This window comes from Papaver somniferum, chromosome 1 (assembly GCF_003573695.1).
Source record: "Papaver somniferum cultivar HN1 chromosome 1, ASM357369v1, whole genome shotgun sequence".
NCBI lineage: Eukaryota > Viridiplantae > Streptophyta > Magnoliopsida > Ranunculales > Papaveraceae > Papaver > Papaver somniferum.
The window spans coordinates 187859664-187931752 of NC_039358.1; the positions used below are offsets into that span (position 1 = coordinate 187859664).

The window sequence follows — 72089 nt, forward strand, 5'->3', positions numbered from 1 at the left end:
CAACTTTTGGTCACATTCAAGAAAGAATCACTCATCTTTAAGAAGATCTGGCACAACTTCAAGCTACAGATTTTTAGGGCAGTAACACTGAAGAAGTCAAGAAACTTGAGATTGAAATTGATAGTCTCAATGAGATGCAAGCAAGTTCAAATATGCAAAAATCCACAGACCATTTTTATAATGATATGGACAAGAACTCCAAATATTTTCATATAAGAATGAACCAAAGAAGATCTAGAAACAGAATTGATTCTTTACATGCTTCTTATGGAACTTGGTGTCAAGATAGAAACTCTATGGAAGTTGTTTTGTTCACACACTTCAAGAAAATTAGCTCTACTTCCCATCCAGCTGATCCATTCAATTTTCTCCAGCGTATACCATCCTGTATTAATGAGTAAGATAATGAGGCCTTATAAAGATTCCAGATGATATTGAAATTTATGAAGCTACAACCTTGGACAAGTCCAGGACCTGATGGATTCCCACCAGGATTTTATCAAACTCAATGGCAGATAGTGAGTAAAGATGTTTGCAAAATGGTTAAGGATTTTTTTATCTCAGGTTATATGCTCAAGAAGACCAATAATACTAAGATTTCACTCATTCCTAAAGTCAGTGGAGCTCATAAACCAGAAGACTTCAGGCCTATAGCTCTTTGTAACACTATCTACAAGTTAATCTCCAAAATAATTGCTCTTAGACTCAAGAAACACATGGTTGATATCATATCTCCAATGCAGTCTGCATATGTTCCTGGCAGACTTATTTCAGAGAATATTTGTCTTGTTCAAGAACTTGTGAAAGCCATGAAAAATAAAGGAGGTAGAACTGTACATTTAGCTCTCAAAATGGACATGTCTAAGGTTTTTGACAGGCTAGAGTGAGTCTTTCTTATTGAGGTTCTAAAACAGTTTGGTTTATGTGAAAAATTGTGCCATCTCATACAACAATGCATTGGTACAACATCTATTGAGATTATGATTAATGGTTCACCATCTTCTTCCTTCAAGCCAACAAGAGGCATTAGACAAGGAGATCTACTTTCACCTTATTTATTTATCATTCCTATGGAAGCCTTTTCAAGACAATTGTACCATCTTGAAAACACCAAACAACTTACAGGTATGAAAGTCTCAAGATCTGCTCCCAAAATAAATAATTTATTGTTTGATGATGATTGCCTACTGTTTTGTAAGGCTAATCTTTCTCAAGCTAACAAGTTACTACAAGTTATTGAGGACTTCAGTGTTTGCTCTGGTCAGCTAATTAATTTTCACAAATCAGCTGTTTACTTCAGCAAGAGCACAAGTCCTTCAAGTGGTTAAATTATCAGTGGCATTCTTCAAGTCAGGCAGTTAAGTATTACAGATGAAAAGTACTTGGGTCACGTTTCTTCATTGGCAGAAACAAGAAGATCCCATTTTCTAATCTCATAGAAAAAATGGACACAAGACTCTCAAGATGGATTTCTATAAATATCTCTGAAGCTGGTAGATCTGTCATGGTTAGGAATGTTACAAATGCACTTTCAGTACACCATGTGATAAGTTTTAAGCTGCCAGATTCCACTATAAACGGTCTAAACTCTTCACAACAGAAATTTTGGAGAAAGAAGAAGACTAATAAAGGAAAGCCTGCAATTTCCTGGAAACATGTTAGTAAACCCAAAGAAGAAGGTGGTCTGGGATTCAGAGACCTTAAACTCTTCAATAGGGCCCTTCTTGCAAAATCTGCTTGGAGATTATGCACTGATACCACTTATGTTTGTGCATTATATCTTAAATCCAAATATTTTCCAGATGGAAAGGTGTTTGCTATAAAAGATAATCCAAACTCAACTTGGTCTTGGAGAAGTATGAGCTCAGAACTACAATTTATCAAGAAATATAGATACTGGAGCATAGGAGATGGCCACAAAATTCAAATATGGAGTTACAGATGGATTCCAGATTTGTCAGTACCACCTTCACCTAAATCAGGTTCCACTGATTATCAAAATTATACTTATGTTCATCAACTCTTCTCAGATTCAGGAGGATGGAATTATGATCTTATCTACTCTCTTTTTGAATCCCCAGTAGCAAGGCTTATTCTCAATATTTCTATTCATCCACAACATGAAGACAGGTTGGTTTGGACCCTTGAAAGAAATGGTTTGTTTTCTGTGAAATCTGCGTATAGAAAGATGTTTGAAGAGCAAAATATTTGTCAATCTGTCAGTCACAGAATGCAAGGAATCTATAAAAAATTGTGGAAACTTCCTTTGCTGCCAAGAATTGCTCAATTTGTCTGGAAGTGTATTAAAGATATTCTTCAAACTAGAGACAAGCTGGTTTATGTTATTCAGAATGGAACTATAGCTGTCCACTAAGTGCTCAAACAATAGAGACATCTTCTCATAGTATTCTGCACTGCAATACTTCTAGAGCAGTCTGGTTTGTTGTTCTTGGAATTCATATCCAGCCAGATGTAAATATTGTTGAATGGTTATGAAGTTGGTTTGATAAGCTGACAACTCATCAGGTTCCACAAGATGTAATCTGCAAGATAGCAATAGTTGCCTGGTGCATTTGGACAACTAGATGCGACACTATTTTCAAGGGTTGGAAGGTTGCAGTTGATGCAATTATTCATAGATGTAAGTTAGAGATTGAACTTCATCAGAAAGCACCTCCTAGTTTGATCCCTCAAGTCATAAAACAGTGTAGGACTAACCTGCATTGGTCTCCTCCAACTGTAGATACATATAAAATTAATGTTGATGGTTCTTTTCATTATAATCTAAAAACTGGAGGCATTGGTCTTATAGTTCGTGATTTTGCAGGTACTCACAGGGGGTCCAAATGCATCTACCTAAAAGCAGCTTTGAGTCCAGAGCAAGTGGAATGCAAAGGTCTATTGGAATCAATGAAATGGGCGAAAGAAATGAATATGGAGAAAGTAGACTTTGAACTGGATTCGCAACTAGTTGCAGATGCAGTGAACAAGGAAAGACTCAATATAGACTGGAGAATTCGAAACATGCTTTTGGACATTAAAATTATTATAGTTTTGTGCCTAAGGAAAAAATAAAGTAGCAGATATATTGGCAAAGCTAGATAGAGTTTCTTCCCTTAGCAGTGTTTGGTTATTATCCATTCCTAAACCGATTCTATGTCAAGTTGAGGAAGATGTTAAATTTGTAAACACCGAAAACTAATCAATACATTTGTTGCTTCAAAAAAAACAAAAAAAAAATGGGTGGACCCTTGCATCATGCAAGCTAAGACCACAATTCCCAACTCAACTTCACCAGTTAGTTGCTTTAAGCAATGGTCTTGCCCATCTCAAGGGGCAATATGTAGAATTGAAAGCAAGAACTATAACCTAACAAACATCCTAAGAACTTTTATGAAGCAATTGTCTCTGTCCTCCTGAGATAACTTTTTGTTTTAAAGGGAAAAAACCATAATACTTGAAAAAGCCTTAAACTAAAATTTCAGTTTTGCAATTTCAATTGCTTGTACGCAATGACTATACCAATAAATAGTATGGTACAGCAATTTTGTAGAGAATTTATTTCTAAGACAAGTCAATAGGACGATTCTTTTTTTCTTATATATATAAGGTTCATTGGAAAATTCAAGACATATTCAAACCAAGAAATCATAAGATAGCTATAAGAAACTTATCGGAGGACATATTAGATAATTTGTACGCTATAATCACAATGGAGAACGGGAAGAAGAGGTTGGCTGTGTTGGTCGGATGCAACTATCCGAACACGAGAAATGAGTTGCACGGTTGCATAAATGATGTATTAAGCATGAAAGACGTACTTGTGAATAAACTTGGTTTCGAACGAAGTAACATTGAGCTCCTAACTGACCCCCCTGGGTCTTCCATCATGCCTACAGGAATGAACATAAAAGCAATGCTCAATCAAATGGTTGATCGCGCTGAGCCAGGAGATGTATTATTCTTTCATTACAGTGGACATGGAACGAGAATTCCTTCATATCATGGTTTTAAACAGGATGAAGCCATTGTTCCCTGTGATTTCAACCTTATCACAGGTAATTCAGTAATGTTTGTCAGTTTACAAATGACAATGATGAACTAATGTTTGTAATTAGTATAATACTAACTAAGATATAACCTGAACATGTTTATTCAGATGTGGATTTTCGACAACTTGTCAACCGTTTACCAGTAGGATCAAGCTTCACCATCCTATCCGACTCATGCCACAGCGGTGGACTGATTGACAAGGAAAAAGAGCAAATTGGTCCTAATGAAGATAATCCCAAATCACTTCCTACTAGTCCTACTCCTAAGATCATCCCTTTTGACGCCATCTTACATCACTTATCATCAATTTCCGGTGTTCAATCATCAGACATTGGTCTTCATATGATGGAGGTGTTCGGCAAGGAAGCGAGCATCAAATTTCAACTACCTGAGGCAGAAATTGACCATAGGTCTGATTCCGGGATCCTACTAAGCGGGTGTCAAGCAAATGAGACATCGGCTGATATCAACCCAATGGTCAGTGGCGGAAAGGCCTATGGAGCATTCAGTAATGCTCTTCAAACGGTTTTAAAGGAGTCTGGAACCAGTATCAGCAATAGAGAATTGATCATTCGTACCAGGGAGATTTTACGAGCTAAAGGATTCCACCAACACCCTTGCTTATATAGTAGTGATGAAAATGCCAATGCTCCATTCTTGCGAGAAACATCATGAAAACAGCTAGCCCATACACATCAATCATGATATTGATTTTCAATTTGTTATGAAAATCTAACTTCACGATGTATGATTTTCATGTTTCTGTTCTTGCTTATCCCCATAGATTGCTACCTCTGCAATCTTCTTGAATAAAACTTTCTAAAATTCAATAAATAAATAAATAAAAGTAAATACATATTGTGTTTCTCATGGAAGAAATTAACCAATAAAAGCAATAAGGTAAGACACAGGAATACTATGTCAGTTGCCTCACTAGTATGTTTTTTCAGGATGAAGTCGAGAGCAAAAAGATTTAATGCACTCAATGGGTTACTCACCAATAAATAGATTGATTTATTTATAAAAAAAATTCTGGACAGGGTATAATTAGAACAAATTAGCATCTCTAATTGCAACTTAAAATGCAGACCCCTGATTCTGTGATTTTCCAGACAACATGTCCTTGGCCTCATTAATCTTCGTAGCAAGATATGCGCTACCACCATGATCAGGGTGGTTGGCCACCATCACTCTCCTGTGAGCTTCCCTTATCTTCTCCACGGCATCCCGCTCTCTACAACCAACAGATAGACATACCAAGTGTCAAAACCTAGAGAAATGTCCATGTCTTACTGTAACAGTTGCAATCTTGTAAAACCCAGTAGTAAACTAAACGCCTATTAATTTATTTGTATGCATCAAAATAGAAGTACTCCTACACAGTCTTTGCGCGGACGGATCACAAAATCAACTGCTAACTCTCCAGGATTACAAGATTCGTTTTGACAAAAGATTGACACTTTAAAATCCTATATAATTTGGCTATAGTTAATTGAACTACTCCAGCTCAGCTGTAGATTAGGTGTAAAAGCAGAAGTGTTTGTTCTTGGAAATTGCAAGGTCAATGGTGCAAGAAGTATTAAGCCACTCAACCACAATCAATCTAAGCCATCGCGTGCTGCGAAAAATTCCCTTTTGTGGCAGCTGCGAAGAGGGAAAATGCCGTTCTAGATAGTAATTAGAGAAAAATTGCCCTTTGTTTGGCTCCAAGGATAAGCAATTGACCAAATTAGTAATTAGGACATATCACTTGACAGTAACGTACCTGATGCCCAGAATTAATGCTGCTTCCCGTCTTGTCATGGTGGGCTGAAATCCACCCTCATAAAACCGGCGTAACCGCGGTACAACAGGCCGAGCTTTGTAAGCCTGCCAGCTTCGTATCAAGTATCTGCTTCCCAAGGCAGCAGCTGCCACGGAGGCACCTGCTACTATAGCAAGAACCTGAAGCAAAGAAGAGGAAACAGTAATTAGAAAATAATTCTTAAAATACATGTTATGGTTATCGTCCTAAAAGAATTAGCCTGCCCAAACACTATTTAACTCAAGTATGGATTTGACTCTACTAGCATTAGCAAAAAGCAGTTCTGAGACATCCATCAGTTTAGAAAACAATCTTTACCAATTGCTCTTTCGGCATTTTAGTCCTGGAACAATGGACTGCTAAAATGGCTGAATGCCAACCAGTGAGCCTGTTACGAAATATGAGGATAGCAGCATATATCTTTACAGAATTAAAAATAAGTCGGACAAGTCTTTTCAACGACTAAAGACAAATAGTTGCAAACTACAACACTGGCTCAGCTTATTAAAGTGTTACAATGGCATTCTGATTTCGAAGCCTTGTAGAAGATACACAGTATCACAACTTTAAATGAGAATAACTGGATATATCAAGAGGGAAGGACATTTGTTAATGTGGTTGTCTAGTTTAAGATTTTGAAGAAGCCATTTTGGATTATACAGAATTACAAGATGTCCGGTTTTAATCTGCACCACTGATCGTCCAAAAGTAAGGAGGAAAAAACCTAAACTGGAACATAAACATAGCCCTATGTACTTTGACTAAGTTAATTCATCCAGAATTACATATCCACAACCAAAAAGGTGTTTCAACCATACGTCAGTTCAATGTGCAAATCTCCAGTCGAATTGCAACATAAATTTAGCAAAGAGTTAGACTATGCTTAAATATACTTCATATCAACTAAATCCTGCGATGTTTTAATGATTTGAAAATTTGTACATCAAAATAGTTTGTGGTAATATGGAGACCAGCACATCAACTTAGCTTTCTAAACTGAAGAACTAACAGCATTGTAACAGCAACAACAACAAAAAAAAGAGACAAAAATGATCTTACCATAGCACAAATTCCTGGACTTGCTCAATTAGACCAACAAAAAGCACAACGACTGCACATGAAATTAAACAAAAATTAGGCTTACAAAAACTGGAAAAAAAATGAAAAACAAGAATAGAAAAAAACAGAACCCCAGTTTTAAGCTGAAAAACAATTGGGTAATGAGAAAGAAAAGAACCCCTATTTTTCAAAATAAATACCTCGGAACAAAAAACAAAATGAACAAATTTGTAAATCTTAACTGAGAAAAATACCACCTTTTTCCGTTCACTGGATTGGATTTTCGGAAAGATTTGATCTTTCGGATACAGTATCACTATTACTTCTTCTAGAAAATCAAGGTTTTGATTTCAAACGTTTGCAACAAGAAAAACTAAAATAATTTTGAGTCTTCTCTAATCTCCAATTTGTAGTGTAACTTTCTTTACAGTCGTACGTGGGTCGGGTTTACGGTCGGGCGATATGTTGTTGGACACATTTTAAAAAAAAGCCCATGCCTGAAATTACAATTAGTACACCAAGGGCTAACTATACTGTACGACTCTGCTGTAAGCAAAAACCCTAGAGTGAAAAACCTCCCATTTCAAGTGTACTAGGGTTAGCTAATGTGAATCTCCTCTCTTCTCCGTACAGATCTAACAAAAATGGGACTCATATCATCATCTGCAGCGAAAAAACTTTCATGGAGAACTAATATTACCCCTCCCACACACATTTTTAGGGTTTCTAATCCCTGTGCTCTCAAATCCCTACTTGGTTTCTTCTCAATTGCAGAAACTCCAACCTCTGAAACCCTTTCGTCTTCTGTACAAGATAAAGAAAATGCAGTCTCGGAAGGAAATGAAAATGATGATCAAGTCACCGTCAATAGAATCCCAAGAGGTAAGAGACAAAACCAAGAAAAATTAGAAATTATTATTTCTAGAATGATGGCGAATCGAGCTTGGACAACTAGGTTACAAAACTCAATCAGAACATTAGTTCCTGAATTTGATCATACTCTTGTTGATAATGTTTTGAATAGCGCACGCAACTCTGAACATGCTTTACAATTCTTTAGATGGGTTGAGAAGACTGGGTATAGACATGATCGATCAAGTACTTTGAAGATTATTGAGAGATTAGGTGGTGATTTGAAAAATAATCATGCCCGGTGTATTCTTTTAGATATGCCTAAAAAGGGTGTTCAATGGGATGAAGATTTCTTTATTGAGTTGATTTATAGTTATGGTAAATCTGGAATCGTTCAAGAGTCTGTCAACATGTTCCAGAAGATGAAAGAATTAGGAGTCGAGAGGAGTATCAAAACTTATGATGCTTTATTTCAAGTTATTTTGCGCAAAGGAAGGGAAGCTATGGCCAGGCGTTTTTTTAATGCAATGCTGCAAGATGGTGTAATGCCGACATGCCGTACCTATAATATCATGATTGGTGGTTTTTTCCTGTCAGAGAAGGTCAAAACAGCAGAGCGATTTTTCAAAGAAATGCAGGAAAGAGAGATTAGTCCGAATGATGTTACTTATAATACTATGATTAATGGGTATTGCAGGGTTAAACAGATGGAAGAGGCTGAGAAATTTTTTGTGGAAATGAAAGAGAAAAAATTCGTCCCTGATGTGATTAGTTACACAACAATGATCAAAGGGTACGTTTCTACTGGTCGAGTAGATGACGGGTTGAGGCTGTTTGAAGAGATGGCTTCTGCTGGGATCACACCAACCGATATCACATACTCAACTCTTCTTCCAGGGCTTTGTGAGGCAGATAAAATGCCAGAAGCGCACAAGCTTTTGAAGGACATGGTGGCGAAACACATTGCTCCTAGGGACAACTCAATCTTTTTGAGATTAATATCATGCCAATGCAAATTGGGAAATATGGATTCTGCTACAGATGTTCTTGAAGGAATGAATCAATTGAACATTCCTACTGAGGCAGCTCATTATGGTGTTTTGATTGAGAATTTTTGCAAGGCCGGGTTACATGATAAAGCCATAAAGTTGGTTGACAAAGTTATTGAGAACGAGATCCTCTTGAACCCAAGAAGCACCACAGAAATGGAATCTAGCGCTTATAACCCAATGATTGAGTATCTTTGCAACCATGGGCAAACAGGGAAAGCAGAAACATTTTTTCGACAGTTGCTGAAAAAGGGTATTAAGGATCCTGTTGCATTCAACAACTTGCTGCGTGGACATTCAAAGGAAGGGTCACCCGAACCAGCACTTGAAATTCTCCAGATTATGGGTAGACGCGGTGTACCTTCAGATGCCGATGCTTATAGGGCTCTCGTTGAGAGTTTCTTGAAAAAAGGAGAGCCAGCTGATGCCAAGACTGCTTTGGATGGTATGATAGAAAGTGGGCATACCCCAGGACCGGAGCTGTTTAGGTATGTCATGGAGAGTTTGTTTAATGATGAACGAGTGCAAACAGCAAGCAGGGTAATGAAGGGTATGATTGAAAAGGGAGTGAAGGAGAACATGGATTTGGTCCCTAAGATCTTGGAGGCACTTTTCATGAGGGGTCATGTTGAGGAAGCCATTGGGCGAGTTAAATTATTGTTGGATCATGATTGTATTCCTGATTTTGATAGTCTTTTGAATGCTCTTTGTGAAAAGCAGAAAACAATTGCTGCCCAAAAGTTGTTGGAATTTGGGATGGAGAGGGATGATTGTACCATTAGTTTTTCAAGTTATGATAAGGTATTGGATGCTCTTCTTGCAGAAGGAAAGACCTTAAATGCCTACGCGGTATTGTGTAAGATATCAGAGAAGGGCGGTCTCACAGATAAGAGTGAGGATCTGATTAGGAGCCTAAATGCAGAAGGGAACACCAAGCAAGCAGACATTCTCTCTAGAATGATGAAGGAAGGAGATAATGCATTTATTTCTAGCAAGAAAGGAAAGAAAAAAGTTGCAGTGAACTTCTGATTTTTTCTCTTGGAGGAGCAAATTGGCGATTGCCATTCACTCTCTTATCAGATTAATTATGGGAGGTTGCTTTCTTGAGCCGAATAACTTGTGCTGAGTTTCTGATTATTCAGTAATTTCTTTCAATGTTTTTTGATACTTTTCGTTTATTTAAGCCGAGGCTAGTAGGCTGAAACTTTAAGGTCGATTTTTAGTTATATCTTTTTGGTACTTTTTCTGCTGCATCTTTGTTGTTTCTTTATCTCAAGGTGAATAATCATCGGAAACTGGGTTAAGTAAGCGTCATCACCAGCGAATGCGTCTTGAGCCCCATTTAGACTGCTAGTGCCGTCTAGCAAGAGTAATAGTGATTCTCAGCCATCCTTAGAACTGTACTGCAGTTGCTTTTAATTCAGATTTGGAAAATTGTAGTTGCTTCTTACAGTTGATATACAATGCGTAATAGAACAGTTCTATCCTCATTCTTTTTTTAATACATTAATTTAATTCTTAAATACTCATGTTCAGCCTTTTTATCGCAGAGAAGTTTTATATGAATATCATTCAAATAGTAGTATTTTGTATCTCTTCTTTCTTTTATATCTTACAACCATATATTCTGCAAATCTCGTAGCACAGATATAATGTGTTAATGGAACAGGGAGATGACGTATAAGCAGAAGTGAACTTTCTTTCATTCGTAGTCTTTCTCAACCTGGCAGTCCTGGAATCTCAGGAAGTCTCATCGATTCAAAGGCAAGTTTTTTTTCTCAGTTCTTAAAGCCTATTCTTGTTTCTCAAAATTCATTTTGCATGAATTCATAATTTTTATATACCCAATTATGAATCTGTTACAGTTGATTGGTAGTTTCTGAGTTTGAATGATATCTGATAAAATGACACCTTAAAAAACTCGTATAAAATTTTATTCCTTACAATCAAATCTTTATACAATATCCTCTGCATTTTAATAGTCATACTCCTTTAGTTTGGCTTGTACCATATATCAATCAAAGGTGAAAGGTGTGAATTTTTATAGTCCTCTAAAATACAACCTTCTCTGATGAAAGCTTCACATATACTTGGGCATAGGCAATTAGGCACAACCCCGGGCCTCAGCGACAAAGCTCAAGGCACTATCTAATGCCTCTGTGCACCAACTAGGTAACTACTTAACTGCCTTCTTCTCTGATACACAGACCCAACCCTTTGGCTATCGATTGCCACTGGGGCCAACTACTTAAGGGTGTCTCTATGATTCGGGTGTCTCTATGATTCGTGTGTTTCTGTGATTCTCCTCTTTCCTATAGTAAATGCTCCTCTTATCCAGATTGTAGGTTTAAAAAAAAAAAAAAACTGTTTCCAAATTCATATTAGGTGTTTTCTTAGACTGCAGCAACCTTGTCAGTGTTACTATAAAGTACAGCTTAGCCAAAATATTGAGCCCAATAATACTCAACATTGTACCACAAAAATATGTATTGACTGGGAATATACAGAAAATCTGAACTATCTTGACATGTTAACTTTAGCACTCAACCAAGAAATAGAGATCCATTTGTTTTCAGAAAAGAAAGAAATAAGGTTACATTTCTATCGAGTCATTCGTAAAATTTCAATTTTCATGACTTCGGAAACTTCATTTATTAGAGTTGCAGTAAGCATCATGTTTTTTATAGTGCAAAAGTGATAAGTTACTGGAGCTATTCCCAGAAGAACAAATAATTCAGTAAGATCTAGTGTTTATGTCCCCCTTCAGTTGTGAGGATACTACGGTGGTATTAGCAGACATTTACAAATTCTTCATTCGGCAAAGCATATCTAAAGCTCCAAAAAGTTCAGGTAAGACTCATGTGCCATATGTTTTCTAATCCATGGATCACTTACACCATTGCCGGTTCCTGTTATTTTATCTGTATGTCATCAAGAGTCAGATACCATTTGCAATTCATTTCCTTGGCTTTCCATCTGGTAACTGGTAAGGGTTTGCTCAAGTAAATGTTAACAAGTTTAAGTGGGAACCCGATACAACTAGATAAGCCACATCTTATTTGAAAAGTGTCTCATTCCTGTAATCTTGACCAAATTAGATATATAATGAGGGTTTCAGTAACCAAGAGACAATTATCCTTTTAACCAAAAGATTATCCTTGCATGTTTCATACAAACGATCCTACTTCCAGAAACTATGATTTTTAAACCATTTATTTGCCTTCCTTTTAAAGATCAGTGTGCTAGAAAGCTTTCTGAAATACTAATTCTATTATCTCACGTTTGGTTATAGTGACCACAACCAATTGGAGGTTATTTCGAACGTACATATAACCTCAAATGTTTTTATTATGTCTTCTATGTCCTCTCGATCACACATCAGGTAACTCCACAAAGACGTTTTCCTTAGTGGCTGCAGGCTAGTTTATGATATTCCCCAGTTTCCTCATATTAAATTTTTGACATATGTTAGTCCTTGCGATGCACCATTATGGTTTCTAAATACTTTTGGAGCACATTCCAGATCTGGAGGTTTATTATCGATGTGCAATGCATGTAGTTCTGGAGAGGTATCTTATGTTTCTTTGATTAGTGTGCACGTCTGATCTTCTTGTTTAGGTTTACCTCAAATGTGAAGTCAATATTCTGCTCATGTCTTTTATTAGGCAGGTTGACTCCTCAACATTGATGTGACTCATAGACCTTGGGCCTATTAAAAAAGACCCCTAGAACCTGGAATGGTTGTGGTTTGCTGAGGTAAGCTTATCATACTTGTGGGGTTGTTGTTTCTCTAATCCGTATACATGGAGTTCCATTTTCTTCTTTATGGAAATATGCTATGAAGTCTTGCGGTATCACTCAACTCACCTTTCCCAGCTGCAGCAGCTTTACATGCAAAACACATTTAAACGAACTCTGTAGTGCTTATATTTCCTGTATCCTTCCGTAGATGGAACTAGTTACTTGGTAGGGTTTCTGCAGATGACGTGGTTCAAAAAGCTAATGTTGTCAGTGTTTCTTGTTACTTTGTATTGTGCTGGTCAGCTGATATTTTTTTGGCTGTGCTTTCTCTATTGCTTATGGAGATGGGTTGGCACTTGGCAGTAAACTTTGACTCGACGTTGTGTCAGATTGTAGAATACGATACGACCTCCGTTTTATGAGGGAATATTAATTATGAGGCTTGTTCTCTAGTCCAAGACCCATTTTGGGATGCAATTGTAAATCGGTTTTGGGTCTTTGGGTAATTTGGTGAATGAGAAACTAACTTCTATTTGATAATGTAGCACTCTCTCTTCCTCGAGCTGTTTCTTGCCTCTCTCATTAGTTTTTTGGAAGGTTATATGAGCTTTCTGAGTTGGGTAATGGAAGCCTCCACTTTATGTTTGGGAATATCACGCTGCTTTGGTGATTGGATAATTATGATATTTTAGTTGTGAGCTTGTTTGGTTGGAAGGATATTCCCTGCTTACAGTTTCAGCTTGGCAGGATAAATCTACTCCCACGTTTATAGAGAAGGCAACACTGCTTTTTATGAGGAAAACTGCATAATATGCAGAGAGTTACACAACCAATACTCGGGCTTGCTGATTATTCTGGCAATGTGGTGGGGATTACTAAGCTTCTCCCCACCACAACTGGTTCGCTAAACAGTCCAAGCATACCAATGTACCATAGCAAAATTACTTGTTTAATAGATGGAATCAGAGACAGTTTGTGGTGCGCATGATAACCCAACATGTCGGCACATGTTTTGCCTTCTAAGATCTTTTCATCAGATTTTCTCCGTGTTCTGCGGATGCCTTTAGCTCATCATTTTGCTCGCTGTGCTTCAACAGGCTTCATCATATCGCCCGGGATATCTCTATTATTTGGCCCACTGCTATTTCCTGCAAGACCAGTGTCACTCTGGACGATGTTCATGGTCCAGTCACGTAGCTGACTGGTTGTACCCTCATCTGTTTATCATGAGATCAAGTTAGTTGTGGAAAAAATAATCCTTATAATTCCTAGATGACTCGTTCTTTATGTGCTCAATTTACTCTTCTCAACTAAGTTGCACCCATTTAAACCACTACATTTTTAAAGCTGCAGCAGTAAATCTGACGTTACGGCTAATTGATTGATTTTGTTGGCAAGACCTTGAAACCACCTCAATTTCAATAATTTTTTATTTCTTTTTAGCATGCTATATGTATCTGAAATATAGGTAAGAAGGATATACGGGTAGTTTAAAACATTTTATACTTGTACGTACCTAGTCTTGGAACAGTATGACCTTGAGGATGCCTTAAGATCAGTGGCTTGTCAAATGCAGCTGCTAAGTCTTCAGAAGGCAGTTGAAACCAGTCTTTGGCTCCTACGAAGTGAACTGATTTAGCTTTGATGGGTTCTTTGTAAGCAACCTCACCTATGCTTGGGTCCCTAAACTTGCTTCCAGAAACCGAAACGAACAGTTTTATCGCAGGATGGTCCTTGAGCACTTTTCCCTGCACCCAGAAGATACCCACCTCAAACAACCACTAAAAACTCAAAATGTGGATTTAAGCTAATACTAGAGAAAAGATAATCCAGGAGTCTTTCTTTATTCACCTGAGCTTGGTATCCTAGTAGAAGGCCCGATAATGCTGCTCCCTGCAAATGAACAAATCTACAGTGTAATAAACTGTATTCTTGAAGGCAAAAAAATCTGACTCCCGACATCCTAACTTGTTCTAGTAAAAGATGGGCAAATCTTAAAAGAAAATAAATACAAATCTCTGAACTCCTTTTCATGAAGTGATCAATGACTTGACTAGAGGCAATACCTGGGAGAAACCAAGTAAGCCATCAAAAGGTCCATTATTTGTTATGAACTCGCAAAGGTAGGATATACACTCATCCAAGTTTGTGTACTCTGTGAAATCCTGATTGAACCCCAAAAACAACAAAAGGAAGAAACTGACTATAGAATAAAGTCGAAACATAAATATGGTAGATCGAATTTCTGAAAACAAGAGGAAAGCACTACCCATAACATCCTCATTATTGAACGTTAATCAGTAGGATTAATAAGAGAAGTTTTACCTTGTTGAACTGAAACCATTCAAAATAAGGGGGTGGAAATACGCCCTCAATCTCTGATTTACCCCCAGCCGGAAAGATGCCATCTGGGAACACCTGGAAATGGTTCAGAAGCACATATTAATTAACACACCCATAAAGCACTTTTGCTGTAAGAGTCGAGTAACCCTCTTGCACTAGTTAACAAATTTGCTTCCTGAGAATAGGGAAAAATTCGAGTTTGCAAGGAGCCAAAGTTCAATAAACGAACAACTACTCCTTTAAGAGAGAAAAAAGAGAGCATATGTTTGATGATTAGATCGGTATGACCAACATGTTTCCGTGAAGCATGCGCCACATGTACATTACTACATTGACAGTTATCTTTCAGGATTCAAACGAAAACAAAATGTATAGCTAAAAAAGTATACCAGTTCGAATTGATCGTCAGGGAAGATAGAAGGATCCCATTTACTGATCTGTTTCTTCAAGAAACTTCCACTTGTTCTAAACCCATGTAAGCACAAGATCTTCATTTTCTTCTTATAATTGTTCACATTATCATCTGTCAACACCTGTAGTACTGCTTCCTCCATATTTTTCAGTTCTTCTACTTCTTATAAAAAAACTGTCACTAAAAAGATTAAACGAATGATAATAGCTTCTTGTACACTGATACTAAATAGAAAGACTATAAGAGCCTCTTCATTTTTTCTTCTACCTACCCTTCACTTAATTCATCACTTAAATTTTAGTTACAGGTAGACATTCATTTTCATCCATTCCCAACTACCACCATTTTAGCCAGTTAGTTCAGACCTCACGTACGTTTTGTAATCTCGAGTGTCCCCTAGCTACCCCCTTGATCACCAAGGCTGATGCTCCCATGAATACCACAAATCTCAACTAACACTTGCGATGGCAGTCTTTTCGCCCAATTCGATGAACGGCTCAAGTTGAACCGAGCATTGGCTCAACCTGGGACGACCAGCCCAACCTGGGACGGCTCAAGTTGAATTCTTTTCTCAAACGGGTGCAATTATTTTTAACAGCACCCAACAACCCCTATTGGAGCGATCAAAAAGTTTCCAAACCTAACGGTTTCCAAGACGGACTCGGAACACTACCACAGTTTTCTAGAAACACAGCTGAACACTACCAGAGTAAAACTTCGATAAATTAATAGTCTGATAAATTAAAGACCGGAGTTATTAGTGTACTATAATCAACCCAATCCTCACAAAGCTGCTTGAAATTCCTACATTGGATCTGGAAAGAGTTGATGATCCATGCCCTGCCCACCTCCAATAGATGTAACAATGACAACAGATTTTAGAACAGCAGGGACTCGGTCAATATTTAGGGTTCTCATACAATTCTTGAATCAGCTAAAATACAAGAGAATACAGAGCAACCTTTAAGTTCCAAAGTTTAACCAAGGTAAAGAGAACAGAAGGCTAAGAATCCAAAAATATTACAGGAAACAAAGCTTAAACCCGCAGAAGAAGAAGAAACACACAATTACAGTACGCCAAATGTTTGAAATCAAAGGATAAGAAGATTGGACTTACTAATACTAAGAATGGTATTCTTCATCCTTTTCTTTCAGACTTATCAAACAAATATCTGAAAGAAAATAGATAAAAATGTATCTCGTTATACTTAACTGTCCTGTTCTGTTCCCTTCGCCAAATTTTTCACCTTCTGTTTCTCTTTTCCCTTAGTAGTGGTAAGGGGATCAGTCTCCTTACTTGGCCATCATGACTTTGACAAATTCCTCATAGTTGATTTGACCATCACCATCTACATCAGCTTCACGAATCATCTCGTCAACTTCCTCGTCAGTAAGCTTCTCCCCTAGGTTGGTCATGACGTGGCGCAACTCAGCTGCAGAAATGAAACCATTCTGGTCCTTGTCGAATACCCTAAAAGCCTCTTTCAGTTCCTCCTCTGAGTCAGTATCCTTCATTTTACGTGCCATAAGGTTGAGGAACTCTGGAAAATCGATTGTTCCATTTCCATCAGCGTCAACCTCGTTTATCATGTCCTGGAGCTCTGCTTCTGTTGGGTTCTGACCGAGTGAACGCATGACGGTTCCCAGTTCCTTGGTTGTGATGCAACCTGCATAAAAGTGTTTATCCAGAATTAGCTTTAAAACAGAAGATCCTACCACAGCTGATACAATGAATTGCGCACTAGGTAAAACATAAGCTGAATCATTGAACAATGCTAGAACTATTTTTGGATGTTTTATACTCTAATGAGATATGCAGACAAATGAAGACCATTGTTAGGCAGTATTGAAACAGTTATCTTTCCTTTTCAATTAAAGTCAGAGTAAACGATAAAATAGTAAACTACAGAAGGTTAATTAGATTATCATGTCATTTCTGCAATTTAGAAAGCATTAGAGGATTGCAAGGTACAAAATAAAAAACAAAAACACAAGTTTACAAGCAAAACAAAAAATACAAGTTTACAAACAAAACGAAAAACTGTCCACGTACTATTTTTTTTTTGATAAGTCAAAAATTTGTCCACGTACCACAAAACCTATATGCTTGTTTTTAGCAATTGAAACTTAACACATCTGGTAACTGGAAACATTAGTGATTCTTTGTTTTCTAGTATCCACAACACACTACAACTAGCATGTTGGTTTCATAAGAAATGAATTGGACACAGAACACCATGCTCAAACAGGTACATGCCTGTAAATGTTGGTAAAATCGAATTTCACACTGCACGTGGAACAAAATGGTCTCACTTGATTCTTCAATTCATTCTCAATGTCACAGATAGTAAAAACTTGAAAGATTTCGTATTCTTATCACAAAATACTTTTTTTAGGAAAAAAAAACATAAGTAGAATATGCTGGAAACAGCAATGCAATAGAAAACATAAGTAGCATATATGCAAAGCATATAACATCCTTGACGAGTGTCATTTGAAGCATAAGACAGAATCTCGCAGTGCCCACATAGAGAAGCATAATTTCAATGATAATGCCATCGCCATATAATTCTAAACATATTCCACAAGTAGATCTTAACATGGGATTTTAATAAAATACACAATTAAATTAAGAATATATGAATTAATCACAGCTAATCAGATTTTAAATCCACAAATATATCATGTCAAACAAACCCGATCATAAAACGCAGGAACAGACCATCAAAAATCAATTAAGAGATCAAGCTGCCTCGTCTAAATGGCGATTTAGTTTTTTTTTTTTTTTGATAACCAAATAGAAACAGAAAATTATGTAAAAAAGAAAATATAAAGATCCAAATAAAGAGATGCAAAAATAAATAAAAAATCTAACCATCTCCATCCTTGTCGAATAAGCTGAAAGCTTCCTTGAACTCAGAGATCTGGTCGTCAGTTAATTGATCAGCCATGATTTTCTTTCTTCCTTTGTGATATAATATCAACGAAGAACAAGAGGAAGATGGGATCTCTAAAAGGTAAATTTTAGAGAAGAGGAATGATGATGGCCGAGTCTCTGATGTTTTCTCCGGACAACTAGGGTTTTATACTGAAAAAGAACGCTTCATACCCGGAGCTGGGTCTTTGGCTATCGTTCTTTTTATCTATTTTTAATTATTTGTTTATTATGATTAATTACCCTTTATATTTCTTTTATTACTACAATAACCTTTTCTTTCCCACAAGGGCCACAACTACCAGAGGCCTTGGTGATTAAATTTGGGAATGTTGCGACAAGTCTATGGTATGGCTGGCTGTCATTGGTTACATAGTTTGAATCCTTGCACAATTTGGTGTAAGCGATAAGTCTATGCCAGAGTATTAACATTACTTTAATAATAATCCGTTGCTATCAACATTATATATGTATCCGTTGATGATTGATCAAAAATTATAAACTTGGCCAAGTTTCTTAAAATCCTTAGGCTGGCTCTAATGATGTGCTAGATCTAAGATTACGCACTATTGAAGTATTGTTTATAGTGCTACAGTTTCGTTGATTCCCAGAGAGTGCTTCGTTTTGTTTGGATCCAAGATGAAAGTAATCCAGGCGCGTGGTTTGAAACTGCGTATCAAAAAAGCTTCGTACACGGTTCCTAAATGCGTATTATCACTACTTTATAGAAACTCAATTATCAGTTCCATATACACCGTTGGACTCCTAATCTTATTGGAGATCTAATGGTTAAATGATGCGCCGTTTCTAACTGCGTGCCGCGCAGTTTCAAACTGCGTATGGACGTAGAATTTTAGATTTCCACTGCGGCTGGGCGTTGGTTTTTGGTGACGTGGATTCAAGAAAAAAGATGAATCTTGCACCACGATGAGACTTAGGCAGAGGATCTCGACTGACATAAAAAAAATAGTAAATGAGAATGTAATTTTCATGGCATTTACAATTTTTGGTTTTGTCTCAAGATCCTCCTAACACAGAGACTTATTGAAGAGTTGTCAACTGATATTAAAATTTAGAAGCTGTTCGCAACGTCGTAGTAATCATATTTTTCCTGGTTGGCATATTCGGTTTGACCCGTCTTTATGTAGTTTCTCTCTCCTCTATCACATCCAAGGAGTACTTTATTTGCATTGTCGCCATCGCTTCATCTCTTACCTCTCTAAGCTACGCGTTTTTGACGCGGTAATGTTGAGCACTGCCCCATAACTCAAGAGCCTAGTTAGTAAGTCCCCGAATTATACTCGTATAATCCGTCCGCGTCGAGCGAATCCGTTCGTATCAGCCGTATAACTGGAATCCCGACTTAGATTCGTGAATTTCCAGCTTAAAACGAATTATACGCGTATTTACGAATTACCGAATCATACGGTCCGTATAATACTTTGTCACATCATCACTAAATTATCATTCTTTATTATATTTTTGACTTTTAAAATTTACATACACGAATCTGATTCCAATACCACCAAGATACATATTATTTGTTGATTGTAATTCATCTATCATATATATATATATATAGTTCATGTTACTATTAAATTACTGTATCTAAGAAGGGGTTATATTAAAAATGACTTTTTGACAGGTTAATATATGCCGAATTTTGTACGCCGAATTCATATGCCTAAAACGAATTTTGTATTCCGTATTACTGCCGAATCACGAACCGTTGACTGGATTTTTGATCGAATTTGAATTTTATAAATCCGTATAATACTCGTACGTATTCCGTTTCGAACGTTTTCCATACCCCGAATTGCTAACTAGGCTCAAGAATAGATTCTTGACCTCTTCTTTCTATCTCTCTCCTTACCTCTTCTCTCTAAGAAAAAAACGTTAACCTCCTTTAATATCTTGCTCAGATTTGATCTTTTTGGACCAGATCTGAGTAAGATTTCATTTTCTTTTTAAGTTTTAATCGAATAGAAGTAGTTTTCTTTTGTTTTTTTAATGTCATGTGACATATTTCTTCGCTATTTGGAGCGATTTTTCTTCGCCATTTGGGGCGAGTTTCTCTTCGCTTTGAGCGCGATTTATTCAAACCTTGATCGCTGGTTCGTGACTTGCTATTCTCGATTCAAGAATATCGACAATCTAACACGGTATTTCTTAAAATCCATATTCAATCCAAAGGATTTAGGGCATCCATGTTTGTTTGGAGTTACAAGATTTTGGGCAAATAACTCCTTTCTTATTAGGAGTATCTCTTATTGAAGAAGAAGAAGAAAATCAGATTAAATGGTCGGAATCGATTCCGGATTATACCATCATTCTTCCCTACTACATTTACAAAAATTGGGTATCTTTACGGTATATGGTTCTTTCTCTTCGCGATGTACTTGTAATTGATATCTTCATTTGTATTAGGGTTCTTATTATCTTGTATTTTGATGTTTTTGTTATTCTTGTAAGCGATCATGTAATCACATTTTGATTTGAAAAATTGAAATTGTTGATTGACAAAAAAAAAGTAGATTCTTGATCAGTGTTGTTGTCTCTAAAAGCATCTCCAATAGAGGGTGAAAAAAATCCTACATGGAGGTGTTATTTAGACCTATATTTTAGAGGTTTTAATCATTGATTCCAGCTGTCACGCGCGCCGTCTGATCTTCATCTAAAACGTCGAATCTTACTTTCTGTATATTCTATGGATTCTTAAAGATTTTCTTTGTAAACCACCCGTTTAGTTTTTTATGTATTTCAAAATAAATCCATATACTAATAAGTTATCAGGAATGTTCTCATGCCTAGAAGTTTTCAAACTTTATGCTATAATTAAAACACCGTAAATCCTAGAGTCTGCTCAATGAACAAAATGGAACCAGATTTTATTTACGAGAGAAGAGAATGATGTTGATAATGACCACTGGAAGGACTATACTTTTTTTTCTTTTTTTGAGAAAAAGGCAAGCCATTTGGAAGAACAAAATATGACCACTGGAAGGACTATCCTTTATTTTCGTTCTTCCTTTCTTTTTTTTGTGTTATTTTCATCTTACAATTCGTAGAACCACTAACACTGTATAAATAATTTTTATCAAATTATCTCTTTTTTTTGAAAATCTTGTCAAACTGAAATTTCAATTCAATAATAACTTTAATGAATTTTAATTTTGTTAGCTAAATTGTGTTCTTACACCATATTGTTGTGATATACTCTCGTTATTTTCATCGGTGCTTCTTCTTTTTTCTTAATAGTTCACTCGCATCCAGGAATTAGAAAAGGTATACCATTATAACTGAAGTTGTCAAAGAACACAAATACAGTACATTCGAAATCTCAGCTATCATTGAATCCTTATAATTAACCTGGAAAAACGATTGCACAAGAGCCAAAATCCTTTAGTATAAAAAGGTGCAAAAAAAAACCTACAAAAGTGAGAAGGGATGCAGTAGGCACTAGGTAAAAAGAATTATTAAATTGTTGGTAGTGGGAGGGCCAGTTAAGAATAAATAGAAAGAAGAAGGGTGTTCAAACAACAAAACGGGAATTTATTAGGAAAGAAATAATAGAATGTATAACAAGCAAGTTCTGACGCACTAGATGAAGATCAGACGGCTAGAACCCGTGAACTCAAAATAGTTGTCACGCGCGCGCTCGCGTGACATCACAACTCTTTAACCATATGATAAACATAAGAAACAAAAATAACAATCTCGAACAGTATAGGATCTTATAATCCTTTAAATATATAGGTGGATAATATTTAAAAACATAAAAAGAAAATTATAAACGATAAATTTAAATTGAAAAATCAAAAACTAAAAATTGAAACTATGGAGCAAAAACGCCCGCCAAAATATTTTTAGCCGCTCAAATTCTAGGGCTTTCTCCTATATAAACCCTAGGTTTCACAGGAAAAAAAAGTACAAGTAGTCAAGTATATCTCTTTGGCAAAAAAGTAAAAAAAAAAGCAACACAACCCTAGGTTTGTGTTGCTTTTCTTTTCTCAATAATGCGGGTGGTGAAGGTCTTAAAATGATTCCTATTACAGGGGTTGTACACGTGACATGGTTGGGTTTTGGGGGTTGCATAAGGTCATTAAGTAGTAATCCATATAACCTCTTATCCTGATATTTTAAATAATACTGTATCTATCTTCAATTTGATTAGTGCTAATTAAGGTAATTAAGTTAACTAATCAGTATTAGTGAATAGATTAGACTAATCAAGTGATTAATCTTTTGAAAATCAAAACTCGATTTTCCTAAGTTTTGAAGAAGGAGAAGGATGATTTTGGCGAATTTTTTTGAAAAACTTTGAAGAAAAATGATGAAACCCTTCGTCAAAATACTCAAGAAAACCTTATAATCAACTCTCAATAATAGTTTTATTGATTCAAATCCCTAAAATTTCAGGAAAAAATCTGGGATTTTTGAAATTACGACTTGGATAATTTGTCGTCCAAGCCGTTATGGAGAGTGCTAGTTGGGAACTGATGCGTTCCAAGCCGTAAAAATGGAAATGGCTGGGTGTGTATGAACTCTAAGTTGTATCAACGTTCCAGAATCCCATGTGTCTGGTTTACGGCTGGTAAACCAGACACATGGAAAACCTATCCGTAAATTTTTCCGTTCTCTCAACCAATGCATTTACTGCATTTTTTTTACTTTGACAAATGTGGTTGAAGCACTCAACGACTATTTGTTTGAAAAACTAGCCGTTGGGCCGTTAAGATGTATAAATATACCTTTATCTAATCTCCTTTTCACCCAAAACACACATTTGAACTTTCAATTCCATTCTCACATATAACATATTGCTCATACAAAAAACCAACATGGCTACACCTATGGAGAAGATTCTGCTATTATTATGGCATGGGTCACAGTCCGAAAATATGATGAAGATCTGGACATTGATATCAATCAAACCTTTATGTCTTTTTGGAACCATATATTCATAGTTTTTATGGCGTTGGACGGAAAACGTAACTCGAGAAATTTGGCACTTGTACGGAAAGATTCGAAGAAATCTTCGAAGAATGCAATGCTAAACATATTTAAAAACAAAATAAGCCTTTGAGCATTTGCTCAAATCTACTGGGACCATTGGTGAAACGGTTCATGAACCGGGATGGCCAACCCTATTCGTCTCAAGAACCCACGAACCGGGTTCGCCAACTGTAAGCCTTTTACACCAACATGAAAAATTCAGTTCACCACGGTTCGCGAACTGTCCCCAACTGAACTTGCGGTTTGCGAACAGGGTTCACCAACCTTCTCTGTATTTATGAAACTCAAATATCTATGGTGCGTGAAGTGGTTTGCCAACCTAACCTGAGCCGAAATAACAGAAGTTCTGTATTTCTCTGTTTTCATGTTTGAAACATTCCCAGGTTATAAAATCATTTGCTTGGACAATTTCCAATTAATCCGCAAATTAATTCTTGGACAATAAATTGTTCCTAACTAATATTGTTAAGGACCTTTGAACATCCATGCTTGAATCATAATTCAAGATATTTAACATGACAAGCTTGACTTGAAATTTCTTCTTTGCAATAAATCTACTATAAGACATACGACATAGCAGTATCCAATAGATAAAATGGCAAGATAGTGAGTAAAATAGAACGGTTCAGTCTTCACATACCTGATTAATGGGAAGTTCTTCAAATGTCTTCGTCGATCTTCACTCTTCGAGGGTGATGTTTTATAATCAACTACCAAATTCTAACATAATTTGAGACTTGACTTAGTAAACTAGAAATCAAGATATATGAAAAGACGAGGGTACCCAAATACACCACAATCTTTTATTTATCAACCCTATAAGTCCTCTTCCAAATGTGATCGTTTATGGACAGAGTCGAGACAATACGACAATTTGGCTCACACTTTGTGTGATCGTCCATGGATCCGAGATCGAGATAATACAACAACAAGATCACTTGTGTGATTGACAATATGTTTGAAAAATCGAAACTTTATAGGATCAATGTCAAGTATTACGGAGTTAACGTAAAGTGTAATTTACTTTAATTATCACAAAACAATTATAATGCGGAAAAGTACCTGACCCTACTTCATCCTAAATGTTATTTGAACAAAAAAATCACAATAAAATTTTGGTAAAAGTTATGTCTTGGTCCGAGTGGGGATAGTATTTTTCTTTTTCATGTCCATGGAGTTTTGAGAAATCCAAACATCTCAGAGATAGATCAAGATTTTGTTAACGAGGAAACCGCAAATGCAGAGAAACCCCGGGACTTAGTCCAGTTTTGACTACTCTCAGAATTAAGCCGCTATAAAAAATCAAATACCAACTTCGTATAGTTGAGACCAAGCATACTACTTCTAGCTACTTAGTTCCCTCAGTGTCCATGTGCCTTCGACTTCTAGAGTCACGCACGTGAATAGCAAGTCCTTTGGTTCGTATTCCGAACAGCAAAGGAAGAATCTATTTGGTAATCACTCTAATCAATCTTGCTAAAGATAAAATGAGTCATTGACAAAGGCACTTATGTTTAATCTAATAAACTCCTTTGTCTGGTTAGATCAATCTATCCAATAACTACCGAAATAGTCAAGTTTAGATTTGCACTTAATCGATATAGATATCAAAGAGAAATATAGAGAATGTCGATCTCACGCGACTAATAAATCATATCTAGTCAAAGATAAACTGATTCAAGTTGGATCCCAGCCGATCAAGGTTTGTGCACTAAATCCACAAGATACGAAAACTAATAAGAATTCTTATTCGTCTTCAAATCTTCTATTGCCTTCAAATACCTACCCAACAACACTTGAATCCTCTTGTGATCAATCACACCAGAACGGATTCTGTTAACAATGGATTATCAGAAGATGTCTTTAGATCTAGAAACAGTTCTGAAGATCTCGTCGATTCTTTGATCTAGTCTGAGTGAATCTTATATCAGAATAGAAGATTCTCAAGAATAAACATACTAGGTGCAATCAAAGTCTCAAAACCGTTAGTCAATCAAATCAAATCGAAAACTAATAACACTGCAATTATCTTCCCACCAGTAGTACTCGTAGAGCTTCTTGATCCTACAGAAGTCTTTAAACGAGCGATCGTAAGAAATTTTACCTAAATAGGATACTTTCCTCTCCGAATAGACGGCTCTACCAGAAACAACAAGAAATTAAGTTTGCCTGGATCTTAGGATGGTTTGCTAAAAATGCAAACTTAGGTATTTATAGACCAAGGATGTTTGGACACCAAGAAATTTCCAAAAAAGAAAATATTCTCAAGATATGCAATGAATGCCCAAATTCGGTTTTCCTAATTCCAATAAATGTTGGTCCAATATTTTCCGAAATCTCTCATAGAAAATCTCCAATTAGTAAATGCACATTACTGTATTCTCTAGAGTTATGCATTAGTTGCTGGTAATTAAAGCATATAAAACCAAAAACCTTAATTAAAAGATTCTTAATTTATTTCGGCACAAGATCACCTTGAGTACCAAGGAATATCTTTGAACAATAAATGATAAGAGTTATTGCTCGTGTTCAAAGTATGTTGACATCTTTACCCTGCAAATCCTTATTCCGTATCTACATGGATTTGCATCTTGGAATCGGTTCTACCACACTTCCAAATAAGTTTAGAATTGGTTCTACTAGACTTACAGGACTACTATGTGATTGGTCATACCAAGTCACAATGGTTAATTGTGATCGGTCCTACCAGGTCACATACATGGGTTCAGATCGGATATATGCAATGAATAGCCGGACCAAAAAACCTATTGATTTCCCTTTTGTACTACCTATAAACAAATGTAAAACAATGTTTCCTAGGATGAAATCTTCACCATATACCCATACACATTATCATAAAACTATATACAAGACTATGTCGATGTCATACCTACGAAGTTTAAAAGATAATCATTATACTTTGTAGTCTAATTCCTTAATACTATGATCATATTATTATGATCATGTCTCTCCACTAGAGTATAATATGCGATATACAGTACATACAGCTTCCCATGTTACGTTTTCAATATAGCACGACTTGAAAGATACGTTAGCAATTGAAACAAGTTCAAGTCAATATTACTAACCTCAAGTGGAAGGATGATGTCGTCGTTGTAGTTTTTAGAGCATTGAGCATTGCTCGGTCGAACTCACAAGTGTTGCTATATCAATCTTGTTTTCATATTCGGTTATCAAAACTATATCTTGATTTCTAGTACACAACTAGTTAAGTCTCGATCCAGGATAGTGGAGTTGAGAAACGAACCAGTCATCGTTTGCGTTCTACCATTTGAAGGCGAAGATCAACCAAAGCTTTTGGAGAACTTCATCAACAAAAGGTAAGTGAAGAGTGAACCACCTATTTCTCAAGTTATATTCACTTTTCTATCTTTGAGACGATTCTCGCATAACTAATTAGACTAGCTTGCATGGACAAGAATTTTGAGTCGAGAACTAATTATTTAGTTTACAAATTTCTCGAAATATAATGACCAAGCTTAATGAACATTTGTTCATACTTGATCAAATTTTGCGGAGAACAATTTATTGTTCGGAACCAAATCATGATTTAAGTTTATCATTCAAAAATAGTCTGGAACAGTGATATGTGTCATTGATATTATTCAGGAATGTTTCGAATCGATTTAGATAAATATATAACTACTACATTCGAAATACAAGACAGTTTTATCAGTCTTACAAACTGAGAAAACTGTTATATGTATGAAGCCGTATTACATGTGTTCGTACACGTAGGGGAGTAGCTATATATCGACTTTCAGATTTGTGTGATATGCATACTCGTATATACATCATGGGAAAATCTGTTTGTTTCGTGATCCGGATAGGTCTAGATATCCGTATACAAACCATTGTGGAACTGTGGTAAGGGAACCGGGTTAAATAATCAAACTGGTATGCAAGCCAAAACAGTTCTATTTTCTAGAACCAGTTTAGTACCCATACCGGTACGCAAGTTGAATGTTCTATGAACTCCGGAACCGGCAAAGGTCCTAAGTTTGCAAACCGGTACGTGAACTGAAAAGTTTTGTAGAGTCCGGAACTCGATAATTGCATAAGTGTGCAAACCGGTTTATGCTGAGAAGTTCTGTTGACTCCGGAACTCGGTCATTGCATATAAGTTTGCAAACCGGTCCACGTATTGTGACTCAGCCGATTCACGGATGGTTCAAGTTATTGTACTTTGTACATTTACAAACTATGTCGATTATGATTTAATTGCGATTAAATTATTTCCTTGAAATAAACTTCATTTGATTAATTCTCTAATTAACAATAGACTCTCTTTTTTGTCACATGATTGTGACTCAATATTAATGTCTTGTGAACATGAAAATGAGTGTTAAGCTTTTAAGTTTAAATCTGCTAGTTTCGTCTAACCATGTTGAACATAGTCTTTATACACGTTTCGGTTACGGTTTACCTAACCATAGTGTATATCTTGTATATGTGAATAAGATTCAAAGCTTTCATATATCTGATGGTGAATATTGATTGCTTGGTTCCAAAGTTATCTTAGCTTAAACCCAAAGCAACCTAGGCTTTGAAGTCTATATAAGTGGAACACTTGGCAACTGGGATCTTTGAATCCTGACACCACTTTTGTTGTGTCCTAGTTGTATCTAGATTCGTCCTCTCCAGAAACCCTTTTAGGGTTTAGCGACTACAGATATTTCATTGTGATTCGTGAGTCCAGGTCCAGTTATCTTTTATCTTGATAACTTGAGTATCCTGATCTTGATTGTTTGTAGAGCCTTGCTCCATCAATCAAGATAGATAGTAACCAACAAAGTCTCTTTGTCTCATACTTTTTTGATTCAACAAGTTTTGTACTTGTGAGGTGAATAATAATCTAGGCTCCACTTAAGGATAGCCAGACTCTTGTCTAAGTTGCCATCCATCACCTGGATCTATCATTTGATCTAATTATCCGTTTAGATCGTAAATCAGGAAATCAATAATAGGCTTCATCTGTGGGAGGAAGATTTGGTTTAAAGTCTTCAATTGAGTTGAAGCAACTCTTAGTTGGTGTGAGATAGTCTAAGGGAATCAATTCCGCGGAGTCCTGCTGGGATTCAAGAGGCGTAAGGAGCGCGATTGTACCTGAATCAGTGCGAGACTAAGTTCGGGATTAACTATATTCCAGACTGAAGTTAATTGGTAGTAGGCTAGTGTCTGTAGCGGCTTAATACAGTTTGGTGTTCAATCTGGACTAGGTCCCGGGGTTTTTCTGCATTTGCGGTTTCCTCGTTAACAAAATTTCTGGTGTCTGTGTTATTTCTTTTTCCACATTACATTATTTCTTCTCTATTTCGAATTCATGTATTCTAGCAACATGCACAATAGGGATTTTACTAGAGGAGAAGGGGTAGTCAATCCCATAGAAGAATCACACCGAACTTGAACTTTACTGATGAAACTATTAATGGTTATTTTCAATGTTGTTGTAGTAAAAGATTCGTTGAGACTTGTGAAGGAAGATTTTTTTAGACTTAATTTTTATAAATAAAAATAACAAACTCAATTAAAAAGTGTTGTAAAAATTATGGAGAGACCGGGGATAGGATTCCACCATTGGTCGATATTAGTGATTTAATAAAACAATAATTATGCAACTCAACATTCAAATTGATTCTAATAGTATTGCCTAGACATGTAAATTTTCAAAAGAATAGATGTTAATCCAAGCATAAAATATCAAAACCTTAAAGCAAGCATATTCTATCAAGAGAAAATACACCTAACTAATTAAAATCATATAATCAAGTTTTAATTCAAAGCAAAAATCATAATAGAGTTGTTATAATTAATTAAAAATAGAAATGTATCACTTTTACCGAAACAACGGCTTCCTCCATAGCCCCAAGGATTGGGGTCTAGCTCCGCATATTGGAAACACACTCAGAATAATTTTTCATTGCTCAAAAGTGTTTACAAGTGATGAAATGGGAGAAGATAATGATTAAACCGGGTTTGCTCTAAACAATCCCCAAACTCTCCATCCCCCTACTGATACCCAAGACACTCTTATTTATACTGTGAAGCCAATCTTAGGTCGACAATCATCTCAATTACTCCAAAAGATCTTTGCAGTTAATGAAAGTATTTCACGGGAATATTTCCTCTCCATTTTCACACGTCTTCTGAGTTGTATGGTATATCCAAATCTTCTCATTTAATTGAGACAAATAATGAAGAGAATATCTTCAATTAATTCCGTGAATAATTCCTTCCCTGTTTTCGAAAATATCCAAAAGTATACGATTTCCTTCCATTCAAGACACGTACAAAATCTTACTGTCATGGTAAGAAGATAATCATGTCATAAAGACACAAATATCCCCATAATATCATGATCAGAATCTCACACAGTTGAGATTTCTTTTCCCTCCAAATATCTTTCTCGTGAAGAAGAAGATGGGTGCCCCCTATCCGGTCCTAGGGTGCGAGTAGCAGATGCCATGAGGGGTGTCTATGATTTGCTTTGGGTACCCCTTATCATTTGGGTGCCCCTTATCCAAAAGTGAGAGTCCGAATAACACGTTCCTTCCGGTGCTTTAGACGACTTTTCGAGCCGATTTTTCCAAGAATGTTTATTTCCAAAAATACCTAAAAACACATAAAATACCATAATAAGTACAAAAATCGAGTACCAACAATACATGAAATTAAGGACAACGTAGACACAAAAATGTGTCTATTAAATACCCCCAAACTTATTATTTTCTAGTCCTCTAGCAAAACTAATCTAGAAAATAAAATGACTACACTTAGCACGTGCAGCAAGCCGTTAAACCGCTAGGTCGCCCTAGCGGCGGAGTGTTGTCTCCGGAGGGTTTACCAGAGGTGTACCCACAAAACCTTTACTCCAAACCCTAGCTATCTACGCATTACCTTGGAAGGCACTAAAGAATCTCCTTGGTTGGCGTACAATCATTGACTATAGAAGGAAGTACCCTGATGCGAAATTCCAATTGTTGTACACGAGTTTGCACTGAAGCATACTAAAATTCATATAAAGTGACAGATCTCTACTTAGATAGTTTCTGGACATCATAAACCGGAGTCAACCAATCACATGGATAGATTAAGAAGATGGATGTAGAGAAAAACGTAGATGATGTTAACTAAGGTGAACCTATCCTAATGGACTGAGATACTGGTCTGGACTAATATCAACACACCGGCATATACAAGGGAACCAGTGGTCGATAATCCTAACTCTAGGTCAACTCAGCTGGCATATACAAGGGTACTAGTGGTCGAATTTATTGTATTTATTCCGGTTGGTCTGGTCTCAATTTTTTTTTTATCTCAGTCACTCTATTTCACCCTAGCAATGGTAAAAAGAAGAAAAAAAAATAACTAATCAGGATTCTTTCGATGTTTCCATCACGAGGATATGGTGAAACTACCATGTTTTCTTTTTTTCTAACACCTGAGCTCTGTGCTTTTATGAATAGACTCTTCTAGATGTTTCCATCTAATCAGATTGGTTCCTCAACTCCTACAACCAAAATGCTTCCGTCCACTTAGATTGGTTAGTGTCATCCTTAATAAACATAAATTTCTAGGCTCTGGAGTTTATTTATTGCAGATAACAAAAAGTTTCTTCCGTACCCCCAAACTTAAATCTAACATTGTCCTCAATGTTCTAAAAATGAAATTAAAAGCATGAACAAAGAGAAACTGTTACCACTTGAGGAAAAGAAACAAGGAAGGATATTACCGTGTCGCATGAGCGCGGGTGCCTCCCAGTAAATGCTAAATTTAAAGTCTCTATCTAGACATCAAATACCTCAAAAAGGATTGCCACCTCCCAAAGTCGTATACCAATAGTCGAAACAATTGTGGGTTCACAAGACCAAATAGAGCTAACACAAATATGAGACAACAACACTGGTTCAGAAAAATGAAAAGAATGAGCACATCCTCGTCTAAGGTTTCTGTCAAGACAACTGGGTTTATCTGGGTAGCATAATTGAACTTCTTATGTGTATCTTTATAAATAGATTCATCCGAAAAACGGGTCTCTAATACCTGAGTTACCTCCTGGACAGTATCAGGTGGATCGGGTTGCGGAGTCTGAATAGACTCAAGTGATATCTCAGATGCACAAAGCTCGAGTCCCAAGTTAGGGACTCTAATTAGGGATACGTGACAATCATAAGAACCATCACTACCCCCAAACTTAGGGTTTTCACTACTCACAGACAAACCTCTAACTATTGCTTGAATTTCCGGATCTTCAGAGTCCTTAAAATACTCAAGAGATTCTTCCAAAGATTGATCACACATCTGGTCTAAGAGAATGGTTTCCTCAAATTCATCTAAAGAATCTCCCAATAGAGTATCATGCCAATCATCCTGAACTAAAGTGCTAATCATATTCGCTTCTTCTAATTCATCATTCTCAAAAGGTTGTCTAGTAACATTAAAGACATTTAGTTCAGTGGTCATATTACCAAAGGATATGTTTATAAGTCTGGTTCTACAGTTGATGACAGCGTTAGCTGTGGCTAAAAATGGGCGACCTAAAATCACCGGGATTTGAGCACTTGGGTACTGAACTGGATGGGTGTCTAAAACAACAAAATCCACTGGATAAATAAACTTATCAACCTCAATCAGAACATCCTCTATGACACCACGAGGGACTTTGACAGACCTATCAGCTAATTGTAGTGTCATTTTGGTCGGTTTCAACTTACCAAGACCTAGCTGGGTGTATACATGATACGGGAGTAAGTTAACACTAGATCCTAAGTCAAGTAATGCCTTATCGACAGTGTGGTTACCAATTTCACAAGATATGGTAGGGCATCCAGGGTCCTTATACTTAGGGGGTGTTTAGTTTAGAAGAATTGAACTTACTTGACCAGGTAAAAAAGCTTTCTTATGAACATTAATATTACTCTTTCTTGTACAAAGATCTTTAAGGAACTTGGCATAAGCAGGCATCTGCCTAATTGCTTCTAATAAAGTAATGTTGATGTTCACCTGCTTAAATATTTCAATTATATCGTTGAAAGTTGACTCCTTATTTTTTGGGGTTAAAAACTGAGGATATGGGGCTCTAGGCACAAAGATAGTCCTATCAGTAATTTCTTGGGACTCCTTAGAAATTGTTTCAGTTTCATCAGTTATGGGTTCCTCTTGGGAAGTAGAGGGTGGAACTACAGTATGTTCACTAGGCATGGCTACCTTATTGTCTACTGTTTTACTGCTCCTGAGGGTTTTTATCGAGTTCACATGGTTTGATGATTCCTCACCAACTAAAGATATTTGATGGACCCCCCTAGGATTGGCTTGAGTTTGACTAGGAAACTTACCTTCTTCTCTCTCACTTAAATACTTAGCTATTTGGATGACTTGAAGTTCTAATTTAGCAAGAGTCTGGGAATTATCCTTATGGTTCTGCATGGTTTCTTGTTGAAAGCTAAGGTGGTTAGCTTATAACATATCATGGTTCTTTACTAACATAGTAAGAGCTTCTTCTAAAGTAGAGATCTTTTTCTCAGAAGTGTTCTTAAACTGGGTTTGACCTGAAGGGTTCTGAGTATAACCAAAACCTGGGGAGGCTGAGTATTACTAGGATGACCTTGATTCTGGCCCTTGGACCAAGAAAAATTAGGATGGTTTCTCCAACCAGGGTTATATGTCTCTGAGTATGGGTCAAACTTCTAACGGTTCTCAATCCTAGCATTGTTATAGACAACACGAGCTTGCTCTTCACTAACCTGACCTTCCCAAAATGAGTTATCGGGCTCTATTCCACAACTAAGGGACCTATTTTTAGACTGACCCATTTCCAAAGCTTCTAACCTTCTAGACAAAGCAGGAAACTTAGCATCTGACGCAAAACTTGTATCTACCATACTGGTGCTACTTCTATTAACCAAGATTCTTTTAGGGGGTTCAACACAAGACTCCCACTGTTGGGATTTTTCAACGACGGCTCCTAAGAAGGTAAAAGCATCATCAGCATTTTTACTAGTGAACTCACCAGCGCACATAGAATCGACCATGGCTTTGGTCGAATAGTCTAAACCCTCATAAATAATTTCTACAAGTTTCATCTTATCAAATCCATGGTGAGGACACTGGGATAAGAGATCATTGAATCTCTCTAAAAACCTATAAAGAGACTCTCCCTCTTGTTGCACACTAGCACTAATTTTCTGCCTAACAGCTGCAGTTTTATGGTTAGGGTAGAATTTCATATAGAAAGCAGCAATAAGTTCCTGCCATGTTTCAATGGATTCAGATGGTAGGTTGTTCAGCCAGGTCTTGGCTTTATCTCTCAAGGAAAAGGGGAACATCTTAAGTTTCAAAACTTCATCAGTAAGGTCTTTTATTCTAACTGTCCACAAATTTCCTCAAAGTCCCTAATATGAAAATAAGGGTTCTCATCATATTTTCCTAAGAATATAGGGATCATCTGAAGAATACTAGGTTTTATCTCGAAATTATCCGTATTGGCTGGAAATTTAATGCACGAAGCTCGGTTGGTCCTAGTTGGGAACATGTAATCTTTCAAAGTTGTCATTGTTGGCACAGCTGAAGTACTAGGGATACTTTCTTCATAGAGAGACAGATTCTCAAAACTGAAGTTTCCAAAAACGGGGTTCTCAAAAGAAGAGTCTTCGAGCTCCCCGCCTTCACAAGAAGAACTACTAGGTTTATCACTAATCAAACGACCTAGAGTGTTTCTTTTCCAATCCCGCTCTCTAATAACCTCAGGCATACACTAGAAAAACAAAAGAAAAATAAAAGTCCTAAAAGGAAGAGAAGTTCTATGCAAACACAAACAAGGCTGACTTCACCACAACAAACCTACTGATTTCTAGCAAACAAAAAGCATGATGGCTCCACTTAGATTGTTTCTAGACCAGCTTCTAATCCTTCGAAAGGGAATTCGTTACAATTTAAGAAAACCCCTATGGAATCAATCCGAGTCAAAGTAAGTTGAATAGAGGCGAGGGAAGCTGCGTGGAGCTTTGATACCCAAGGCCTCACCGCATTACAAGGCGACGCAGTCACGCATTCAACTCACAGAAACCATCATGAACTTCGAAGTATGCTTAAAAGAGTAACCAATATTTTTCGAACGACTTTCCTATTAAGCTCGTTACCCTATAGGTCTCGTTCTAGTCAGTATTTTAAGCTTAGGTTCGCGTTTGGTATCGTTTTCCTAAGGCGGGAAAGAAGAGAACGGTGATGAAATCCGAACCCTTATCTTGTATGGCCAGTCCTTTCCCTTTACTAGGAAATTAAAGCAGCCGTATTCAGTTCCTCGACATATATTCACACGAAGGAAGACAGTAACTCGCTGACAGGGGATTCGCGAGTGTTTCGACAAATTTACCTCCCGTTCCATACGAGGAATGAACCGTTGAAGTCGACTCGGGCCACGACTCCTATGTCATGTACGAACCCGAGGGGCCGAGGCGATATCGCAATCGCCGTCCTTCTCTGCAAACAGTTTAATATTTAATACTACCCTTCCGTAGGGTTTAAAAAAAAAGAATGTCCAAAGTCCAAAAAAATAAAGTGCAAAAGAAAAAGAAAAGTCTAAAAAAAATAAAAATATCTAAAAAAATAAAGGATTATATGCAGAAGTAGGCCTGGTCTGGACCCTCACTTTCATTTCTAGGCCACTTTTTTTATTTCTTGCAAAACTAGGAAAGTTAAACGGATTCCATCAACTTTAACCATCTCGGTCAATTTATCGCGTTGACTGGACAAATTCTCGTCAAAATATCACTTAGCGATATATCGTGGGTGTGCAGAGATTACAGAATTAACCTTCTCTTCTCTCTGATTCTTCTAAAACCGGAATCGAGGAAAATCATTTCTCTTTTCTTTTCTTCTTCTTTATTCTCTTTCTTTCTTCCATGTTCTTCAGATGTTGGTGATTTTAGAAATTGAAATCGAGACTTTTGAGATCGAACGAGGTAGGGAATGGTCAAGGGTTATCTGATAGAGGTGGTGATGATACGACTATCGTATTCAGAGTTCACGGAAAAGGTAAATCGGAGATTTACTTTAGGGTTTCGAATTTATTGAAATTGTTCTGTGAATGTGTTATGCTTTGATAGATTATAGGTGGTTTTTGATCTTAATTGTGCTGGAGATGATTGCATAGAGTTTAATTTTAGTTTTTCAGTTAACTGAATTAGAAATTAGGGTTTATAAGATTGAGTTGTTGATGTGGAATCTTAGATGAAGGAGATGAATTAATCAGTGGTGATTCGAGGAAGACTTGAGGTTGTTAAATCTAGGGTTGTATACTGATTTGGCATTGCTAATTTAGACTATTGCAGAAGACAAATTAAAATTGGGGATTTCAATGGAGTTCTGAAATTGTGGAAGAACAAAGGAATTCAGGGAATGGGTGTTGATCAAATTCAAGTTGCAGGTAAAGGACATGAATGATTTGTTGGTGTTATATGTGCAGAAATGGAATTGGTGATCGATATTCAGGTGTTGATGAATTTACTATGTTGGTTGGTGGTAGTGACGCTGCAGGGAGTCTTGAGAAGTAAATGATGAGATTAATGTGCATTGTTAGAGTGATGAATGAATCAAAATCCAGAAGATGGTGGTTGTTTTTATCAACATGGGATCAATGGCCGTGAACCATGTTTGAGGAAATGCTTGAGTGCTAGCTGAAGCTGTTATTGTTGTGAAGCTTGGGTATGTGTTATTGTTGTTATTGTTGTGAACCATGTTTTAAAGTTGTGTGTATGTTGTTGGTTCGATATTTAATGATATGCTGTGGAGATGGTGAGCAGCAGTATGGAGGATAAATGAAGTTGAATCAGTTGTTTGGACATGGATTTGATGGTGGGGGAACTGGTGGTAGTATGCAAAAGATATAACAATGGAGTAATGGGCTGCTAACTTTTAGGTTGCTTTCTCTGAATTATTTTACAGTGAATTGGCTGAAGTTGGTTACACTTACAGAGATCATCTTTTCGCTGCTATTGACCCAATACCCGCTATTGCTTTCCCTCCAGTAGCAACGGCACTATGGCAAGAGCAGGTACAGATGATCTATCTCACTCTCTTTTCTACCATCAGTGTCATCGTAATAAAATTACATAGCTTTGATCACTTTGTTTCAGATAAAGCGTCTCGAACTCCTTTTGACAGTAAAAGAATCTGCACTTAATGTTCCAACTAACCTTGAAGCACGTAGAAGGATTGCGTTCTTTACAAATTCTTTGTTTATGGAGATGCCATGAGCTCCCCCAGTTCGTAAAATGTGGTCATTCAGGTTTGAATTGTATTGCTATTGACACAATTAGCTTCAGTAATATTTCTGTAGTCACTTTTCCTAGGTTTGAATTGTATTTCTATTGACACAGTTAGCTTCAGACATATTTCTGTAGTCACATTTCCTTTTCGGTATAGCACATCACATTATAGGCTTTATACAAGGGGTATATCAACTGTTGGTTTTCTTACAATCATTATTTCATTGGTGCAGATAGAAATTTATAGAATTTCTACATTTTATTTTGTTGTTCCTTGGTAGATAGTTAGCAACCTAGTTCTTCGCTAACTTAGTTATGTTTGTAAGCTTATAGCTGAACGGGAAGGATGTATTCTTTTCAAACAACATTTATGAGGGGTTGCCGACTTCTCTAATAATATTCTCATGTTTATTCCTATTTTGAATTTATGGTGTCAGTGTTATGACTCCTTATTATAGCGAGGAGACTGTGTACTCTAAAAGCGACCTTGAGTTGGAGAATGAAGATGGTGTATCCATTATCTTTTACTTGCAAAAAATCTTCCCAGGTATGAAGTGTAATCAGATAACATTGACAGTGTGACTCACCTTGATACTGTTAGCATTTTTAGTGTTCGTGATTGGTATCACTAATGTTCTCTTGGCTGTCACTTGATTCTTCAGATGAATGGAACAACTTTATCATTCATACCACCACCCATTTTTCAGATCTGAAAATGAATAGAAGCAGAAGTATGTGGTTGTGGAGATGTTCATTTATGATTTATGGAGAAGAAGATAAGAGTGCCACGTAAGCAGAGCCACATGGGTCTTGCCACGTAACCTGTGCCACGTACGCAATGGGTGGTGACGTATAAAGAGTCAAAGTAGCTGGTTGGGTCGAAATAACCGATTCAAAGGACTATCTTGTCATTTTAAGTGCACCTAACGGTGCTAACTTTCCATCTATCACTTTTGGTCAAAACTTGCCTAGTCTAGCAATAAATAAAAAAAGTGGCCTACATTTGAAAAGCACCAAAAAAACAGGCTTATTTCTGTGAAAAGCCCAAAAAAAAATGTCTCTTTTTTTTATTAAATAAAAAAAATCTTCTTCTTTCGCTCCTTTCGCTTTGCCTTTTACTCCAAGTCTTTAAATATTCACCAAAAGCTTTGGCAAAATATTCTTTCGCTCCAATTCCAAATTCTATAAGGAAAAGATAAAAACCCAAAAACGTAAAGAAGAACAAATAAAATAAAACAAATAAAAATATAAAAAAGAAAAAAATCTAAAAACTCTAGCCTAAAGACAAGTCCGCGTCGGTGGCGCCAAAAATTGATGGTTATTTTCAATGATGTTGTAGTAAAAGATTCGTTGAGACTTGTGAAGGAAGATTTTTTTAGACTTAATTTTTATAAATAAAAATAACAAACTCAATTAAAAAGTGTTGTAAAAATTATGGAGAGACCGGGGCTAGGATTCCACCATTGGTCGATATTAGTGATTTAATAAAACAATAATTATGCAACTCAACATTCAAATTGATTCTAATAGTATTTGCCTAGACATGTAGATTTTCAAAAGAATAGATGTTAATCCAAGCGTAGAATATCAAAACCCTAAAGCAAGCATATTCTATCAAGAGAAAATACACCTAACTAATTAAAATCATATAATCAAGTTTTAATTCAAAGCAAAAATCATAATAGAGTTGTTATAATTAATTAAAAATAGAAATGTATCACTTTTACCGAAACAACGACTTCCTCCATATCCCCAAGGATTGGGGTCTAGCTCCGCATATTGGAAACACACTCATAATAATTTTTCATTGCTCAAAAGTGTTTACAAGTGATGAAATGGGAGAAGATAATGATTAAACCGGGTTTGCTCTAAACGATCCCCAAACTCTCCATCCCCCTACTGATACCCAAGACACTCTTATTTATACTGTGAAGCCAATCTTAGGTCGACAATCATCTCAATTACTCCAATTGATCTTTGCAGTTAATGAAAGTATTTCACGGGAATATTTCCTCTCCATTTTCACACGTCTTCTGAGTTGTATGGTATATCCAAATCTTCTCATTTAATTGAGCTAAATAATGAAGAGAATATCTTCAATTAATTCCGTGAATAATTCCTTCCCTGTTTTCGAAAATATCCAAAAGTATACGATTTCCTTCCATTCAAGACACGTGCAAAATCTTATTGTCATGGTAAGAAGATAATCATGTCTTAAAGACACAAATATCCCCATAATATCATGATCAGAATCTCACACAGTTGAGATTTCTTTTCCCTCCAAATATCTTTCCCGTGAAGAAGAAGATGGGTGCCCCCTATCCGGTCCTAGGGTGCGAATAACATATGCCATGATTAGCTGCTTGGGTGCAAATATCCTTTGGGTACCCCTTATCATTTGGGTGCCCCTTATCCAAAAGTGAGAGTCCGAATAACACGTTCCTTCCGGTGCTTTAGACGACTTTTCGAGCCGATTTTTCCAAGAATGTTTATTTCCAAAAATACCTAAAAACACATAAAATACCATAATAAGTACAAAAATCGAGTACCAACAATACATGAAATTAAGGACAACGTAGACACAAAAATGTGTCTATCAACTATCGATTCCCTTGCATCCCTTTACTTTGATATTAGTACCAGAATTTATATTGTCGATCGGAGTTGCTTTAAGAAGTATAGTTCAATGCATAATAAAAAAATCATTTGTGAGAAGAAATATGTGTCTGTTGATATGAAAAACTATGATGAATTAGTTCAAAATCGTAAAGACTGGGGTGATATTCATTCTGGTAGCTATCCTGGTTCTCCAGGGTTAACTAGTGAGTTTTATGCTAATATACACCGTGTGGATAAAAAGGCTGTAAGTTCTTCATAATGGTTAGGAGACGTCGGTTTGAAGCAAACAAAAGCATTGTTGCATATCTACTTGGTTGCAGTATGGAGAATGTCTTTCTACCCAGAAGCAGTGATTTCACCAAACATCATATTGCTGAAATTCTTGGTGGGAGCAGTTGGAGTGGTGACAGTCTTTGTATTGATGATATTCCAGAACATCTCAAAATTTTTGGTAAACTTTTTGTACCCAAAATGTCACCAAGCAATATGCACAAGGTGATGTGGAGTCCTGAAGTGGCAGAGCTAATTTATCACATGGTAATTGGTACTCCGGACTTTGACTTTTGTAGGTTTATTATCAAACAAATGATAAGAATCTGGAAGAATGGAAAAAGCATGGGTTTTCCATGTCTTATCACTAAAATCTACAGTACTTATGATATTGCTTCCAATGATTCTCAAAGGCTTGTGCCAAAGCCTCATAATCGTTATATCATCAACAAAATGAGAGGATAAAGTCATACCAAGACAAACACAAGTGCTGCTCCTAGTACTCCTATGCAAGATGTTGATCTTGAGACCTTCTATCGAAGGCTCTGTAGGAGGAATGATTGTCTTGAACTCCAAGTCAGTTTTGCATCTCTCAAGCATCCAGAACTTACTACAGACCTCACCTTGATTGCTGAAGATTACAAAGATACATAATCTGAAGAAGATTTTGGTCTGAGTGACACTAGTTCAAGTTCTTAGTCTGTCTTGTCTAAAACTGTTAAGACTTACTTGCAGTCTTAAGACTGTTATATTTTGAACATTTTATTTTAAGTATTGTAAAAACTTTAATATGGTGTTTTCTTCTGAACTAATGTGTAATAGTATGATGCTTTAAGTTATTAATGCACTTCATTCGTACTATTTATGGTTTAAATTACCATCAAAAATTACTATGTGTCTATGGGATGTATGATTTCGGTTTTCATAACCTTAATATTCGATCTCATATGATGTGAACCCTTATGGTTTGTGACTTTTTGATTTAGCGGGATTAAGTTCTAGCCCATGTTGGTAGGCTTTATCAAAGGATCATAAGGTGTTCCGGTTGAAACTCATATGTAAAAAGTCACAATGTGTTGAATCAATTTATGTTTACATGAGTTGTGTTTATCATAAACATATGTGTTTTGGGTTTTCAACTTTTGCTATTGGCACGCATTAGTTAAAACTGATTCAACCTTTCTCTGGTAAAGGTTGCTCTTTGTTGTTATTCTTTTGTTCTTGCGAGAGAATGACAACATACTGGGGGAGAGTTCTAACTTGAGCTTGCGCTTAATAATATATCTTTATGGGCAGAAGAGGATGCGGAATCCGAGGTAACGAATTTGTTAGTTAATCGTTTTCCTGTTTAAGAAAAGTCTGCTTATATTGCATATATTTTGCTTTTTCTTAACAAAATTTCGGTACAATTGATATTTATTCAATTATGTGTGTATGGATGTGTGTATGTGTGATTCAATTACTTCCGGTTAAGAAAAATTGTGTCAATTTATTTTTCTTATTGTTTGATATCAAGTGTTTTTGCTTAACGAAATTTCGGTGCAATTGCGGTACTATAATGTCTATGTTGTTTCAATTGCTTCCGGTTAAGAAAAATAATTGTGCAAGTCAATTTATTTTGGTTTGTATGTATTTTTTATGGCTTAAAAAAATACAGGATCATTTGTTTAGTCCAATTCGATTCCGGATAAGAGAAACTAAGTTAATTATGATCTTAGTTAGACTTATCAAATTGAAGGATTCGGTTATTCAAGTCTAATCGAATGCCTTGACAAGAAATACTAGTTCACTAACCTAGTACTTTCCTTGTCTAAAGTGAAAGGTCTAAGTTATTGTATGAATAACTAGAACCTGATGAGAGAAATAAAGTTAATTCTGATCTTTATTTTGGTCTTATCGAAATAATCGATTGTATGTTTTACGATCGGTTTAACAAGGGAACTAGGTTTCTTAGTAAACTTGTTAAACTATTAGGGAAAATTGCTTCGGTCTATTGTTTCCTTGATAACATATTAAAACTAAATTACTTGTAGTTTCGGTTTTGATATTGGTTATCTAAAGTGGTATGTGAAATCTTCGTTCTTAACTCTTATAGGTTGTACAAGTCTTTTAGATTTGTAACATCCTTTCGGTTTGACCTTTATTTGCTTGAACCTTTGTCATTTTGTGACAAAAAGGGGGAGAAATATATGGAGTAAACAAGTGATTTGATAACTAAGGAAAGGACAATTGTGCTTATATGTTATACCTAACGAAAGAGTAAAGCATTGATTAAGGGTGAGAAACATATCATATTGTTGTATTCACAAAGGGGGAGAAATACTACATAGTATACCTTATGTGATGGTTGTAGTTATTTAAACTACAAAAGGGGAATAACAAAGATGTTCGGATTGAAAATCTACTTATATCACCTTTAGGGGGAGTATTAGCTTTGTTATTCAAATGTAAACATCGGCATTTATTAATTGAATATATGCAGGTTATTGTGCTGTTGAAACTTGGAATCAAGCGTATGTGTAATGAATTCTTGTAATTTGTTTATCCATATGTATTAAGAGTTTTGTCACTAAAATTGAAAAAGGGGGAGATTGTTAGAGCATAGCTTGGTTAAATCCACCAAGCGTTGGTATGTCAATTTTGGTTGTCATATTTTAGTGAACCAAAACTCATCTAAGAGTCGCTTGATTATGTACTAGAGACAACTTCGTATAAGTTAAACTAGAAAGTCTAGGATTATGAGACATACAAGTATTACTCGAAAACCTAAAGAATGTGAAGAAGTAACGAGCTACAATGACGACATCATCATTCCTCTTGAGGTTAGTAATATTTACTTGAACTGTTTCATTCCTAACGTAACTTTCAAGTCGTGCTATATTGCAAACATAACTGCGAAGCTGTGAATGATTATACTCTAGTAGTGAGACATGATCACATGATCATAATGTTAAGGAATTATAATACGAAGTGTAACGCTTATCTTTTGAACTTCTTATATATGACATCGACATAACCGTATGAATGCTATTGTGATTTTGTGTATGGGTAAAGGTGAAGATTTCATCCTAGGAAAAAATGTTTGCATTTTTTCAAAGGAAGTACATTCATGAACTTGTTTTATGAATCGAAAGGGAAATCACCAGGCTTATTGGTATTGTTATTCATTGCACATCTTTGGATTACCAATATGTGTGAGTTAGTAGAACCGATCATAATTTGTTATGTATCTTGGTATATCTAATCACAATGCCTGACTTATGATTTGGTATGACTAGTTTTTATTAATTAGTGGAACCTATCCTAAGTAACCACCTGAGATGGTATGATCGATTTTTGTAATTGTTGTGACCGATCCTAGTAAATGGTGTGACCGATCACAAAAGAATTGTGTAATCGATCCTTGTAATTGGTGTAACCGTTCCTAGTAATTGGTGTAACCGATCCTGGTAATTGGTGTAACCGATCCTAGTGACTTGTGCAACCGATCACAAGTTATACCATGAGTATATGGTAACCGATCCTGGTAATTGACGTAACCGATCCTGGTAACTGACATAACCGGTCCTGGTAACTTGTGTGTTCGATCACAAGTAGTCCATATTAAGGTAGAACCGATCTTTGTGATTGGTAGAACCGATTGAACCCATGATTATGATTTGATATTTGATCAATCACATAGTTGTCTTGGAATACAGATGAACCAATTCTAAACTTGTTTGGAAGTGTGGTATAATCGATTCCAAGATTGTAAATATGAAAGAGGATTTACAAAGAAAGATGTCAACATACTTTGAACACGAACAATAATTCTTATCTTTTATTGTTCAAAGATATTCCTTAATAACTCAAGGAGATCCCGGTCCGAAATAAATTAAGAATCTTTTAATTAAGGTTTGTTAATTTTATATGCTTTAATTACCAGCAATTAAATGCATATCTCTAGAAAATAAAAATTAGTAATGTGCATTTACTGATTGGAGATTTTCTATTGAGAGATTTCAGAAATATTGGACAAAGCATTTCCATGAATTATGAAAACCGATTTTGGGTATCTACTACATATCTTGAAAATATTCGGTTTTGGAAATTCCTTGGTGTCCAAACATCCTTGGTATATAAATACCTAAGTTTGTATCTCTTGCAAACTATCCTAAGATCCAGGCAAACTTCATCTTTTTGTTGTTCTGGTGGAGCCGTCTATCCGGAGAGGAAAGTACTCTAATTAGGCGAAATCTCTTACGACCGCTCGTTTAAAGACTTTTGTGGGATCAAGAAGCTCTACGAGTACCGTTGGTAGGAAACTAGATAATTGCAGTTTATTATTTTTCGATTAATTTGATTGACTAACGGTTGTTAAACTTTGATTACACATAGTTTGTTTATTCTTAAGAATCTTCTCTTCTGATATAAGATTCACTCAAACTAGATCGAAGTTTCGACAGGATCTTTAGAGCTGTTTGTAGATCTAAAGACATCTTGTAATAATCTATTGTTAACAAACTCCGTTATGTGCATGATTGATCACAAGAGATTCAAGTGGTCTTGCAGGTTTAATTGAATATTAACTAAGATTTCTTATTGGTTTCTCATATCTTTGTGTAGCACAAACCTTGATCGGCTGGGATCCAATTAGAATCGGATTTATTCGGTTGATTAGTTGCATGAGATCGCATCCCTTTATAGTCTCTTGTTAGATTCTATATTGATTGATTGCAAATCTAAACTCTGCTACTTCGTTAGTTGTTGGATAGATTGATCTAACCAGGCAAAGGAGTTTATTTGATTAAACGGAAGAGCCGTTGCATATGACTTGAGATATCTTTATCTTAAAGAATCAATAGATTTGTTACCAAACATATTTGTTGTTCCTTTACTGTTTGGAATACGATCCAAAGGAATTGTTCCAGTGCGTGCACTTATTGAATGTCGGAAGCGCAAGGATGCTGAAGAAACTGTGAACCAGGTTTAGTTGCTTGGTCTCAAATATACGAAGTTGGTTTAGATTTTGTATAGCGGATTAATTCTGAAAGTATTCAATTCTGGAACAGGTACCGGGGTTTTTCTGCATTTGCGGTTTCCTCGTTAACAAAATCTTGTTGTGTCATTTACTTTTATTTTCCGCAATTATAATTGTTGTTATTATAATTTAAAGTAAATTACACAAACGTTAATTATGTATTACTTGATAGTGATCCTATAGAGTTTGGTTAAGTCCGAACCTATTATCAAGTAATCACAATTTGATTGTTGTATTTTCTCAATCTTGTATCCATAGATGATCACACAAAGTGTGAATACCAATTTGTCGTATTGTCTCGACTTTGTCCATAGACAATCACTTTCGGTAAGAGGGGATATTTTTAAAGATTGTGGTGTATTTTGGTACCCTCGTCTTTTTAGCATCATTCATCGTCTTCTGATTAATAGCTTTCTTGAACCTTATGCTGGGAAAATCATCCATTACCTTATGATTGATTGCTTTCTTGAACCTTCTGCTGGGAAAATCATTCATTGTCTTCTCATTAGTATGTTTCTTGAACCTTTTGCTTGGAAAGTCATTCGTTGTCTTCTGTTTAATAGCTTTCTTGAACCTTCTGTTGGGAATATTATTCACTGTCTTCTGATTAGTTCTTTCTTGAGCCTTTTGCTGGGAAAATCATTCACTTCCTTCTGATTAATTACTTTCTTGAAATTTATGCTGGGAAAATTATTCTTTGCCTTCTGATTAGTTGCTCCATCATTTTTCAAATTCAATAACATGTCCTTGTAAGAAACCGTTTTCTTAGGTAGAGGATTCGCCGTCTTACCTTTATTTGGTAGAAAAATCTCATTTTCATGTGTTTTGATTCTCTCTTCCTTCTTATCATAGGTCTTCAACATCCATTATGGTCTTAGTCGCAATGGTTTCCCTTCAATTAAATTCACCACTTCTGTGGCACATTCTTGCATTGTATCCACATTTTGGCCGTATCCATCTTCTTTCTCTGAGGTGCCCTTAAAGGTTGATTTTCCTTGTTCTGATTGACAAACTTTACTTCTTTAGTCGGTTCAGGTTTTTCTTTTTGGTGGCTCCACGGTTCCCACGACTTACCCGTATTCTCATGCCCTTTGTTTATGCCGAGTATATTGTTCTTCAAAACATTTTTCCTACAAACAAATTTGTTTTTTGGTTTTTTAGTTTTTCTGAATTTTTTGAATTTTTTTGAAGATTGGAAATAAAAGAAGACTTATTTACAAATTCAGGTGATTCAAGATCTGAAAGAAGACTTAGTTTCATTTTCTGTCAAGAAAAAATTGACTATCGGTTCCCTTTGAATCTTTGATGATATGGCAATGGATTTGTATTCAGTTGCTTTCTCTCCCCAAAATTTCTTTTTGGACGTCCATATCTTCCCTGATTCCAGTTCTGGATCTGCCCCTGGTATGGTCCTGTGGGCGATGTAATTACTGATGGAACTGGCACAATATTCACTTGATTTTCGTCTGTAAATGTGGCCCTTCCGCGATTATTCCCATTAGAGTTCTCCGGATTGGTCATCCGTGTAATTCTGCCCGTGTCCAATGAATTCTCAATTTGTGATCCCGCCTTCCGTAAAGAGAGTAATGTTGAATGGTAAGACGAGATCAGCCGGTTCCAATATTCATAGTTCAAGCAGTTTATTATCATATCAACTGTATCTTCTTCAGTTAATTTCTCATCGAGCTCTAATGCTTTGGTCTTCCAACGTGAAAATAATTCCATAAATGACTCATTAGGTCCTTGTTTAACTGCCTCTAAGTGTTTTCGAGTAAACTGAATTTCAGCTACACGTGTAAACCGCCTCACAAACATATTGACCATATCCTGTCATGTCAAAACTAGACTTGGGCCTATCTTCATCAATCACTTTAAGGTTGTTCTGGTCAAAAATCCTATGAAATAACTGTACTAACAACCCATCATTAATCCTAATGGTTTCAAGTAACCAACACACATACGAATATGGGTTTTTGGGCACCCGGTTCCATCATATCCATCCATATCCTAAAATTTAAAGTCAGGAGGTAAACGAATACTGGGATAAGGATATAACCCGTGTATATCTACTGTACTCCCGTTAATTTTTTGTAAGATACTTCCAATATCTTTGAGCCTTTGGGCCAACTGTCTTTCTCATGTTGTGGTTGCTGCCATTTCATCAAAATTGTGTCTTTAAAATTATCATCTTCAACCAATTCATTATTATGGTAAGTTTCTATTCCGTACCCCTCATTTTTTCCAGTAATGGCTTCGAGGGTCAACTTTTTGGTCTCGGCTCTCATCTTGGATTTCAATTCAGTGAACTTGGTATCCAACATCTTTTGGAATTGTTCGCGAAGCCAAGGTATTGCCCCAGCGTCGCCAGTCATTTCAGATCCTTTGGTCATTTTCTATGTAAATTTTCGTGTTCTTGTTCTTAAGTAAACAAAAAAGAATATATGGTAACACGGGGGTGTTTATGCCTCGGATTTTGTGCAATAATGAATGCGATTAACGCATGTGCATGCAGGGTTCACCAGATCTTGGGTAAGATTGGGCTACCTTAGAAGAATATACCTCAGACGTAGTCGAAACTAGTCTTCTTTGGTACTAGGCTAAGGCTTGTGGTGGTTCGGCTGATAACGCCCAGAGGGTTCAGCTTCCTAGCCACAGATTTTCCTAAAAAATCGGATTCCGGAAGATGCGAGATGAAATGCAAGATGTTATGGGTGTGTGCACGTGTGTGTGTGTGCAAATACCGAGAAGTGTCGAATAAAAACCCTAAAATCCCAATTATTTTTCGAGTTAGATTCTCAAACCCACAGAGAAGTCGCCATTGTAGATAACTTCGAAATCCTTTAAGATCTCTCAATATCTAAATGGAAAATACACGTGGAGTTATTAAAGTAAGTCTCCACCAAACTTAGGATCTGGGACCCACAATAAGCACTTTTCCAAAACAGAGAAATAGTCCGGGAATCAAGATACGGGGTAGGAAGGTGTGAGGCACCTAGCCCGTCAAATCCAAAAATTGGGTTCTACTTTATAATTGGAATTGTAGGGGTTTTAACCGTTAGAATAAATATGAAATAATAAATTCATGAAAATATAATACCAAAGTATTAGTTGCACAAATTCACGCTTAATCCATACAAAACCTTCTCTGAAAACAAAATTTAATTATTATTGCAGTCACAAATAATAATAATAATTATTATCAAAATAGTCAAAATTGCAAATGAAAGATTATATTATTATTGCGGAAATACTATTATTAATAGCAAAGAAACGGAATTCTCATGGATCACAAATTAAACCAATCACTGTTGCATATAACGGGAAGAAAATCTAGCTAGCTAGTTTTGCATGTCGCAATATCGAAGGTGTAAGCTTATTCAAACTATTAGTTGTCATAAATGGAAAATACACGTTGAACTATTATTAAAGGAAGTCGCCACCCAACTTATGGAGTTGGGACCCGCAATAAGCACTAGTCCAAAACATAGAAATAGTCCGGGAATCAAGTCAAGTCAGGTTAGAAAAGAGAGATTTGAATGTGCAATTTCCCAAGTTAAGCTTCCTGCTTCAAGGTCTGTCGGTTTAGATGTGGATATCAGGTGGAACTCCACCTTTAAGATGCTAAAGGATGCAATTTTTTTGAGACAAGCTTTTGCTAGGCTAACTGATTTGGATGATGACTTCAAGATACTACCAACCTCTAAGGAGCGGCAATAAGGAGTACACATATGTGAATGTTTGGAATTGTTTGATGTCCTTTCAACCAAATTTGATGGGATTAAGTATCCCACAACAAATTTGTATTATAATGGGGTTCAAGAAGTTAATAGATGCATTAAGCTCTGGGAATCAAGTGAGCATGAGTATATCAGAGACATGGCCAAGAATATGAGGATGAAATTTGATACCTACTGGAAAGAAAGTAACACTTTGATGGGAATTGGAGTTGTTTTGGATCCTAGGTACAAAGCTAGATGGGTGGAGTTTGTTATGAAGAGAGTATATGGTGTCAATCACTATCAAAGTCACTATAACAAATTTGAGCTTGCACTCAATGCTCTTTACTGTGCTTATGAAATAAACACCACAGTTCCAAATTATTATGATAGTGGAATGAGTTCAGTTGGAATGGAGATCTTTGCAGCTACAACATCATCATATGAATTTGGTTATGATGATTTTATTATGGAAAACAATGTCTTTGAGGTTCAGAAGTCAGAGTTGGAGACTTACTTAGCAGAACCGGTTCTTCCTAAAGGCACAACCACTGAAGAAATGAGGTTTGATATCTTAAGTTGGTGGAAGAATCATGCTCCTAAGTACCCAACTCTCTCAAGGATTGCAAGAGATGTATTGGCAGTTCCAGTGACAAGTGTAGCTTCAGAATCTATGTTTAGTATTGGTGGCAGGGTTCTCACATCTCACAGGAGTTCATTAGCTCCAGACCTTGTTGAAGCATTGCTTTGTTTGGGTGATTGGCTGCCAGATCTCACTCTCAGTGACAGTGATAGTTGTGTTACAGGTACACCTTAATCTTTCTTTTTTTTTTTGCAATTTATTGGCTTATTGCACTGACAATGACATTGCCAGCTTAAAATGTCTAACACTTTTGATTTTTCTTTCAAAATACAGAAGTTCAGGACTAAGGAGTAAGGTAAATGCATTTGCAGATGCAGTTGGCACTTGGGACTTGGCAGAGGAGAATCTGGAGATGGAGGAGGAATGCGTTTGCAGTTGTTGATTCAAATGGAGATGGAGATGTCTTTTTTTTGCAAAAAAAACATGAAGATTATGAACTTGTTTTCTTGTGTGGCATGAACATCTGTATGTCTTTTTTTGGTGTGGCATGGATTTAGAACCTGTTTTGTTGGATTTTAAAGTTGTTATGTGTTTTTAGCCTGTTTTGTGATTGTCCTGTGACATACCGGATGGCAACGGAAAAATATTTGTTATCCGGTAAGTCCAACGTAACAGTAACGTTTTTGAATTTCCTATTTCCGCGGGAAATGAATGAATAACGGATATCCGCTAACTTTTAATGGCAACGGCAACGGCATACGTTAGCATCCATTGACATCCCTAGGTGTGAGGCACCTAGCCCGTCCAATCTGAAAATTGGCCTCTACTTTATAATTGGGAGTTTAGGGGTTTTGACCATTAGAATAAATATGAAATAATAAATTCATGAAACTATAATACCAAAATATTAGTTGCACAAATTCACGCTTAATCCTTGCAAAACCTGCTCCCAAAACAAAATTCAATAATTATTACTGCAGTCACAAATTATTATTATTTTTTTATTATTATTATAATAATAATAATATTATTATTATATAAAAAACATAAATCTGATTACATAGGGTTGGATGTCAATCTAGCTACAAGCTGAGTCCCAACTCCTTTTTGAATAACCATACCTATTCTATGAAATAAAAACCGACCAATGTCAAAGTTTGCATCATTGTTTGCAATGCAGTTCTTAAGTCTCTTTACGAAAGCCACTGTGTCCTCTCCAAATTCACATAAGGTAGTGAAAGCAAGGACTCCAAAGCCATAACCGTGTGTTTCACAAACATCAAGGTACTTGTTTCGTTTGCGAAGAACGGCTTTAGCAAGACCCGGAATGAAAGTTGGATTGTTACTTGTGAATGGGGAAACAATCGTAACATCGAAGCATGTGTCCTTCCCGTTCTCCCAGTTATAAACAAGTAAGTCAGCCGGTAGCAAAGTATTGTTCTCAACTGTCGAAGCATGTGTCCTTCCCGTTCTCCCAGTTATAAACAAGTAAGTCGGACGGTAGCAAAGTATTGTTCTCAACTGTCCGGAGTCTAAGGTCCACCTCTTTTCTAGCCGGAACATTTGCCCTGAAGCAAACGTCTACGAAAACATCGCGCGCAAGATCGTGTCTGAATTTCTGCCCAACTTCGCTGACACAATGTAATGCATGGTCTCCAAATTTGTCCATATCTCTGTGACAACAGGTACAACGGCTATTCTCAAGGACTGCCGCAACGGCTAGTCCAAGGTCCAACTCTTTTTATTATTATTATTATTATTATTATTATTGTTATTATAAAAGACTGCCGCAAGGGGCTTATATTAAAAAGCAAATCAAGGTTTTATACCTGAATGACTGGAAGGTTTTATTATTTTTATTTTAATTAAAATAATTTTTATAAAAAAATATCTCTTTACGCAGATTTTGCCGGTGACCTAGCTACAAGCTGGACACCAACACTTTTTGAGTTGCCACACCTAACCTATAAAATAAGAAGCTACCGGAGCCACAGGTCGTTGTTGGCAAAGCAGTTTTTGAGTTTCTTCAAAAAATCGACAGTGTCCTCGCCTAGTTCTCCTAAGGTAGTGAAGGCCAAGATACCAAAATTGTATCCATGAGTCTCGCATGTAGCTAAGTATTTGTTGCGCTTACGGAGAACAGCTTTGGAGATAGCTTGGCCTGGTGCAAAATATCGAAGATCACTTGTGAAGGGAGAGACCCCTGCAACATCAAAGCAAGTATCATTTCCACTTTCCCAATTGTAAACTGACAAGTCAGCAGGCAATAATGTGTTCCCACCAAATGTAAATCCCAGTGAGGCTTCCTTCCTATCTACCACTCCCACCCGGAAACAGATATCCACGAAAACATCCCGTACCAAATTGTGCCTGAATTTGATACCAACTTCGCTTGCACAGTGAAGAGCATGGTCTCCATATATGTCCATCTCCCTCTTACAACTAGTACATCGACTTTCTTCAGCAAAAATAGGAATGCCGAGACGGTAACATAGCACACTTCTAAATTTTCTAGGTCCAAGAGTTTGATTTAGCCCACTAATAGGTATAGCGAGTAAATAATCCTGAGCATGCTTCATTTGGTTACACTGCCAAAGTACATTGTCACGCACAGACATCTGGAAAACTGTGGGTAGTTGCTTCTTCACAACTTCGAAATATGTTATTGCCAGAGAATGCATAGAGTGCGTGGAAGGGGGGGCATCAACTTCAAAGCTGAGAGAAGAAGGTACAATACCACATACCTGCGTATATGTCTGTTGGGCTTGCTGACGGTTAGAACTTAGACCTTCAGGAGTGACATTCTTCAAGATGGTGTGCTGCACAAATTGAGTCTGAAATTGGGATGCTAGATAACAATAATTGACTGTGTCAGTCATTGTGTAAATTCCTTGTCCACCATCCTTAATAGGGAGAGTTTCCATACGAAATTGTAATGGTCCAAAACCAGCTCCATCGGCTGTGATCAACTGTCGTAAATACTGGTATAGCTGCTCATTAAAATAAGCTGTAGCTTGCTCCAAGGATGAAAGGGGAGTTGTACACATAGTGAATTACAGTCTGGAAACACCAGAGCAATTACGTAATAGCAACAACTCGCATTGAGGGTCTTTAAGCTTCTTGACTGCATTCATGAGCTGAAGAGACTTGTCCAATTTATTCATAACCATATCTTTACAATATTGTAGGTCGAAACTCACAAGTCCTCCAAGTAATTGAACACCGAATGAAGGTCTACCAATGTTTCCAGGAAAGACTTGTGGATCAAAACTTCTGGGGTCTGTTGTGGTCCAAAAAACTTCAGTTTTGTTGACATTGAGATGAAGCCCCCTGCAAGCACCCTCAGACTGAATGATATGCAGTGCCTTAGAGACTTCTAAAGTATCTCCAATGATGGTGCCGTCATCCAAATACCAGGCTTGCAGATCTAACCTACACTGAGAAGCAATGTTCAACACAATGGGATGAAGTGTAAGTGCAAAGACCAATGGCCCAAGGGGGTCACCTTGTTGTACACCTTGTGCAGAGGCTAGAATAGTGTCATTATAATACAACCTGGCAGGTCTTGCATAACAAAACTCTACTCAATGGGAGATTGCAGGGCATTGCAATCTAACCTCTTTAATTAGTGTAGATCTGTCCACCATATTGAATGCATTGGTGAAGTCAATGAGCAGCATGGAGGTGTCACTCATATTTCCCTTCACTTCCATTAATCTGTTAACAGCATGGAAAATACTTTCACCTCCACAAGGCACTCCAACACCAAATTGATAATCACCTAAGTATGCAGACATTTTCTTACCTACTTTGGTGGCAGCGAGCTTTGACACTAATCTCCTCCAAATGGTACCCACGGCAATGGGTCTCAGACCTCCACCTGGTTTTTGTAAAGGAGTAATAGGAGCACTGGCTATGAACTCACCAAGAGCATTTGGACAACAACCCGAAATCCATAGATTAACTACCTTAGTTATTGAGGCTAATGACTCATCTGCAACAACATTAGTAGCACCACTCATCGCATCAAGAAGATGCTGGGCTCTCAACCCGTCTCTCCAACAAGAGGTACCCTTGGGAAATATTTGTTAAGGCTTTAAGAACTGACCGTGCATCTACTGTGATTGCGTCACAAGAAATAACATCAGCAGGAATGACTGGTGGTGAGTGTCGCCTCATTACAAGGTGCAATGCCATTAGATGAAAGTACTTTAATGGCAGCGGTGTAGTGCCCATAGGATAATTTCTTTCTACAAGCCTCCAAATTGGCAGTGTCTTGAGTTTTCTTGCTTTTTGGCTTGCTGAGTTGCCTACATTTGGTTTGTTCCAGCAATTTGTTGACTAGTGTAATGCAGCCATTGTGTTCTCTCCAGTCAAGCAAGGCTTGGTTGATGGAAGCGATTAGAAACTTTTCTAGCAACAGATCGTTCTTCTGAAGAGTTTTTTGGGATGTAAAGGTTCAAAGTGCAGATGGGGAGGAGTAATAATTTAATCCATGGCGAAATCTTCTTAGGGTTGAGTATAACCAAATCTAAGCAGGATTTTAGGGTTCTAGAAAATTCAACCTGCAAGGTGGAGGTATACTTGCAATGGTGTTGAAATGTATATGAAAGACCTCGTTAAGCATATCTAGAGAAAGAGATAAAGGAATAATCTCTGCAGAATTGGTTGTGATCTTGCTGGTGGGAGCATTAGGTTTTGCTATGCCAGAGATTAAATAATCAACATACCTGCCATTATGTGGCCTTGGAATGACCACATTACTATGTTTGCAGGATTTCTTCCAAGTATGCAGAATCATGCAGTGACTGCAAAGCCAGCAGCGTAGCTGTTTTAAAACCTCTTCACAAGAGGTATACAAATCCCTATCTGCACTCAGCCTATCTCTGCATTGTTGTTTAGCATCTTCATTAGGAAAATGCATGTCAGTAAGGTGTCTCTGAAAAGAACTACGGACATATCCTCGTCCATTAACCCCATCGTTGCAGTCATTAAAGTTCTTAAAAGGACAATGAACACGGTCACCCTGTTGAGATGGTCTCGATACCGTGCTGGAAGGGACCTTGTCACTTGAGATGATGAAGTGGTTGTGAACTGAGACGATGAAGGCGAACCCATAGGTGAAGCTGAAGATTCATCATTGCTGCATTGAAGAAACCCATTAGCAGTTTGATCAACAAGACCTTGAGAGATGGGACGCAGGCATTGTGTCTGACTAGACCTAGTAACCCTAGGCATGGTGAAGCACAGATAACTAGTTAATTTGAGTTTTAAAGGATGGGACTGTAAGAATTCACAACAAAATGAAAACTTACAACACCATTCACTAAAACACTAGTTAAACAACCACAAAGAACTGGGCAATGTCCCAAAGCTGAACAATTCATAACCACTGCTATTAAACTAGAAATCCTTTACAGAGAACTTAAGCACAAAACAAAACAAGGCAAAACTAACCCAATTAAGAAATCTTAATTAGGAATTTACTGCACCAAATTTTGTTCCTTCAATCAACTCCCAGAAGCCAAACCTGCTTCTTCAAATCAATCACCGAAACCCACCACAGAGACTTCAAATTTGCTTGAGAAAAGGCCCTAAAAATTGTATCTTCAATCGAAATTATGAACCAAGAAATTAAGCACATGAAGCAAAACCAATACAGGAAACCCAAATTACGAATTATTACACCACAAGATCTGAAACGTTAATCAACACAGAGAACACACTTCTTCAAATCAATTTCATAACCCCTAACTCCAGATTCTTCAAAACTGCTCCTTGAAAAACCTTCAAATCAATTTCTTCAAACACTCTCTGAAACAAAAGAAAACCTACTCCTGATATAGCCAATCATAGAACCCCTAATTCAAACGCTCCAAAATTGCACCAGGAAAGCCCAAATTCAGATACTACAAACACTCTTACATTCAGATTCAAAAAGAATAAAAATCTAAATTCAAATCTCACAGAAAATTTTCGATGTTGATGGTGAAGACGAAAAATCGAGAGAGAAGGAAAAAAAAATTTTATTATTATTTTTATTTATTTATGAGAAAAAAAGCTTTGTATAATGATCTCTTCACATTTTACATTTTTAACTAAATTTTTATAATATGTATAAATTTTTATTTATTATTTAAAAGAAAAGAGTATATTACATAGTCAGTTTTTACATCGAGGGTGTTGGTAGCCTAGCAACAATCTGGGCACCGACTCCCTTTTGAATAATAATACCTACTCTATGAAAAAAAGACCCTCTTACTTTACAATTGGCATCTTGACTTGTGAGATAGTTCTTTAACCTTCTCAAAAAAACACAAGTATTAATATTATTACCTTTTGAATATTATTATTATTATTATTATTTTATTTTTTTTGCAACAAGAAAATAAACTTTATTAATCAGACGAGGAAAAATTACAAGAATTAGATGGGAGCCTAGCAACAAGCTGGGCCCCAACCCCTTTTTGAATGATAACCCCAATCCTATGGAAAAGAAAATCCCCCACTATGATATTCGCATCATGATTAGCTATATAATTGCGTAATCTTTTCAGAAACTCTATAGTATCACTCCCTAGCTCACCTAAGATGGTAAACGCAAGCACCTCAAAACCAAAGCCATGAGCTGTACACTTCTCTAAATATTTAGTTCTTTTTCGATCAACAGCTTGACCAATTGTCTGGCCAGGAACAAAAGCACGCACTCCAGCGCCTGTGAAAGGAGAAACACCTGTGGTATCCACACACACATCACGCCCATTATCCCAATTGTATACAAAGATATTTGTAGGTCTCAAAGCCATACCGGTGTCTGAGAGAAATCCTAAATCCACTTCCTTCCTATCTGGGACCCCCGACGATAACAAATATATGTAAAGGTATCCTGAACCAGATCATGCCTATATTTGAGACCCACCCCATGCGAGCAATGCAAGGCATGATCCCCAAAAATATTCATCTCTCTACCACAACTAGAGCAAGTGTACCCTTTTTCGAAAAGAGGGATTCCAAGCCTATAACACAAGATAGCTCTGAAATGCCGAGGCCCTAGTTTTTTATTAAGCCCGTCAATGGGAATGGCCGATAGATAATCTTGTGCATGTTTGAACCCGTTACTCTGCCACAAGGCTGAATCATGCTCCGTCATAACAAACTGATCAGGTAAAACAAAAGTTTGATTACACTGGCTTTGATGGCAAGCTAGCTACCAATTGGGCCCCAACACCCTTTTGAATAGCCATTCATATTCTATAAAACAAGAAACAACCAGAGTCACAATTTGGGTTGTTGTTAGCAATGCAGTTCTTAAGGCGTTTCGCAAATGCCACCGTGTCTTCACCATGTTCTCCTAAGATAGTAAATACAAGAACTCCAAATCCATAACCGTGAGTTGTACATGTGTCTACGTACTTGTTTCCTTTACGGATAACAGCTCTGGCGATTGCTTGGCCTGGAACGATTATATTATTATTACGGAAATACTATTATTATTAGCAAAGAAACGGAATTCTCATGGATCACAAATTAAACCAATCACTGTTGCATATAACGGGAAGAAAATCTAGCTAGCTAGTTGTAGGTACACATTTCATCTTCCGCCACGTGCCCACAAAGACACACGTGGAGGACATGCGGTTAAGGGCATCAAGATATGGTATCACGCGTGGACAACCAAGAGTCACTTTATCCTAACCCTAGAAAGATCTAAGATCTACGGCTAGGGATAGTCAGACTGACGCAGACAAGACAGGGGTAGAGGACAGCTGTCTACCGCGGACAGACATCTCAACTACCCGCATTAAATACCCTCAAACAGCATACGTGTCAGTCAGCCTGTATTGGAAGCGCAAATAATACTGCGTATCCAGACAGAACACGCAGATGCAGCCGAGAACACGAAGACTTCTGCGTGAGTGGCACAAAACACAAGAGGATAAGGTTATAACGGGCTTCAGAAGTGGACCCCACGTAACCTCCCTATAAATACCCCTCTCTCCCAAGTGAAGAGGGAGGCCGAAAAACATTGAGAGGAGAATAGGAGAGAGACAGAGAGATAGAGAAAGTGTAAGTGAAGTTCCTCCTGCTGCGCAGGCTTATATTGGTCTCAAAGTCATTCGACTATTTCTGTAACCTTCATACATATAATGAAAAACCCAAACCCGTAGACAGAGATCTGAGTGATGAATCATATAAGTTAATCGTTTCATCTATATTCATGCATTTATACTTTATATGTTCAATTCGATACTTATGGTATATCACGTTCGTACATTTTATATTTCATCCACTATTTATCTTATTGTATGAGCCAAGAACAATGATTGTAGTTGATGAGACGAGGAAGAGTATTAGAATTCTGAGTCAAGGATTCGACATAACCTATCCATTCCCCTCAGGCGCAACTTATTTACTGTATTGTCATGAGTCTGCGCGCATTATTTGTGAATACTCAGATGACACCAGATCTTTGTGTTCACAATCTGGCACTAGAAACAGGGATCTTCATCCCGGTAAAAGATTTATCTTCTCCCGTGACTTGTTTCAGGCTTCGTTTTCTGGAAATAACGATGTATGGAACACTACGGTTTTTTCCGTATATGATTTCAAAAACCAAAATTTTTAAAAGATCCACGTTTATCTAAGTAGATCTGATTCTTCATGCATTTTATAAGTTTTCACGTCTTTGAAAATCAAAATTATGAACAGATCCGCGTTTATCTAAGTAGATCTGATTCTTCATGCATTTTCTAAGTTTTTAGGTCTTTGAAAATCAAAACTTCGAACAGATCTGGGGTCATCTACACAGATGGACGCATTAAGTATTTTCAAGATTTTACACCTTTGAGGACTCAAAACGCTAATAGATATCACGTGGGGCCCATTGTCTTCGTGATTTTTTCTCTCTCTTTCAGGAAAATATTAAAAGATGGAGAGAAGCAAAGATGCCGAGAAGGCTAAAGCTCCTTCAAAAGAGATTCCAAGGACAACCCCAGTGGTAACTAGGAGTAAGCAGAGAGGTGAAAAGCTAAAGGAAGCGGATAGGGCGCAGGATAATGCAGAAAGCATGGCCCCCATCAATGCCAACATCATCGCAGCAAACGTAGTAAATGTTGAGGCAGCCAAAGCAGGAGCTTCAAGAGCTGGCGTATCCAAAGTTGGAGCTCCCAGAGTAACCAATGCTTAACTACAGGAACATCAGAAAGTCGTGGCAGAGTCAGGAATACAACAACCCCTCTATGGGATGCCCTTAACCAACGAACAGAACATACCCTTTCCAGCCAAGCAACCGCTTCTAATAGCAAGCCAACCCTCACAACAACCGTCGAGGTCCCAAGGTGCACAGTTAGACCCACCAGAACTAGTAATACAGATCGTGGATGAGGAACAAACCATAGCCGCTGATGAGCAATTGCGGGCAGGAACACCAAATCAAAGGTCAAATCATTCCGCTCAGATGATGACCGAGCTGACAGAATTAAGGAAGAACCAGAAGGCATATGCAGATGTTGTGGAGATATTAGCACAAGAGAACCAAACACTAAGGGAAAGAATCATTCATAGCGCAGAGGTAGAAAACCAACGCGACGAATCCAACTCCAAGGCTGTAGCACCTAATCAAGATAGAAGAATGGTGATCGCAAACAACCCACTTCCATTGAATCGAAGAGGAGCAAGGAGCAGCCAAAGATCAGACCCTGATTACAATCCCGAGAACTCGGACTACTACGACGGTACCACCTTCCCACGAGCAAAATCTACCATTCATGAGGAACACCAGATCGCAATGGAAAGTCTGCGTGCTGAGATGCTGGCAGAAATCAAGGAGCTAAAGACTAGGCAGGGAGGCGGAAGGCTAGAGCAAGTGATGAAGGAAGCAAACACTACCCCGCTGACACCACACTTGGCCAGGGCTTCCATACCGCAGAAGTGTTCGGTTCCTGCTTTCGATTGCTATGACGGATCAACTGATCCTGCGGCTCATCTTCGATATTATAATCGAATGATGGCCCGTTGGGATAACGAAGACTCCATACTGTGCAGATACTTCCCATCAAGTTTAAAAGGGTCCGCGTTGTCATGGTTTGATAACTTGCCATCAAACTCCATCGACTCCTACGACCAACTCACAGAAAAATTTCTAGCAACATACATGTACAACAAGGTTGTCAATACCGGCATGGACAAACTATTCTCGCTGGAGATGAAATACAAAGAGACCATCAGAGAATATACTAATAGATGGCACAAGATTTGCCAAGCTATTGGCAACGTAGATCCCGTGGTTAGTATCAACTGCTACAAATGGGGGATGGACAGGATGAGTCCTTTATTTGTCGAGATCCACGGAACCATCCCTACCACCGAAGGAGATCTCCGGATAATCATAGAAAAGCATGCAAGGTTAGAAGAAATTCAGCGTGAAAATCCCAGAGCTCATACTCAACGTCCCACACGCACAAATTCCGTGGATCAAGCCAGCGGGTCCAAAAGAGGAATCACAGAAGAACGTCCCAACGAAGAAAGAAAGGAAAGAACGAAGGGATGATAGACGAAGAGGTGATCGAAAATTTGAAGATCAAATCTATACCAAGCTGAATACCAGTTATTCGCGCATCCTGAGAGAGATCAAAGGGAGGGAGAACTTCGATTGGCCATGGTCCAAGGGAAAGCAGCCTCCTAGATCAGAAAAATCCAAGGAATACTGTGAATACCACTGTTTCAACGGTCATCAAACAGAAAAGTGCAAAAATCTCAAGATAATGATTCAAAAACTAATCGACGCAGGAGACCTGAAGCAATAATACAGAAGATTGATAACGAAGATAGAACCAAGAGAGGCAAGCAGGTTCAATTACCAGAAGGCAACCGCACCCTCAACACGATTTCATGTTCAGAGATTCAAGGACCATCCCTAACCGCCCAGATTGGGAAGAGATTGAGAAAACAATTCGAAGATTATTGTGAGCTTTATAAGATCGATGGGAAAGAGGTAAACGAGCACGAACAATGGATGGACGCGCCCATGACTTTCGATGCAGACGATGTGGAAGAAGACATGGAAGACCATAATGATCCTCTAGTCCTCACACTCCCAATAGCAGGGTGCAATGTCAAGAAAATTCTCATCGATGGAGGAAGCTCAGTCAACGTCCTGTTCTATGACACGTTCAAACGTATGGAACTCAACGACGAGCAACTGCTGTCATCTTACTACACCATCTACGGATTCAACGGCGCAGCTACAAAGCCCCTAGGGGACATTGTCTTACAAGTAGACGCAGGGCCCATGAAAGTGGACACTCGATTCAGCGTCGTAGATGCACCTTCACCTTACAACGCCATCATCGGAAGAAGATGGGTTCACAAGCTCAAGGGAGTAGCGGCAACCTACCATCAATATCTCAGATTCCCAACACCCCAGGGAGTCATGGAAATTAAAGGAGACCAAGTAACTGCGCGGGAATGTCAGACCTTACAGAATCAGATCAATAATGAGCGGGAAGAAAAGCACCAGTCCCGAAGAGCCAAAAATAAGGAGATAACCATAGATACATATCTGGAAGAAATCTCCGGAAAAAGCCTTCTGAACGTAAGCACCACTGGCAGCGCAGAAGCAAGCACCTCCGCGACAAAAGAAGACGGAGAGCCCACCAAATAGCAATCAAAGAATGTTCCTCTCTTGGGGGAACCAAAACCCACGTTTACACCTGTCGAAGCAGCTAAAGAAGTCAACATAGGTACTGAGGGAAACCCGAAGATTATCAAATAGGCACCTTGATGGATGAAGAAAGAGAAGCGCTAATCAAACTTCTAAAGGAATACGCGGACATCTTTGCTTGGAAATTGGGGGACATGCCGGGAATTGACCCAAAGTTAGTTCATCACGAACTTCGAATAAAACCAGGTACCCCCCCTTTTAGGCAGAAGGTGCGCAAAGTAGCTCCAGAATACCATCGAGCAGTTGAAGTGGAACTCCGCAAACTACTGGACGCAGGATTCATCAAAGAAGTTAAGTACCCAACATGGATCTCTAACATGGTCATCGTACCGAAGAAAAATGGCGGAGTAAGGATATGCATCGACTTCACCAACCTCAATAAGGCTTGCCCTAAAGATAGCTATCCACTGCCAAGCATTGACCAACTTGTCGAGGCAGTTGAAGGATACGAAGAAATGTCATTCATGGATGGATACTCTGGATACAATCAATTATTCCTAGCAGAAGAAGATCAGCAACATACAACATTCTATACACCACACGCCTCTATTGCTATGTAAGAATGCCCTTTGGACTGCGAAACGCAGGGGCAACCTACCAAAGAATGGTGGATGCAATTTTCAAACCATGGATTGGAAGTACGCTGGAAGTATATGTGGATGATATGCTCGTTAAAAGCAAGCTGCGCAAAGATCATCACCAAGACCTAAAAGATATTTTCCAAGCAATGAGAGTGCACAACATGAAGGTAAACCCAGAGAAGTGCACTTTTGGTGTCACTTCCGGAAAGTTCCTCGGATATTTGGTGACGAAGAGGGGCATTGAAGTCGATCCCGCTAAAATTGAAGCCATCGTAAGAATGCCATCCCCAAAGAATTTAAAAGAGGTTCAGAAACTCAATGGTTCGCTGGCTGCGCTGGGGAGGTTCATATCCAGGTCCTCGGATAGATGTAAGCACTTTTTTAACATTCTCAAAAAAGGAAGCAAATTCGAATGGACGGCAGAGTGCGAGGAAGCTTTTCGAAATATCAAAGAATACCTGGCTGAGATCCCTATATTACAAAAACCAGACCCTGATGAAGTGTTGGCACTATACATAGCAGCAACAGAAGATGCAGTCAGCGCAGTATTGGTTAAAACCAACACGAAGATAGAGCAGCCCATCTATTACATCAGCAAGACTCTGAACGCAGCAGAAAGGAACTACACGAAGATCGAGCAGCTCATCTTGGCATTAGTATGGGCAACCCTGAAACTCAGAACTTACTTTTTGACTCACTACGTCCGCGTCCCATGCAAAGCTCCGCTAGAAGCAGTCCTTAAAAACGCAGGAAAAGTAGGCAGAATTGCAAAATGGAATACTCACCTAGATCAATTCAATATCATCCATGAGCTACAACACTCTCAGAAGTCACAAGTATTAGCAGATTTCCTAGCAGACTTACCATTGGATAACTGCGAAGAAGTCATCATCGAAGGACGAAAGGCAGCAGGACTACCAGAAATGGACGAAGGTAAAGACCCTATAGACATCTTGGAACCAAAAAATCCTAGGCAATGGGAAGTCTTCGTAGATGGGTCGAAAAATAAAGAAGGGGGGGGATAGGCATCGTAATCACCACCCCAACAGGAGACAGGATCATACATGCTTTCAGGTTAGAATTCAAGGGGCATACCAACAACATAGTTGAATATGAAGCAGTGGTGCATGCCCTTCAGTTGATAATAGAAATGGGCATAACTGACGTGCGTCTGACAAGCGATTCACAGCTGGTCATCCGACAAATAGGGTTGCAATATAATGTTTATGACAGAACATTGTCAGCATACATGGAATTGGTGCAAACACTGGCATCACAAATCCCAAACATCAAATTCCGACACCTGGCAAGGAAGGAACTCAGGCACGCGGATGCCCTGGCCTACATATCATCGATGCTCAGAAACGAGGACGTCAAAGCAATCAAAGTAACCAGGATTTACGAGCCTTCAATTGATATTCAAGAACTCTGCGCTGCACAGCAGAGGAACCACGCAGAAGAAGATATTGCAGATGATGACGTGGGAGAATTCATCGCGGATGATTTCCAAGAAGACGACATCATGGCTAAGGCAGATCAAGATGAAGACTTCAGCAAAGAAGAAGATTGGAGATCTGAGATTCATCTTTTCCTAAAAGAAAGAATACTACCCTCGGATCTAAAGCAAGCCAGAAAAATACAGTCAAAGGCAGGAAGATATGATCTGAGAAAAGAAATTTTGTAAAAAATCTTTTCTCGGACCATTATTACGTTGCCTATCCAGATCCGAAGGACATTTGATTTTGAAAGACATACACCGCGGCGACGCAGGCAATCACAGCGGAATGAGATCCCTAGCAGATAAGGCGAAAACTCAAGGATATTACTGGCCAACAATGATACGAGACGCTGCAAGAATGTCACGAAGATGCGAAGAATGCCAGCGTTTCGCCAAAAAAATCCACGCACCCGCAACAATGTTGAACCCAGTAGACAGCCCTTGGCCATTCTCAAAATGGGGCATAGACATCGTGGGTCCCCTAATCGAAGGATCAGGGAAGAGAAGATTTTTGATAGTGGCCACGGACTATTTCAGCAAATGGGTAGAGGCTAAAGCCCTGGCAAGGATCCGAGACGCAGATGTCTTCACATTCATTTTTCAAAACATCATTTGCAGGTTTGGCATACCAGCTGAGATTGTATCTGACAATGGCAAGCAATTCCAGGGAAAAAACATCGACTTACTCTTCGATACTTTCAAAATTCGAAAGAACAAGTCAACACCAATTTACCCTCAAAGCAATGGTCAGGCAGAAGCCACAAACAAAACCCTCGCACTCATCCTCAAAAAGCAGTTGGACGAATACAAGAAGCGTTGGTGTGAGCAACTACACAACGTTTTGTGGGCTTATAGGACAACTCGAAGATCAGCCACGGGAGAATCCCCATTCTTACTCACCTATGGAGCCGAAGCTATTATCCCAACAGAAATAATCATGCCAACTACGAAGACTGAAGCATGGGAGAAGAACCTCACAGCGGACATGATGTTGGAAAGGTTGGATGATCTAGAAGAGAGGAGGGAGGCAGCACTACAAAAAATGGAAAACTATCAAAGGAAACTAGCAAGGGAGTATAATAAGAGGGTTAAGCTTAGAAATTTCGTAGAAGGGCAGTATGTGCTGAGGACCATTCCCCAATACCAACGAGAAAAGAAGTGGGGAAAATTAGCACCAACATGGGGGGGACCCTTCGTCATACATGATGTTGCAGGAAATGGGTCTTATTATCTGCGCAACCTAAAAGGGGAGATCCTCAAACACCCATGGAATGCAAAATATCTCAAGCCATACTACCCGTAGAGGGCAACGCAGACCTGCATCTGCGTGAAGAGCGCCAGAAGAAGAAAACGACGCTTGCGATCGACATGTTTCTATCTCTGAGAGAGGAATAGCAAACCTCAACCTATCAATCAAGCAAACTTTTGGCAAAAAATAGTCACAATACATGGAGCAACATAGTAACAAGACGACTGCGTGTAAATAAACACCTCACGAGAACCCTACACCTGTAAATACAGCCTCCGCGTCAATACTTCATCCTCCTGTTTTTACTATTTACTACCTCAGAGGTTCCATCAATGGAATTCTTCTAAATGTAACTCAACAAACTGAATAGACCACTTTCACCCGTGGACGTAGACACTCTGCTGTCGAACCACGTAAACACTGGTGTTAATTGTTGTTCTATTTTACTTGGGGAAAGTAGTCACCTACAATCTCTCGGGACTCCCCTATCAGCGTCTATAAGTGTAGGACCATGGGGAAGGCATCCAGCAGAAAGAGATACCCAACCAATCTTATGGCAGCGGGTTGACGGAATGAACGTACATTCCAAACAACTCATATCCTAGAACGCTGCCCCGACCCCCACCGTCTGGGAATCCTCTGGCCCAGGATTAGCCAGCGCGGGGTGACAGGTCTCAAGACGTTCACGAAGATACACATATCTTCGGGTTCGCACTCAAACACTTCGCTATCCTGATTACATTCAGTTATATTCCAAATTAACCATAACAATATTAAAAAAAAAAATGCAATCATTAAAAGTTGATTACAGGCTTGGCAATGATACGCGGAAACAAGAAAATACAAAAGGAATCTCACGAAGCCTCATAATCAACAAAGATCAACTCTCTACAAAAATCTACTTGGATGGTTCAACCCCACCAGCAGGTTTAGCAATCTTCCCCTTCTGCGTTGAAGGTACGCTCCCACCCGAGGAAGGCCCTGAAGAACCAGATGTAGGGGCGGGGGTTTCTCACGGCGCGGATAGCTCTTGATAAGGCCATGCTCGGTCTTAAGATCATACTCGATGCTATCCAGAATTTTGTTAGTCTCTTCCACTAGTTGACACCGAGCCTTGTACGCAATAACAGTATTCATCATCTCAGCCTTTGACAACAACGAGGAAAGGCGACTCACTTCCTTCGAAGCGGCTTGGGCAGCCTCGTCCCTTGCTGTAGCTAAACCTTTGTGATAATTAATCTGGCTTTCCTGATGCACTAATTGAGATTGAGCCTCCGCAAGCTCTTCATTTGCAGTGCGAAGCTGTCCCTGGAGCTCTGCAAGGAAAAGAAAAATGCAGATGGTTAGGTCCAGGAAATTACAGAATCACACTCGATAATATAAGCATATACCTTCGACTCTCGCCGAAGCTATTTCATATTCGTTAACAACAGCATCACGGGCTTCATCAAGAAAATCATACTCATCTGACAACTTCTTATAATCCGCTTGAAGGGTTGAAAGGGCGTACTGACTCGCATCTAATTCTACCTGTTTCATTGAATCCAAGTGACGAAGATGGTTGACCTCATTGTTTAAACCCTCCAGACCCTTGTTGAGCCGATACATATTTACTTCAAGATTTCTCTCAGACTCAGCTTGGCGTACCACATCAGCCCTAGACGCAGCTAAAGCTTTGCTAAGAGCACCAGCCTCAGCCCTAGCGTCATCTCTCCCTAGCAAGACGCTGAATGTAATCTTTAACATCAGAAGACTGAGAAGAACGAGCTTGACGCAATTCTTCTTCCAAGAGATTGATTTTAGCTTCCAATGATGAGACCTGTTCTCGGGATTCACGAAGATTATCACGCGTCCACAACAACGTTCCATTAAACAAACGACGATCATTGTTATATTTGTTCTGCATATCAATCATTTGGACTCGTCTGACCCGCCACTCCTCTGCCAGAGCATTATGTTCATCGGCACGAGCATTCCACTTATCAGCCTCGCTCTTTATCTTCTCTACCAACTCTGCGATGCGAGATTTCTGACGCTGCCGCTCTTTCCGAAGCCATACTAACTCAGGAACTCCACCCACTGAAGATAGGGTGGGGGAGGGAGACTCAGACAGAACACTAATTACAGTAAAGGACAACAGCAAGGAAGAGAACAGATAATCAAACCTGTAACAGCCGAAGAATTCTTCTTGGCCTCCTCCAACTCACTACGAGCCATAGCAAGATCCAAGCGAAGCTTCTCCTCCTCCTTGCCTTGTTGCTCCTTAGCCTTGAGGAGACTCTTCAACTCACATATCTCCCTATCCCTATCAGCAATGACAGTCTCAGCCGCAGTAAGCTCCTCTTCCCGAAGACGAAGCTTAGCCTCCAACTTAAGGGATTTGGCCTTAAAAAACTGGTACAACATGTGATTGCAATGCTCACTCCTCATCATCTGCGAATCAGAAGATTAGAACACCCTGACTCTAAAAATTGCTAAAAATTGATACAAGGCAAAATGATAAGAGAACTCACCTCTAACATCCGTTGTTGGGGAAATCCATACTGATACCCATCAGCCAACGCCATCATATCAGCAACAGTCGAGGGAGCGACTACTAGAGCAGCCTCCAAGGCCCGAAGATTCTTATCCCACGCTTCTGCAACCTGGTCCTCGGGAGACAATTGCATCATCTTACGGGTATAGGCATCAGATTTCTTCTCACCCTCCACCACAGGAGCTGGATTGGGTACGAACATCAAGTTCTTCTTTTTAAACCAAGCTAAGATGGCATCACCCTCAAGGATCAGTGACTGAGGAAAATCATCTCCAGAAGACCCAACCGAGGCCTTACCCATGTCCGTGAATTTAGCACCCGAAGAGTTCGAGGCTACTCCCGCATCCAAATCTGGAAGGTCTCTAGCACCGCTCCCCTCTGGAACATCACTAGCATCCACGACTCCCTTCCCTTTCCATCCGCCTTGCTAGAGTTACCAAGCACATCCCAATCATCGTTTGGGGAAAGCAGGTTGAACTCAGAAGCCAGGCCCAGGGCAGCGTTTATGTCAAAACTATCCTCCGCAGAATAAATCCGACCAAAGGAAAACTCCTGAGACATAGCAGGAATTTCACCACCAACACCCTCATCACCAAGGCCAGTGTTATCATCACCAGCATCACTGCAACCCGCAGGATTAGCTTCGGCACCAGCATCATGACAACCTGCGGGATTAATTTCACCACCAATACCGCTGCCACCAGCGGTAGTATTCCCTTCAACAAATTCTTCATCATCATGACCTGGAGGGGATGTATCAGTACGCTCTTCCATATCAGACATATCTTCATCCTCTCCAAGCTCAGTCACAGGACTGTTAACTTCTTCATAAACCTCCGCCTCCTCGATTGTTGCGGTGGTGGACTGCTTGGGATTTATCCTCCTCTTCTTCGTCGCCTAAAAAGACAAGGCACAAGAATAAAAATCCCTGACTTTGAAAAGAATTAAAACTGCCTCAACTAAAGGACAAGGCATATGGAAATCTTACCTTGACAACCGCAGCATTCTTCGCCTGAAGATCAGCATCGGAACTCTCTTCGTCATCTCCATCAACAACATCGAGGGCATATTGGAAATTCATGCCCTCAAAATTCAAATGCCAAGGACGGAAATTCCCATAACGAGCAGGAGGAGCCGCACGTATCTGGCTATCTGCGGTAGGACGCCATCCTTGCGGACCTGGAACCCACCCCAAGCCCAGGGACCAACAACCTCAATAACAGTTGCGTGCCATTCATAGTCATGATCACGCTTGATCCGCTCACGAGTAGGAAACACCAGTTTGTTAGTAGAATTCTCTGTACCCGGGACGTACTTCACCTTAGCACCACTTACTTCACTCAGAAGGCGGATCTCACCACGAGGAGCGGCAATATTCCGAAGACTCACACTCCACGGTTTACGATTCCTACTGTTAACATAGTCACCGAAAGACTTGTTAAAATTCTCAGGCGTATACCACTCCCTTTCCTCAGGATTGGGAACATAAAGAGTCATCATTGTCTCTCCTTTGCTCCGAAGATAACACTCCCTCAGTGCACGAAGATAATTCCCATGAAGTTGGGAAATAGAGCGACAGTGTGTGTTCTTCGAAGAACCCTCTCGACCAGCCAGCACATCATAATAAAAAGAATCCCCAGACTTGTACAAAGGCAACATAAGACCCGCTTCAAAGGCCCCCACCGTGGTCAGCAGATGAAATTCATCAAACTTATATGTCGATATCATCTCATAAGTAATATCATCATCAGCAGCGTAAAAACGAACATCGAATAGCTGAAGACCATGCTTTTCCTTGAAAACCTCCAGATCAATATGTTTGAAGGTCACTTTCTTCTCCCCAACAGCGACGCTACGTATTTCCTGAGAAATATCTTCCTCCTCCACGGGATCAGGCGCAGAACCCTTCGAAGGGTTTCTCTCGGAAGCTTTCCTCTTAGGATGAACCTTAGATACATCAGTCTTCGAAACCACTTCTTTCGAAGACCTCCCCTTGGGTTGAGACACTGGAGGGGGAGGTAGAGGATGTTGATGAGACGCGGAAGGAGGCGCCACTGACCGAAGAGGTAGGACATCCGCGTTCTCTTAGGATCATCACGCGGATTAACTAAGGGACGAGAACAACATACCGGGAGCCAGGAGCCTCTTTTGGCCGGTCCCCCTTCTGCGTATTCCCTCTATGCGACTCACCCCTCTTAGAAGATAAGTGCCTCGAAGAAGAAGACGAAACCCTATGAACGCGGGCATCACCTTGGGAAGATTTAGACGAACCTCCACCAGGCGAGAGAAACATCAGGATCCCTACGCGGAGGAGATCTACGCGGACTAGGCGGTGGAGTTTGATAAGAAACCCGCGGACGGTCAGCCATGTCTGCGTAGTACACAAACAAGTTTCAGATTTCCGCGAAGACAAACAGAAATCAAAAAACCCAATTTCATCCAGTTCTTCATAATCATGAACCAGATGGAAAATAAGAACAAACCCTAAATAAAAGGGGAAATAACAAATAGGGGCAAGCATATACGAAGGAAGAAATCATTACTGTTTGTAATAACGAACAGGGGCAATCATACACACACTTATATATATGTTCTTCATCACAAACACATATAGCAACAGTTCATCAAAAGATAATCAAGACACAGTAAAACCACCTACCTATAAACAAAAAATTAAGCAGAAAGCCTCGACGAACAGTAGCAGCAGCAGAAAACCTCGACGAACAACAGTAGCAACAGCAGCAGAAAACTTTGAGGAGCAACAGTAGCAGCAGCAGCAGTTAATAACAAGGATACAAAAGCAGAGAACAAAGAATGAAAATTCCGAGGAAAGAGAAGGAATGAAATTTATGATTAGAGAATTTTCACATTCCTTCTCAAATATATATGCAAAGAGAAATAAAAACCGCCCCACTACCCAAGAAGAAGTTATTGCAAATAGTGGGGAATGTGCCCTAAAATCTAGGAAAATAATAAAGAGAAGATGAAGAGAGTAATACGTTTTTCCACTACCCAAGAAGAAGTTATTACAAATAGTGGGGAACGTGCCCTAAAATCTAGGAAAATAGTAAAGAGAAGATGAAGAGAGTAACACGTTTTTTCTTCCCACTTCGACTAACCGCCCAGTAGGAGGAAAAGGGGCAAATTGTAGGTACACATTTCATCTTCCGCCACGTGCCCACAAATACACACGTGGAGGACATGCGGCTAAGGGAATCAAGATATGATATCACGCGTGGACAGCCAAGAGTCACTTTATCCTATCCATAGAAAGATCTAAGATCTACGGATGGGGATAGTCAGACTGACGCAAACAAGACAGGGGCAGAGGACAGCTGTCTACCGCGGACAGACATCTCAACTACCCGCATTAAATACCCTCAAACAACATACGTGTCAGTCAGCCTGTATTGGAAGCGCAGATAATACTGTGTATCCAGACAGAACACGCAGATGCAGTCGAGAACACGAAGACTTCTGCGTGAGTGGCACAAAACACAAGAGGATAAGGTTATAACGGGCTTCAGAAGTGGACCCCACGTAACCTCCCTATAAATACCCTTCTCTCCCAAGTGAAGAGGGAGGCCGAAAAACATTGAGAGGATAATAGGAGAGAGACAGAGAGATAGAGAAAGTGTAAGTGAAGTTCCTCCTGCTGCGCAGGCTTATATTGGTCTCAAAGTCATTCGACTATTTCTGTAACCTTCATACATATAATGAAAAACCCAAACCCGTAGACAGAGATCTGAGTGATGAATCATATAAGTTAATCGTTTCATCTATGTTCATGCATTTATACTTTATATGTTCAATTCGATACTTATGGTATATCATGTTCGTACATTTTATATTTCGTCCACTATTTATCTTATTGTATGAGCCAAGAACAATGATTGTAGTTGATGAGACGAGGAAGAATATTAGAACTCTGAGTCAAGGATTCGACATAACCTATCCATTCCCCTCAGGCGCAGCTTATTTCCTGTATTGTCATGAGTCTGCGCGCATTATTCGTGAATACTCAGATGACACCAGATCTTTGTGTTCACACTAGTTTTGCATGTCGCAATATCGAAACTGTAAGCTTGTTCAAACTATTAATTGTCATATCATCAACCAAACATATGGCATGCAGGTTAAATATGCAACTAGCTACATTAATTAATAATCTATCCTATTGTGAACAAGCAAAATGATCTGAACCAACCAACAACCACAACTTTATTTAGTTCATGCAAATAAACCACGTGACGTCTAACTGTAGAAGCTTATGACTCTTATACAACTATGCTCGTATGTATTATTAATTCAAAACTGAATATGTGATTCAGATAAATTCAATAAGACAAAAGTAAGATTCTTAATTAAACAGTAGGAAGTAATAGGAATGCTTTATATGATTGAGATATTGGTCATTGACTTTAGTCAAAGGTCATAGACTTTAGTTAGAAAGTCATTGAAAACAGACAGTATTTAATGTGTCTGAATTGAGTCTGTCTGTATCAATTTTATCATCTCTGAAAATAATAAACTTCTCTTCTTTCATCTTTACTTTACTTTCTTGCTTTCTTGTTTATCATGAAATTATCAATTCTCATGGTATCAGATTAAGTGACGATCTTGTTCTTCTTTCATCATCAAAACTTAACAATTTTATCAATAATTTTTGGCTTCTGGGTAATACAGATTTAACAATTTTTCCCAAACTGCTTTTAGGGTTCATCTTGATACTTTTATGGTCACTAATAGAACCAGTATTTATAACAGAAATCGTCATAACAAGAACAGTCGAAGCAACAACATCAACAAAACAAATTCAAAAAGCATCAACAATCTTCGTCTTGTTCATAATACTGATTCTCAAGCTATTTTGAATAATATTTCTTCATCAACAACAATGTTGTCTTCCGCTGGATCTGGTATTTCTTCTTCTCTTCCATTTACCAATATATCAAATTTTGTCTCTACGAAATTGGATGGGTCAAACTACTTACTATGGCGTGATCAAGTTGAGGATGTTTTGATTTCTAAGGATCTTTTTGGTTATGTAAATGGTGAATTGCAAGAACCGCCACAGAAAATTATGCTTGATGGAATTGAAACTGTGAACCCAGAATGGGTTTCTTGGAGAAAGTTAGATCGATTTGTGTCTACATGTCTTAAGGCTACTTTTACTGAAACTGTAAGTGGTGATGTTCTTGGTCTTGCAACATCTAAGGATATTTGGTATTATCCAGCTACTAGCTTTAAACTCAATTTCTTGCTAGGAAAAATATGCTTGGAACTCAATTACATGTAATTAAGAAGGGGCAATCAGTCTATTGTAGTTTATCTTCAAAAGATCAAATCCATTGTTGATTCTTTGGCTTCAATTGGAGAAAAAGTTAATGATGGAGATTCACTGATGTTTGTTCTATATGGATTGAGTAGTGATTATGATGTGTTTGTCATATCTTTACAAAATAGAGAAACACCATATACTTTTGGTGAATTGAAGGCAAAATTACTTTCTCATAACAGTTTCTTTCTGATAGACAACATCAAGCTACAAATGTTTATGATGAGCAGACTTCAACTGCTTTCTATGCAAGGAATGCTTCTAATGGATATAATAACAATAACAGAAAGAATGGTGGCAATAATAAGAATGGTAATGGTGGAAATTATAAGAACAATCAATATAAGTATGGGTCAAGTTCAAATACTTCTATTGGTTCAAGTGCAAATGGTGATAGGAGACCTTAT

General features: G+C 38.1%; 5 protein-coding genes and 1 long non-coding RNA gene across 9 annotated transcripts; 3 read left to right on the forward strand and 3 right to left on the reverse strand.

Moving 5' to 3' along the window:
• The first annotated feature begins 3640 nt into the window (after positions 1–3640).
• Positions 3641–4923, forward strand: LOC113310158 (metacaspase-9-like). Its single transcript, XM_026558737.1, has 2 exons — positions 3641–4058; positions 4160–4923. The coding sequence occupies exons 1-2, from the start codon at positions 3713–3715 to the stop codon at positions 4726–4728; spliced, it is 915 nt and encodes a 304-aa protein (XP_026414522.1). The 5' UTR covers positions 3641–3712; the 3' UTR covers positions 4729–4923.
• Positions 4759–7300, reverse strand: LOC113310165 (mitochondrial import inner membrane translocase subunit TIM14-2-like). Its single transcript, XM_026558746.1, has 4 exons — positions 7174–7300; positions 6917–6968; positions 5819–5997; positions 4759–5287 (listed from the first exon to the last, which is right to left on the reverse strand). The coding sequence occupies exons 2-4, from the start codon at positions 6917–6919 to the stop codon at positions 5131–5133; spliced, it is 339 nt and encodes a 112-aa protein (XP_026414531.1). The 5' UTR covers positions 6920–6968; positions 7174–7300; the 3' UTR covers positions 4759–5130.
• A 151-nt stretch (positions 7301–7451) lies between these two features.
• On the forward strand, positions 7452–10321 carry LOC113310175 (pentatricopeptide repeat-containing protein At2g37230-like). The gene has a single exon (XM_026558756.1). The coding sequence runs from the start codon at positions 7561–7563 to the stop codon at positions 9844–9846; it is 2286 nt and encodes a 761-aa protein (XP_026414541.1). The 5' UTR covers positions 7452–7560; the 3' UTR covers positions 9847–10321.
• Positions 10322–13327: 3006 nt separating this feature from the next.
• LOC113355898 (family of serine hydrolases 3-like) lies at positions 13328–18453 on the reverse strand. Its single transcript, XM_026598873.1, has 8 exons — positions 18189–18453; positions 16609–16980; positions 15291–15472; positions 14884–14976; positions 14625–14723; positions 14410–14451; positions 14075–14306; positions 13328–13775 (listed from the first exon to the last, which is right to left on the reverse strand). Exons 1-8 carry the CDS (start codon positions 18262–18264, stop codon positions 13630–13632), a joined length of 1242 nt encoding a protein of 413 aa, XP_026454658.1. The 5' UTR covers positions 18265–18453; the 3' UTR covers positions 13328–13629.
• A 16699-nt stretch (positions 18454–35152) lies between these two features.
• On the forward strand, positions 35153–37651 carry LOC113310180. 3 transcript variants are annotated; one of them, XR_003341010.1, is made up of 5 exons: positions 35153–35709; positions 35809–36336; positions 36419–36570; positions 36988–37097; positions 37213–37651. It is a non-coding gene; the product is annotated as an uncharacterized LOC113310180 (long non-coding RNA). The 3 variants fall into 3 exon arrangements; XR_003341009.1 differs by having other exon boundaries at positions 35153–35318; positions 35605–36336; XR_003341008.1 differs by having other exon boundaries at positions 35155–36336.
• A 12208-nt stretch (positions 37652–49859) lies between these two features.
• LOC113310188 lies at positions 49860–54781 on the reverse strand. 2 transcript variants are annotated; one of them, XM_026558789.1, is made up of 2 exons: positions 54216–54781; positions 49860–53901 (listed from the first exon to the last, which is right to left on the reverse strand). In XM_026558789.1, the coding sequence occupies exon 2, from the start codon at positions 51803–51805 to the stop codon at positions 50738–50740; it is 1068 nt and encodes a 355-aa protein (XP_026414574.1). In that variant the 5' UTR covers positions 51806–53901; positions 54216–54781; the 3' UTR covers positions 49860–50737. The 2 variants fall into 2 exon arrangements, with proteins under 2 accessions (XP_026414574.1, XP_026414566.1); XM_026558781.1 differs by having other exon boundaries at positions 49860–52475; positions 52564–54781.
• Positions 54782–72089: the final 17308 nt, after the last annotated feature.

Excerpts from the sequence above, each read along its gene's own strand:
- LOC113310158 (XM_026558737.1), top strand. The coding sequence starts at position 3,713 with ATGGAGAACGGGAAGAAGAGGTTGGCTGTGTTGGTCGGATGCAACTAT. Across the intron at positions 4,059-4,159 it reads TGATTTCAACCTTATCACAG|ATGTGGATTTTCGACAACTT; the intron begins GTAATTCAGTAA and ends ATGTTTATTCAG.
- LOC113310165 (XM_026558746.1), bottom strand. Across the intron at positions 5,288-5,818 it reads GCATTAATTCTGGGCATCAG|AGAGCGGGATGCCGTGGAGA; the intron begins GTACGTTACTGT and ends TGTTGGTTGTAG.
- LOC113310175 (XM_026558756.1), top strand. The coding sequence starts at position 7,561 with ATGGGACTCATATCATCATCTGCAGCGAAAAAACTTTCATGGAGAACT.
- LOC113355898 (XM_026598873.1), bottom strand. The coding sequence starts at position 18,264 with ATGGCTGATCAATTAACTGACGACCAGATCTCTGAGTTCAAGGAAGCT. Across the intron at positions 15,473-16,608 it reads CAAAGTCATGATGGCCAAGT|TAGAAGAACTGAAAAATATG; the intron begins AAGGAGACTGAT and ends TTTTATAAGAAG. Across the intron at positions 14,307-14,409 it reads TACTAGGATACCAAGCTCAG|GGAAAAGTGCTCAAGGACCA; the intron begins GTGAATAAAGAA and ends TTCTGGGTGCAG.
- LOC113310188 (XM_026558789.1), bottom strand. The coding sequence starts at position 51,805 with ATGTGTACAACTCCCCTTTCATCCTTGGAGCAAGCTACAGCTTATTTT.